Source organism: Dipodomys merriami, unplaced genomic scaffold (assembly GCF_024711535.1).
Source record: "Dipodomys merriami isolate MVZ:Mamm:240054 unplaced genomic scaffold, mDipMer1.0.p SCAF_17, whole genome shotgun sequence".
Taxonomy (NCBI): domain Eukaryota; kingdom Metazoa; phylum Chordata; class Mammalia; order Rodentia; family Heteromyidae; genus Dipodomys; species Dipodomys merriami.
This window is the reverse complement of record NW_027203048.1, coordinates 6,224,846-6,296,934: the sequence shown is the minus strand read 5'-3', so window position 1 is coordinate 6,296,934 and position 72,089 is coordinate 6,224,846.

Sequence of the window (72,089 nt, the reverse complement as noted above, 5' to 3'; positions counted from 1 at the left end):
CCTCCTTCTCCTTCCTTATCTCCCTCCTTCCCTCCCTCCTTTCCTTCCTTCCTTCCTTCCTTCCTTCCTTCCTTCCTTCCTTCCTTCCTTCCTTCCTTCCTTTCTTCCTTCCTTCCTTCCTTTCTTCCTTCCTTCCTTCCTTCATATAACTACTTACAGGTAATAAAAACATAAAAAGGACTCAGGAAACAAAACAAACCTATGTTAATTCTCCCAGATGAATGCTGGGACACTCTGGGTAAACGATGCGACAACATTCTTGATCCTAATATTGGATGAGAATATGTGGATCAAGATGCACTGTATTCATAAACTGCTTTGTTGAGTGACAACTCCTTTGTACAACTCCTTAAAGATAATTTGATATATAAACAAAAATTCTAGACGCTAGCATCCTGGGACTACAAGCATGAGAACTTAGGGTAAGAGTCATGAGCATCTATTCATTGTACGAGGAAGGAGTGGGAGGGAGTGGTGGAGGAGCCTGAGCAGGATGACCCTGCCTGGAGAGAGCATTAGGAAAGCCTTGTGAGAGGGAGGCTACCCGAGCTTGCCTCTGCTCCTTGAACTGAATCAACTGTGAATTCCAGGACAGCAGTGTTGAAATGAACTTAATATTTCTCCAGATGAGAAAAGGTGCCCTCAGGGAAGAAAAACTCGGTTGGGCTTTGACATTCAATTTCCAAGCACTTTAGCTTCTAAAAGAAGCTTCCTAACCTACTTTTCTGTTACATCCTTCGTCCTCTCTTCCTCCTGTCCCCATCCTGTCTCCAAGGGCTGCTGCTCATACCATAGGCCAGGGATTGAGAGCAACAGGATTCCTGATCTGGGATTTACTAGGAAGGCACAAAGGAGGAGCTGAACACTGAGAGTATAGAATGGATGACAGAATGAAGAGGATTATATTCCTGCTTTTCTTTAACTCATTGGCTACCAATAGAAATACATATAATAGCCATTTTGTAGTTGATATACAGTTAAACATCATTTGGGGCTTGAGCTCAGGGCTTTGAGGTGTCACTTGGCTCTTTTGCTCTCAGTTAGTGTTCTACCATTTGAGCAACACCTGAACTTCTAGCTTTTAGCTGGTTATTCAGAGTCTCTTGAATCTGTCTTCCTGAGATGGCTTGACACTCTGATCCTCAGATTTCAGACTCTCAAGTTGCTAGGGTCAGAGGCATGAGCCTCTAGTTCCCTGCTTCTTCAGGTATTCATTGCTTCTATTTCCTTTATGGAAAACAGGGAATGCTTTCTCCCTTTCTTAATTTCTCTTCAACTTATCCTGATATACTGAAATAGTTTTTTCTCTTTTTTTGCTGAGAATTCAAAGCATTCATCTCTATTTTGATGCTGGGTGAATGTCTGGAAGGATCCAACTCTCTGAGCTCACAGCCTCAGCACAACTCCTGGAGGAGACATTTCTAGGGACATTCCCAAGTGCTGTCATGTGAGTAAATTGAAAACAAGAAAGATTAGGCAGCTATTTCCCAGAAACCATGCTGCCTCACTTCTTGCTCTTCTTCATCAGCAAGTGTGGAGGACAACTTGCTCAAGGTATCAGGGCCAAAATGGGCCCTCAATTTCACATTCAAATGTGAGACCCCTCTACCTGTACCCAGTCTTATGGGAAGAAGCAGGAGCACAGACATGAGCTGCTGTAACTCATAGCGGTGGTGGCCCTGGGGGTGTGGGGGTGGGGTGTGGGTTTGACTCTCGGATAACTCCAGAAGGTCAACTGCAGCGGGGAAACTTCAATTCCATGCTTATTTCTTTACATGAGGATTTAATTTTGCCTGTGAAATCCTAGCAATGGCAAAAGACTTTGTTCCCTTCTAGATTTGCCTCTCTAGCTTGGCTGGAAACTCCTTCAGGGAGAGTTTTGTTTGGCACAGCTTCCTGTAGCCGAGGCTGTGAAGTGGCAGTGTAGTGAATGGGGAACGTAAGACTTAGGGAGGAGACAGCTTAGATGTAATTCAGGTTCTGCTGGCTACTCTGTGCTAACAGCCATGGTTGACACCCGAAGCCCTCCTACTAAGCGTCGGTACTAAGCACTTCCGATAGGTGCTTTGTCATTGTATCTTATTATATTTGTCATTGTATCTTATACAAAAGATTAATAGGAATGAAACTGGGAAATTAGCATTTACGACAATGAACATCCAATTTCTCTCTCATTGCCTTCCAGAAATAGGAGTATTCCGTGTTGGACGTCACTGCTAGTGGCTTCTTTGGTCATGACTGTCAAGATTGTCCTGTCTGATCTCTTGTGGATTTACTTGCTTATTGATATATCCTCTCTCTCCTCTACTAGCAGGCAGGGCCTTTTGTTCAGTCTCCACTATCTAGCATAGACTAGTCAATTAGTGGTTGGTCAAGGACAAACATCTCTTACGTTTTATCATTTCCAGTTTCAAACACCAGCAGAGAGGACACTGTACGGATTCTAAGTTCAAAAATCTTAGGCAATGGTTCTTGGCCTTTTCTGGGTCAAATGTGGGCGCTGAGGATATGTGAGAATACCCCATGGTAATGTGGCCTTCGTGAATGTGGCACAGAGGGAGAGACAAATATCTTACGACATAAAGACAGAGTTGAGTAGATAACACATGAGATGCTGAAAAATATTATTGTACTGTCTTTTGCTCCAAGAGTTTATCTATAGTAATATCATCCTTTCTCTCACATTTTGAATTTAGAAAGGGCAGGCCATTTTGACCCCCCCCCCCAAAAGCCCTTTATACATTCACCTGAAAGAAGATGACTTCCATCTTATCCCACGTTCAAGCAGCAAGTATTTACCGAGTAATGATTGCCTGCCAGCAGCGTGCAGTAAGTACCCTGTGATGTAGAGAGACAGACATGCAAAGTGGAGAAATAGATTTGGGAGTCATTTACATCCTGGTGAGAGAGGAAGTGCTGAAAGCAGATGAGCACTCAGAGAAGCCAGGTGGAGAAGGGAGAGAATAGAAGGCACTGTCTCGGGAAATTCCCGAGAGGAGAAGGTGAGAGAGAGGCTGGAATCTTTTGCCAGCTGGGGCTGTGTGAGGATGAACTTCGGAGAGCCTGCTCCTACATGGACCTGGGCCATGGAACTAAGCAAGAAGGTTTTCCTCCTCCGGAAGCTCATCACAAGAGACTGACAATCCTCCTCCTCCTCTTCTCCAAGGACACAGAGTTGGGTGTTATCTAGATTGTTATTTCACTCCCTACAACTATCCACCTCAGGGATATAAAAGTTCTAAGGAAAGCCCGGAACCAATGGCTCACGCCTGTAATCCTAGCTACTCAGGAGGCTCAGATCTGAGGATCACGGTTCAAAGCCAGCCCAGGCAGGAAAGACCATGAAACTCTTATTTCCAATAAACCACCAGAAAGTTGAAAGTGGCGCTGTGGCTCAAGTGGTAGAGCACTAGCCTTGAGCTGAAGAGTTGAGGAACAGCTCCCAGAGTTCAAGCCCCATGACCGACCAAAAGAAAAAAAGTTCTGAGTATTAATGCACCTATGGCAGCCCATAATAGTCCCGGAGAAACAATACAGATTGCTTTGCCCTTCAAACTGAAAGAACAAACGAGAAGGGCCCCTGTCTTCCTTCATGGTGTGATGTTGGTACTGTTAGTTATCCTAACGAGCCTCCGTGAGGCATCATCTATGATTTTGAAAGATCCATAAACACGATAATTTCAGGAGTACATGGTGTCCTTAGTGATATTCAGGCACACAGAACTCCTGTAGCTTAAAAGCTAAATTGATAGAGTTTTTTTAAAAAAAAGATTGACAATTACCAATAGCTGGAGGTGTTAAAACTTATTTCATACATTCTGTGAATACATGGCTTCAACTTCTATTCCTTACAAGGCTCATGATTCATCTGTTACGGGAAGAACATTGAAACACAAGATTTTGAAGGGAATTTTGGTGAACAAAATAAAGCAGACGAGGTCAAATATTTGTTTGATAACAAGATCTCATGCTGCTCTCTAATCCTCCTCATGGTAAGGCAAACTTGTTTGTCCACATTTCTTTAGCAATCACCATATGATGGGAAAGACAGGTCCTTTGTACTGAAGGCAGCTAAAAACTAATGAGGAAGAGTAAGACAAGTACACAGATATGATGATACAAGGTAAGAGGTGGTAATTTCCAAATGGTAAATATTAATACTTTAAAAAATGAATCAAAAAGTGAACTCATTGATTGGAACACATAAATGATTTCAGGGGAAGAAGAGAGACCTCATACAATGGTAGCATATATCTTCCTATTGGATCTGGAATTGTAAGGATTGGACATATAAAGATGGAGAGAAAGAAATAGTATTTTTTGTGGGGGGTATACACTGTGGAAGTATCATTGAGGTACAATCTCAAAGATCGGAAAGAGTGCGTGGGTGATTCCAGCAGAAGGCAGATCATCCTAGTTAGTCAAAAAATCTTGAGGAGTCACCATCTTTATCCTGACCAAAGACAACATGCTAGGAAACTTGGTTCTTGCTTCTAAAGTTTATGATTGGATTGCTGCGAGCCTTACACAATAGATGCTACAGAGATCTGATAATCGTAACATTTAAAACTATCCATCTCGTGTGGAGACTTCAACATACCTTTGGGAACTGAAGTGCAGAACATCTATATATTGCACCTAAAGGTAAATTTAATAAAGAGGATAGTGTTGTCTACAATTATGCATATAATATCAAAGGGAAGCCTCAGGCCTGATTGTTCCACACCAGTGACCTATACCCAAGGGAGGTTCTTGGGTCTCTCCATGACTCAGGCCAGCCCACACACAAGCTGCCTCCCAGGAGGAGGGTCTTGCCTGTTTCAAACAAATAAGACGTGAAATAGGCCAGCCCAGTCCTTTGCTTTCCATGGTTAAATAAACTCCTTTATGCCTTACTGTGCTCATTGCTTCTAACTTCTATTTCTATACTGTCAAAAACAACCCCAAACCAAGAACCTACCATACTCATGCATCAGTATTATGATGGGATATGCTTAAACAAATACAAACTGTCTACCTTAAAATACTACTTCTGCACAGTTTCACTGAAGCTTTTACATGCTCAGAATGTAATTGCTAGTCAAATAAAGATTTCATCATTTTCAATATCTAAACTAAATGTAAGGGTAAAGGATCTACTCTTATTTCTTTCACTTTTGTTTTGTAAAGACATGGGAACCTCTTGTAAGCATATGGTGTTCAACTATTCTGAGAACTCTGAGACTGAAGCAAATGCTGGAGGACCTGAGTTACTATGTTGTGGCATTGTGATATAGAGCAATTTCTCTCTTTCCTGTGTTATCATTTGCTTGGGTGACTAGTAGCCATTGGAAGGAGGGGGCAATAATATGGATGCCTGGTGAAGATGTTTCACTTTAACAAACCAACATCTTAACTAGATGGTGTTATTGGTTTACTTCATTATGGACCAATCTTCTATGTACTGCAGGTTAGGCTACTGGTTAGCTTCTATAACATTTAACTACCTTGTATTGCCTTCGAAATTAACAAATTAATTTAAATCTTTAAGTACAGTGGGTTATCAAAGTACTTGCAACAGAAGAGGCTGTCACTTTGTAGATGAACCAAAGACATGATTTTATATAAGAAAAGGAGGGCTGTGTTCTTGGGACTATTCTAACCAAAGCATCAACCTCATCTTCTGTAAGGGTTTAGAGCTTGTGGATTCCAGAGATGGGTAGAATATCAAAAGGAAGAGTGTTCAGATATTGGTTGACCTTTATCGTGAAAGCATGGTTGCTTAATGATCATTGCTACTCAGCTGATTTTCAGAAATATTGAACTATTGCTGATTGGCTGGCATTCAGAAGCATGCTTAATGATGTAAAGTTGCTGTTGATCAATTAGAATGGATTTAGAATCGGTTCAGGTGATTACTTGCTGTGGTGGCTGAGGAGAAATCAGCCTTTTCTTTATAGGATAGAGCAGTTCATTGTCACTAGAAACCATTGTTATCATCCTCCATGTCTACCGTTTAAAACTCTGGCCTGACCTTTTTTATTTCATGTTGAGTAATACAGTGAGAAAGGGATAAAAATCCTTTTTACAAGATAAAGCATAAAAAAACAAATATTAAAATAGGTTGTCAGAAATGTTGACAGGAGCAGATAACAAATGATATATGAGTTGTTAACTTTTGAATTAAAATTTTCTATCTCTGGGCATATTATAGTCATGGAATGGTCTAAGTTTGACTAGGTATTTGCATTGCCTTCCCGATTATATAAAGCACATTCATTTACTTCAGATCTGTTGAAAAACTGGACACGATAAATTGAATTAGTTTGACATATTAGTTTGGAGAAAAGAAAAGCAGAGAAAATTGTCAGGTTGAAATTATGATTCTTTCTACTTCCCCTTTGTAAAAGGTTTTTTTTTTTTTCCTGCATAAGAGCCTGGTTTTCAGGGATGCTCTGTAATGAGGATGGAATGAAGGCCATTCATTGGCTAATGGGTGGCCTCAGGAAAATGATAGAAAGGAGGAAATAATTTGAGAGTGGGCAAAGAGGTCCTTCAAAAAATTAACTTTTTTTTCTTCAAGAGTCTGAATTAGTCATTTGGGTTTTCTATATATACCAAGATGAGTACATTCTCTTGTGAGGAGATGGGTCTCATCTCATAACTTTTTTTTGTGTGTGTGTGCCGTTGAAGAGCTTTGTCATATATCCTTCACCATCTTGAAGACTATTAAAATATCTTTGCCTTTTAAACGTCTGTAATTGCTAACGGTCCATAGTGGCCATTTGGGGACCTAATAGCCTTGTTAAGAAGAGAGCAAGTTCATGCCAATCACAGAATAAGTGGACTCTGGAAACCAATCAGAAGGGAATGGTTGCCAAAGGAAGAAGTGATGAGCGCGCCCCCTGGAGGAGCCGTGGCGCAGTGTGAAATGGGCCAGAGGAAGGGTTCTTCAGGCTGTAATGAGTACCAGCCACCATAGAACTACCAAGAAAGTGGGAAAGAACCAGAAAAGGAGCTGGGCAGCTCCTGGTCCCTCCAGGCTTTGAGCGCAACAACTTTCTTTTTCTCTCCTACTGTGATACAATGGCCACTCAGGAAGAGCTGGGAAGAATGAGGACAGAGCACTTTTTCTTTGGGACTCAGTCCTCCTGCTGGAACCACACCTTCGAGCCTTTCAGAGAATTTGCAGTTGTTCCACTTAGCATTTTCTTACTTAATTGCATCTTATCCTGTGTTATCTTCTAATTGTTTCAGGTGTGCCCAAGTCAGGTTTCCTAGAGGGCAAAACTGCACTCTGCTCTCCGTTCTTCCCAGCAGAGCTAAGCACTAGGCTAAGAGCTAATTAAGCAAGCTCTCATTTCAGACTTGATTGGCTGACTGATTAAAATGGAAGTAAACAGCTCAGGTGATTATTTTGTCCATTGGTAAGCTGACTGGAAGACATCCATTTCATAACTGTTGCCAGGTGGGTCTGAGGAAACACGATGCCTGCCGCTCATTCTTGGGCCTCAGTTTGACAATCTGAGAATGAACTCTGGCCACATTAACATTTATCCAGAAGGCCCAGGAGTTACACGGACTGGGATTTCAGCCTGATCTTTGAAAAGTGTCGGTAGCACACTGCAGAGAAACGACGTGTACAGTTTTGTGGATGGAATTTTAATAACTGGGCAGAGCCGATATGAGATATACTTCTTTTCCTGTATTTAACTCCATTTTTTAAAGGGTTGAAATGGTGAGAACATTTTAAGAAGCGTTTTATTATTTTACTTTCAGTTCCTAAATTATTCACTGCTTGGATTTGTGTATCCCTGGATAATGAGTAGACATCACAGTATGATAACAATAACTCCCAAACAGGGTGAGAAAGTCATTTTTATCTTTTTTCCCCCAGTCTGCCAGCAAGCATACCGGAAATCACAAACATTCCTATATGAATAAATATTTTGGTCAAATATTGTGATGAGAAGAAAGGGAAGAGATAAAATAGTTTTTTAAATTAAGATTTTAACTGCGTTTCTGAATGTGCTTTTGGTATGAGAATATCATCTTTCTCTTGATATATCCCCTTTTCCTGAATGAATTTGATTTAAATCACTGAGGTATATGATATATATATATATATAGATAGATAGATAGATATAGATAGATAGATAGATAGATAGATAGATAGATAGATAGATAGATAGATAGATAGATAGATACTGCTCAAGAGGAAAGTTTCCATGGAAGATAACAATAGGAGATGGTTGGAGATACCCCTTATCCTCTTCATACCTATATTGCCTGCTTTCTGCAGGTGTTATCAATTAAGTTATAGCTTTTACTACCTGAAAGCCCTTTAATTTCCCCTTTTGGATTTCACACTGTAGATACTGGAGTCAACTCAATTGCATTCTGTTCGCCCTAACTTCTCTAATTAAAGCATTGAAGAAATTGATTGCCTATGTGAAAGAACAGAAGTAACAGGTAAATCGGAGTAGAAAATCTCATCCAGATTCTGACCACTATTTAGCTTAGTAGCAAAAGAAAAGAGTGATATGTGATATGGTGGAGAAAAACCCCAAGCCATGGAGTGTCTTCTGGAGCTAGTCCTGTTAGCTCTGGGAAATAACAGAGATGGAATAAGAAGATAGGATTCTTTTTTGGGAAATCTCACAGGAGACCTAAGATCAGATATTAACAATGGAAAGCAAAGAAAAGATTTACCTCTAAAGTAAGTCAAACTTAACTGTATTATTCAGGTTTAGAGGAGGTGGATGTACAATATACTCTAGATGGTAATTAAACAATATAAAATGTCAAGAATATAATTGTTATTATAGAAGGTCAAGAATATAATTGTTATTACAGAACTGATATTATTTCTTCTCTTTTACCCTTAAGCATCTCTTGCCCATCTCAAATTTCCTAGGTGCTTTCACTCTGTCTGTCTATCTGTCTTTGTCTGTCTTTCTGTCTCTCTCTCTCTCTCTGCCTGTACTCACAAAACACCATTTTGGAGGCACATACACTCTTCCATCTTCCCAACTCTTCTGACATTTGTTTACAAGCAACCTGAACTCTAGACTGTACCTCTCTAGCACAAAACATATTCCAATCCTCACCTCCCATGAGCTGGAGAGTCTATCATATTTAACATGGCCAAAGATTTTATCAAATTTTGTCATGTGGCATTGCATTTAGCTCCTGGGTAGCTAAGACTTCTGCTCTATTTTCCACATGAGTTCTTTTAGCCATAGATCTCTAAAGATTTTGAAAAACTGAAATTCGGGATCATTGTACAGAATGAACTTCCATTTTTGTTAAAATCCAGCCAGTAATTTTGTAGTGTGATGTTCTAGCCAATCATAGTTTAAAAGAGCCATTAAGTATAAACATAATGTATTAAAGACTCTTCTCTGCCTTTAGACAACCACTATCCAAATTACCTAGAAATTTATGCTGCTTTTAAAAATTCATATAGTGCTTTCAAAAATTCAGAAATTAGATTTCTCTACCTTTACCACTAAGGAAAAATGCCACATGTTGCAGAATAAAAATGCCATTTATTCTTTTCACCATAACTATCTGTTTTTTTTTTTTTTCCCAATCCAAATTTCCAAATTGTCACTTATCACTGCCTTTTCCCTTTTTTTCTTAGTGGCTAAAATGAAAGCTTCTTTGATTTGAACACGGCTTCTAAGCAGTTTCCCCTTTCATAGGTCAGATGTTATTTGGTGCAGAAATAGTCAGTTTAGGTAGCCAGAGTTGTAGTTTAACACATTTCTGAAAAGGAGCAATAAAAAATTCTGTCTCCCCCACTGCGCCTTCCAAAATGACTTATGTTGCTTTATGCTAATATTAACAGGCTGCTTCAGGCTGGAACAACACACTGGAAAATTGTGGTCTGCCATGCATTTCTTTTGATGTTATTCCATGCCAGATCGGCAGGGAGTTTACACACTCTTGGCTCCGTGCAGTTCCGAAGTTCAGAACGCTCGGTTCAGCACCACTTCAGGGGACAGCTCCCTGCACACAGCTATCCTCTTCATTCATTTTAGGTTCTTTCCTAATAGACAGCTAATGGTTTCAAAGGAAGCATATTGTCATTGTCTCTCTTTTATGTAGTACTTGCTGACTGGTTTGTTTACACAAAGTAGCTTATAATTATTATTTTTAAGCACAAAGAAATTCGAGAGGAGGAATAGCACATCAGCCATAAAAGATGCATACGAGAGAGCTTTAAAATTCTTCATGATATTAAAACATCAGCTACAACCTCCACTCTAATAACAGCAGAGCCATTCACTTACCTCTAAATACTAAAATTACTGGCAAACCGAAAAAAAATTACTTAATGAGCTTAAGCAAAATCATAATAGAATCACTGAAAATATAGGTGCTAATTGCCTTACCTGCATTATTGCATAAAATTTCCATAATAATTCTGAAAAGTTCATGCTGTGATTGAGATTAAGTTGCTCTCTCTCTCTCAGAGTAGGGTAGCCAGTTGAAATCCTGACTTCACCTTTTGGTGAAAGTCATTCATTTTTTCAGGTCTCAGTTTTCCATCTGTTCAATGTGTGTGTATGTGTGTGTGTGTGTGTGTGTGTGTGTGTGTGTGTGTGTGTGTGTGTGTGTGTATCACAAACACACATGTACATTCATTCATACCATAGATTGTATTAAGAATCAACTCAATGTAAGTTACTAAATATAAAGTCTTTCCCAAAGTATGTGTAAAATGGTGAAATGATGATAAAAGTGAGTATTGTATAACAATTATTTACCACTTCCTAACCATTATCCTAAAGATTATATGTATATATATATATATATAATCACTATACATATCATTATCTAATCTACAATTCACAGAGAATTATGTAGCAAAAGCAGAATTTGAATCCAGATAAATGTTCATACCTGGCTCTTATTAAATAAATAATGTATATTCCTTTTGTTAACAATTCAAAAAGAAAGGTAGAAACCATTCCCTAACACAATAAGAAAAATAAATCATGACTGTTCCTCAGAACTAAGTTTATGAGCACAATCTAGTGAACATGACTATTAAGATAATTAAACCACTCACAGAGCACTTAGGATCTAGTCAATATCCTCAGCTTCTTATAATAGCTCTACACTGTGACTGTCATTGTGGCCTCTCCTACTAGGCAGGAAACTAAGAGCAGGAACTCTTGAGACTACAATAAATTAGGAAAGAAAAGGTAGTCAGACCCAGAGTGTGCACACTAAGTCTCCATTCTGTATGATGTTTTGCTTGGAAAGCATGCACCCAATTAATGGAGTTGTTGACTAAGTAAAAGAAAACACTGTATGAGTGATATCCTATGAATACAATTGAGTGCTCCTTCCTTCCTTCCTTCCTTCCTTCCTTCCTTCCTTCCTTCCTTCCTTCCTTCCTTCCTTCCTTCCTTTCTTCCTTCCCTCCATCCTGTCTCCCCCCTCCCTCCTTCCCTTCCTTCCTTCTTTCCGTCCCTTATTTTTCTTCTTTCCTTCTCTACCATTTTTTCCTTCTTTTTGTTTTTTGGTGATATTGGAGTTTGAACTCAGGTCCTTGTACTTACTCAGCAGGCATTTCTTCCACTTGAAACATACCTCCATCCCTTTTTGTTTTCATGTTTTTTTCAAATAGAATCTTTCTTGTGGTCTGTATGGTCTGCACAGAAGTCCTCCTTTGTCACATCAACACATAGATAGGCCATCAAATGCACATTACAATGTGCAGCTTTTTAGTCATTATATTGAGGTCTTGTGAATTATTTTCCTATTAGGGAGAGAGCAGGACTGGCTTTGAACTATGATACTTCTGATCTCAGCCTTCCAAGTAGCTAGGATTGCAGTGAGCCAAATGCACTTGTGGTGATAAAAAATCTGCATCTTTTGATCAGTACATTAGTCACTACAGAGATGGAACTGTTGAGTCCTTGGAACTGACTACTATAAATAAAGAATTAATGAAGAACTCAGAATTAATGTTTTATTTTGAATGAAATGACATTTATGACTACAGTTATATGGTTATGATATTCCCAATTCCCTGTTCATTTCATAAGAGGTCAAATTTAAATAATTTTGTCTAGGTTATTCCAAGATCACCTCAGCCCTTCTCTCCTCTCTAATGATTGCTTTCCCCAAAGTCTAGAACTTATGGTTAAGATCATATAATGTAAGACACAGTGATTGAAAATTATCTTTCAATTAATATCAACACAAAATACATTCCTCCCTTATTCTTCATCAGATATAATACCTACCAATATATTCGGTTTTCTTCTGGGTAGATTATCATATTTATATTGTTTGTGCACATATATATATATATATACATGTATTTATATATGTATGTATTCTGGTCTCAGAATCTTTTTTCCCCTCCCTCCCTTCCTCCCTCCCTCCTTCCCTCCCTCCCTCCCTCCCTCCCTCCCTCCCTCCTTCCCTCCCTCCCTCCCTCCCTCCCTTCCTTCCTTCCTTCCTTCCTTCCTTCCTTCCTTCCTTCCTTCCTTCCTTCCTTCCTTCCTTCCTTCCTTCTTTCCGTCCTTCCTTCCTTCCTTCCTTTCTTCCTTCTTTCCTTCTTTCTTTCCTTCATTTCTCCTTTCCTCTCTGTCTCTTTTTTCTTTCTTTCTTTCTCTCTCTTTCTCTCTTTCATTCTTCCATTCTTTTTTCTTTCGTTTGCTGGCTACTCTGTTTTTTAAAAAAATTATCTTAGGTAGATGTACAAAGGAGTTGCCATTAGACAAAGCAGTATAAGTATAGAGGTATACACATATATAAAGCGCACACATACATGTGTATATATGTGTATATGTGGGTATATATCATTGAAAATAAGTAGCCTTAAACCAACACCACAGGATAGACTAGAATTTTACTTAAATCTTTGCTTTCAGACCTGGTTCTATGCTATAGAACTTTTTTGTTTGCTCTGCTTGAGTCCTGTGTCTACCCACCCCACATCACACTGTAGATCTTCAGTATTGACAAGCTGCTGGCAATGCTTGGAGTTAGCTGTCAGCTAGAAGTCCTGTCTTGAGGACAGTGTTTTCAGGAAGAAGGAGCAAAGATATGCCTTGGAACTTTGTGGGTAGGAAATATTTTCCTATTCCATAATTTGCAAAATCCTCATCCCAAATATGAATTGAGGGACTAGTAAAGAACAAAGCCGGAAAAGTTGTATAAATAAATAAAGTCACCTATGTACTCGAGATTCCATTATTTACCCAATAAGCTTTCTTTAGGAATAATGGGGATAAATTCAATCAGATGAGTCTGTGAGGATTTTTTTAAATTGGCAGAGACTCAACATTATAGTGTAGAAAGCAGTTTAGCATTGACAGATAGCTTGGGGAGAAGAGGGGTGAACTTTCCTCTATTTATTTTCCTTTGGGTCAGTTGTGGGGCCTGAACTCTGGGCCTGGGTTCTATCCCTCAGCTCTCCAGCTCAAGGCTAGAGCTCTACATTTGAGCCACAGTGCCACTTCTGGCTTTTTCTGCATATATGGTACTGAGGAATCCAACCCAAGGCCTCATGCATGCAAGGCAAACACTCTACCACTGTGTCTCCATCCCAGCCCCTTCTATTTTTTATACATTTTATTGTAAAAATACTGTACAGAGGGGTTACAGTTACATGAGCAAGGTAATGAGTACATTTCCTATGAAGCATTGTTACCTCCTCCTTTGTTTTTCCCCTACCATCCCTTCCCTCCCACCACCCCAACTCCACTCCCCTCCACCTAAATTGGTTAACATAGTGTCTTGTGCATCTCATTGTTACAATAGGTCAACCTGTATTCCTATTTAAGCATTTTGTTTTTTCCCTTCATCTCCCCAAATTAGAGAAGTGTATATACAAGATGCAGGGCACTGACATCAAATACAGTGAAAACAGGGGTTATACCATGGGGGAGGAACATAAAAAGAAACAAAAAAATCACATGGTATATTATAAATACATTAGAAACAATAGCAAGAAAGAAAAAAACACTTGTGTCCCTATCTTGGGGTTCATTTCACGTAACATCATCTTATCTAGTCATATATACATAGCTTTTGACCTTTTCTGTTTGTCTCAGACATATTCTAGCTATTGCAAATAAGGGAAACCATGAGACCTATGTTTCTTTGGGACTGGCTTACTTTAATATAATTTTTTCTAAGTCTTCCCATTTCCTAACAAATGGGGTGATATCATTCTTTCTGATGGAGGCATAGAATTCCATTGTGTATATATACCACATTTTCTTGATCCATTCATCTACTGAGGGGCATCTGGGCTGGTTCCATATCTTAGCTATGGTGAATAATGTTTTGATAACATTGCTGTGCTGGAAGTTTTAGTATGGTCTGTTTGTGATCATTTGGGTAAAGGCCCAAAAGTAGGATTGCTGGGTCATAGGGGAGCTCTATGTGGAGTCTTTTGAGGAAACTTCATATTGCTTTCCAAAGTGGTTGAACAAGTTTACACTCCCACCAACAATGCAGTAGGGTTCCCTTTTGTCCTCATCCTCTCCAGCATCTGTTGTTGTTAGAGTTCTTGATTATAGCCATTCTAACTGGGGTGAGGTGGTATCTCAATGTTGTTTTGATTTGCATTTCTTTTATGGCTAGAGAGGTTGAGCATTTCTTCATATGTCTATTGGCCATTCATATTTCCTCTTCAGAGAAATTTCTAACATCAACACCAGATTTCAAATTCTACTACAAACCATAGTAATCAAAATGGTTTGGCACTGGCACAAGAACAGACCTGAGGACCAATGGAATAGAATCAAAAACCCAGATATGAACCAATAGACCTATAGCCACCTAAACTTTGATAAGGGAGATAAAAATTAGAATGGAAGAAAGACATCCTCTTCAGTAAATGGTGCTGGCAAAACTGGTTAATCACCTGTAGAAAACTAAAGCTAGATTCTAATATATCACCTTGCACCAGAATCAATTCTAAATGGATCAAAGACCTTGGAATCAAAGCACATACCTGAAACCATTACAGGAAAGAATAAGAGAAACCCTAGGTCTCCTTGGCATAAGGCAAAACTTTCTTCATAGAGACCCAGAAATACAACCAATCAAAGAAAGATTGGACAAATGGGATTGCATGAAGCTGCAGAGCTTCTGCGTGGCCAAGGACATAGCTAGCAAGATCAGTAGAAAGCCCACGGACTAGAAGATCTTCACTAGCCATACAACGGACAAGGGTCTCATATCTAAAATATACTTAGAACACAAAAATTTAATCCCCCAACAACAAATCCTCAAAGAAACAACTGCCCAATAAATAAGTGGGCTAAAGACCTTTCTCTATTTTTGACTTTGGTCCATGGGAATATCGGATTTTGTGCTCTCCTCATATACTCGTGTCACTAAAACTTTCTTTGTCATTAGTTCCAACTTATTCTTTGTTTCAAGATGATGTTACACTAGCATGTTGTGATAAAAAGTAGCTTATTAATACAACAATTTTTCAGATGCCAAATCATATTTAACAGAGTTCAGTCACTGGGAACAGAAAATTCTGGCCTCAATCTGTTTTTCCCCTTCTTTCCTCCCTCCCTCCCTCCCTCCCTCCCTCCCTCCCTCCCTCCCTCCCTCCTTCCTCCCTTTCTTTCTTCTTTCTTTCTTTCTTTCTTTCTTTCTTTCTTTCTTTCTTTCTTTCTTTCTTTCTTTCTTTCTTTCTTTCTTTCTTTCTTTCTCTCTGTCTCTCTTTCTCTCTCCCTTTCTCCTTTTCTCTCTTCCTTTCTCTCCTTCCTTCCTTCCTCCTTCCCTCCCTCTCCTTCCCTCCTTCCCTCTCCTCTGTTTTTCTTTCTTTCTTCTTTCTTTCTTTCTTTCTTTCTTTCTTTCTTTCTTTCTTTCTTTCTTTCTTTCTTTCTTTCTTTCTTTCTTTCTTCTTTCTCTCTGTCTTTCTTTCTTTTTTCTTTCTTTCTTTTTTCTTTCTCTTTCTCTCTTTCTTTCTTTCTTTCTTTCTTTCTCTGGATATGTCTTAAACCTCATCTTTTCCTGTGGTATGGACTTGATATGGAAGGAAACAAGGAGGTGATATGTCATCAATCCCAGGACATAAGATCAGATTGCTACATAAGAACAAAACCTCTCACTGAGGGAATGACAGAAGGTGAGCAGTGATGGTAAAGGTCTTAGGTGTCTGGCTCAGGAAGTAGAGTGCTGGGGAAAAGTCCTTAGCCTAAAGTTAAGAGAACGGGGTCCAACCCTGGCATAGAGATCTAGACCAGTTGTTTGATCTCTTGTTTCCTTTTCTCCTCATGGCAGAAAATTATTGTGCATTCCTTAAAACAATGCTTGCAAAAATACTTTTAAGGGATCCCGAATGAAAAATGCTGTGATTTTTGTACATGTAACTCTGCAGAAAAATGCTCAGCACTCTGATTTGTTGAAGGATGATTTGAGCTGGTGAGGAAGAGCCTTATTGTGGAGGGAAAGAGTTCAATCCCAGAGAGGGACTGTAGGAGGGTAGCAAAGCTTTTCTATTTGGTTGTGGAATATGATAAAAAAAAAAGTTTTCTTGGGCCCCAAAGAGTCAAAATGATCAAGTACGGGAATGAATTTTGTAACGTTTATTCTATAAATAATAATGATGTCCTAATTTAATTTGCAGACTGTTATACCTTCCATAAGCCAAGATGCTTGACGTGAGCTGGATGTATGAACTCTATGTAACATCCATCTATTAGGGTGAAAGAATAGTTGCTCTCCAAATAAGAAAGGAGATCTGTAATGAAGTGTCTGATTGATCAGGTGGGCTTGTGCTCAACTCCTCGATCAAGAAAACATGAGGTTGAGTCACTGGGCATCAGCAAGGTGCAAGCCATCATGTGTTTTCCTGGAAGAAAATGTCTGTGTGGTGGCAATAATACTAATATAAGGGGAAAAGAGATTGTAAAAATGAAAGGACAGAGTTTCCTGTTTGTTATTTTTCAAAATAATGACTGTGGGTTCTCTCCCCACAGAAAAGATGCTATTTATTTTTTAATGATGAGCTGTTTCCCAGAGAAACAAAGTGGCATTCTGTCGACACCATATGGCGGCGGAAAAACAGATTCCACCGTGTTCCATTTGTTAGACTGTCTTCTGCATTTCTGTATCCATAATTTATGTGGGGGCCTCTGTGATTGCCAAAATATTCAAATGGATTTCTCTTAGCAGGGCAGCCTGCATGGGGGGAGAAAGGTTTTCTAAACAGCAGGACCTGAACAGTCTCCTGCTGCTCAGAGAAGAGAACACTTCCAAGCTTCTGTCCTTCTGGCGGCTTTCATTGTAATACTAATTTACATCCTCGGTTTAGGGACCATGTTTGCATTCAGAAAAAGCAGCTTATGTTCTTTTATGCTAATACAATCATCCTTGAATTATGCCCCACACCCTTCAAGTCATAGTATTCCTCCTGCCTTGATGTAAGTGGAGAAGCTGGCCTTTAAGAAACTGATGGAAGCCAGTACAGATCCACCAGCAAATAATGGCATTTTGAGCTCATTGACTCTGCAGCTGGTTTCCAAAAAGACATCTGAAGTAGTTATAGCTACATTAAAAATAGTCATGAAAGGCTTCCTTTGCTGTCTAAGCATATGATTACCATGTACACATTCGGAAGCTGTTTTCCGTGGAAGTTTGAGTGGATCTTCTAGTGCATAAATAGAAACATGGCAATTGCATGATGTGGAATATGAAGGGTGGACTTGACGAGCCAGACTAATCGATGTGTTGGCAAAATGGAATGTGCGGGAAAAAGTTCCATGTCCATATATGCACCAAGATAGCAAGAATCTAAAATGTATGTTCTTACTACACTAATCACTCGTATTCCTTAGAGCCTTGGCTTTCTCTCTGTAAGACGGGAGAGCTGCACATTCATTGAAGAGACATCAAACAATTTCACATGGATCTATTTTCACATATGTGCACAGGATATTATGACTATGTTCACCATCCTTTCCATTCGTTTGTCCCCTGGCTTGATCTCTCCCTCCCATTGACAACATAGGTTCCCACATCCTGGTATACATTTTGTTAAGGTGTAAGTTTGTTGTTCAAAGGACATACAACCTTGGCATTCTTTTCCACATTTATCATACTTCAGTTAAATATATTTGTACATGTGTATATAACCGTATACATATATATTAGTTAGATTTAAATGTCTGTACATGTTTGTATATATGTGTATACATACATACATACATACATACATATACATACATACATACATACATACATACATACATACATACATACATTTAGATCTAACATTCATACAATGGAGCCACGGTAATTTAGGGATGGGGAGAGATAAAGGAGAATGATGAATTGTACTCACAAACTGGCATGTTGAATCGAAATCCCTTTGTACAGCTCCTTGAAGATAATAAAGAAATAATAGAATAAAGGCTTTTTACAAATCACATGGAAAAGAAGAGATATGAGAAATGCCATTTAATTACAGGTGGAAGGCATGGGAATAATACTAGTGAAATATCCTTTCCCTCAACCTGTACTAGAATCGATAAAATTTTAGTCTATCAAAATAGGTGGATCGCTCTTTAATGTGTGCAACTGTGAATAGAACATTAAGGCATTGGATTATAAAGGGCAAAAGCAAAAGCCTAGAGATTTTGATTGTTTCCTCTTTCTTTTAAGCTAACTTGTACAGACCTCTCTAGTCCTATTTGGGATGAAAGGGGGAATTCACTTTCCTGATGCTTTTCTTTATCAAGAAGAACCTCACTGGGCCCAAGCTAGTGTCTGCTTTTGCTGGATTAAGGCCCTTCAAGTTTGCTTTTCCAATGGGGGACGTTCAGCTAGATGTCACAAGATGACAGAGAAACTTCACTGAACACTCTCACTGGAGTTCATGAACACAGACTGTTCATGGGACTGTCTAAGTAAGGTAAGTGATAGATTCTTCATGTACTATTTATTTAAAAATGGACATCCTTTGCCTGGAGAAGGATTTGGAATGTCAAAGGCAGCGTTTTTCTCCTAATTGTAATGCTACATCATGCAGTGTTCCTGTCCCTTGAACCTGACTCTGAAAGTGGTTGAATTGGATAACATAACATTGGCCAATTTCTCTGATTCTGAAATGCTTCCTTTATGCATTGTTGATACCTGAATATGAGGACATTTTCAAGAGCCTCCATTCTCCCAGGGAAGCTTGTCAGAAGAAAAGATCTAAGTTAAGTCTTTACAATATTGTTAAAACTCACATCTCAGACTTTTCCCCTTTTCAATTAAAAAGTTATACTTTCAATTAGGCTGTATCTGTGAACCTGCTTTAGCAGTAATTAAGATGAACATTATGATATGGGTAATAAAAAGTAATAGTTTCCTTCAATCTCTTGGGTTTTTTTGAAATACATTTTCTTGATGGAAATCAAATTATTTTATTGCATAGAAGTGATTCCTCTCTTTTCAATAGGTGAAACGATCCATGAGCTGTTGCTTGTACGACTACCAAGGCAGAATCATTAAGAATAAAGTTTAGTAAATAAAGTTCTTGGGTGACTGCTTTTTCACAAAAGATTTGGATCTGCATTAAATTAATAGGAAATAGGCCTAGAATTTTCTCTAACTAACCAATTCTCAGAGGGGGAAAAAAAAAGAAATGAAATGGCCTTATTCAAGGACATCTATTTGAAATCCATAAATATTTTATAAGGATGGAATAAATTGCTTATTTCCAAACAGGTGCCATTGTAAAAATTATTTTGATTTTTCTTTTGCCTCGGGGCCCTTGAACAAAATAACAATATATCATGTACATAGTGCTTAGACATTAGGTTATGTCTGTGTTTTCCATAATTGGCTCAGGCATAGGGAGACTCACACTTAGGGTTCCTCGGCTACCATCTCAGACTCTTCCCATAAGGAAAATCATGCCTTAAATAGGCCCTGCATCTCATTGCTCATTCAGCAAATTGTCAACTGAAATGGTACCATTTCCTTGAAGATAATGACAATAGATTGAAATGTATTCTGCCAGCTTGATAGATAATTTCCACCTTCCGCCAACACCTTTAAATGTTGCATGTATTTTGCGGATAGCTTTGCCTTTGAACAACTGCAGAAAAAACTATATTAGGAAAACAAAACATTTTCTCTTACTTATTTGTAAATTTGACCTTACCTTTCTTTTAGATTGTAGGCTTTCTCTATGTAATGTGTATATCATGCAACTTGGAGATGGTAATTTTGCTCCTTCAAAGAAGTGATGTCAGAAAATATGATGCCACTCCCTTATCACAAATTTACTTCCTATTTGTATGTAGTGGAGGTGAAAGAAGATAAATTGACCCTTCCATACCTTGCTCCCCTGTCCTCTTCAAGGCCAGAAATACCAATCAGTGGAATACATAGCAAGCAGAAGTCAAGGCTCCACTTGTGGTCAGGGTTAGAGATCATGGATTAGACAAACACTTAATTCATCCCCAAAATAGTGTATTCAAACATGTGAAAGCAAAGATGAACACATTTCTTGTCGGTGACCAGCATGTAGGGAAATGTAAAATGAACCAATATTTTGCTGTTGTGTTTTCAGACGGGTTACAGTTGCACAAGAGAGGTAATGAGCACATTTCTTTTTCAACACTGTCACCTCTTCACTTCCCTACTCTCAGTTTTCCCTCCCATCTCCCCACAAGTTGTATAGTTCACTTTCAACAGTATTTAGTAAGTATCACTGCTTCATTTCGTCATGCTTTTTCCCACCATTCCCGTGCTCTCCCTTACTCTCCTTCAGACAAACTTTCACACAAGCAAAAGGTACAAAACATACAAAAGAAGACCAAAAACAAAAAGCAAAATAACAAAAAAAACCTCTTGTTTCCATTTCTGGTAGTTCATTTCAATAAATATTTTATATGATCATATGCACGAACCTATTGTGCCTTTGTGATTCTCTCCTAAGAATATCCTCCTTCACTCACTATGTGAATGTCTAGAGTCCTGTATAATTTATCATGGCCAAGTGTGTTTTTGTCTTTTACCATACAGTGTATTTACCTGTAGATTTATAGCCATGTTGCAATTATGACAAATGAGGGAAATCATACAGCTTATGTGTCTTTGGGTCTGCTTAATAAAATTTTTTCCAAGTCTTTCCATTTCCTTACCAATGGGCAATATCATTCTTTCTGATGAGTGACACAATTCCATTGTGTGTAAATACCACATTTTCTTTTTTTTTGTGGGGGGTGAGGGGGAGGAGGGTCAGTCATGAGGCCTGAACTCTGGACCTGGGCACTGTCCTTCAGCTCTTCAGCTCAAGGCTAGCACTCTCCCACTTGAGCCACAGTGCCACTTCCAGCCTTTTCTGCTTACGTAGTGCTGAGGAATCAAATTCAGGGCCTCATGCATACAAGGCAAGCATTCTACCACTGAGCCACCTTCCCAGCCCTAAATAGCACATTTTCTTGATCCATTTATCCACTGAGGGGCATCTGGGTTGGTTTCTTATCTTGGCTATGTTAAACAATGCTGCAATGAACATGTAGCTTTAGTACGACCTTATTTGTATTCTACTGGATAAATGCCCAGAAGTGGGATTGCTGGGTCATAGGGAAGTTCTATATTTAGTTTTTTGAGGAACTTCCCTGCTTTCCAGAATGGTTGAACGAGCTTACATTCCTACAACAGTGTAATAGAGTTCTTAGAAAAGAAGATGTGAACATTGCAAGACATTTTTCTACAAAAAAAAACCCAACAAGTGACTAGAAATCAAGAGTTAAGGCAGAAATTAATGACAAACAAATATATAAAAACAAACTTTGTTGGCTCTATGTATAATCACTATATCTCTGTTCCTGTTTTTAAGAAGCTTTGCTTCTGTCATTGAATTATCCAGTTGGATTTTTTCTGAACCCCAAGATAAGTATTCAAATGATTTTTAGTTTTTTTTCCTTTCATGCAATTGTTTCTAACATTTATAAGATGATTTCTATGTTGCTTTGTGTGTCCCTCCCCCATGGTATAACCCATGCTTTCACTGTTTTTGATGTTGGTATAATTTGTGGAGGGGAAGGGAAAAAAACAAGTCGTTTGAATAGGGATACAGGTGGACCCATTGCAACAATGAGATGTACAAGTCGTTATGTCGAAAAACGAACTTTACAACTTTGGTGAGGGGTGGGGGGAGGATCAGGTGGGGGAGGGGTGGAGATGGGAAGGGATGGGAAGGGGAAAGAGGAGGCAACAATGCTTGATAAGAAATGTACTCATTATCTTGCCTATGTCATTGTAACTCCTCTGTACAGTATTCTCACAATAAAAAAAAGAAAATTGAAATGAAGGACATAGACTATAACACATTTCTGGATTAGTCAAGATAGTTATATCAGCATAAAGGTTTGAGCGGTGCTGCCACTGCCTTTACGACGAAGGCTCAGAGCCTCTGAACCTTAGCAGGCAGTTCATATAGCGGGTCACATTACTGGCACACACTCTCTCTATCCCAGCTAAACATTTGATATCTGCAATTCTTCCTACTAGAACAACAGAGTTGCTTTCCTTCCTTTTAATGTTACATTTGGCTTTTCATACACATTGCTTTGACCATCGTGTAAGGTAGAACTAACATTGCCAGGTATGTTTGAGGCTTGTTTTGACTTGGGATTGGAATTGTTTGTCTTACCGGGGTTCACGCATTGGAAGCTTGGCTTTGAATGTTGGTTGTCCTGAACAGATGGGCCCCTGTAAGAGACAGAACCTACTAGGCAGTTATTATTGGTCGTTCCTTCTCTCTGGTGCTGTGAATTCTTTTCACAAGTGTATCTACCACCTCAGAATTGATCTGGGATAATGACATTGCCTTGGCATTGAGCCTCTAGACAGAGAGATAGATAAAATCTCTTTTCTTTATGAAGAAGCTTGATTCATGTATTTCACTACAGTAACAGAAAATGGACTACTTTAGGGCTTTAACTGGCCTTGAATATTTTGACTCACACTTTCTTGCCTCTACCATAACAATAAGAGTATTTTCACACCCCAACTGGGTCTGCTAGTTAAAGGGATAAGAAAGACACATAAAACAGAGATATCACAGCCAACTGACAGATTGCACTGAGAAATACTCACGTGAGCCATTGCAGCTGGAAACAGAGGTGTCCAGTTGAGTTTAGCTGAGATCAAACAAACCCTACCAAGCCCAAAGACTCAGAAGGAAGTTAATATTTTCAAACACTGAGTTTTGGAATTGTTTGTTATGCAGCAAGAGCTAATCTATAGGCAGCAAGTTCTGATATCTTAGTACCATTTTCTTGGATGGGATGAACTCTGAATCATCTCTGTGGTGCCAGTTTGAATAGATTTCCATTATTTTTTGTCAGTCATGGGGCTTGAACTCTGAGCCTGGGCTCTGTCCCTCAGCTCTTCAGCTCAAAGCAAGCACCCTACCACTTGAACCAAAGAGCCATTTCCAGTTTTTTTGGTGGTTAATTGGAGTCTCACAGACTTTCCTTGCCAGGACTGGCTTTGAAACGCAATCCTTAGATCTCAACCTCCTGAGTAGCTAGTATTACAAGTGTGAGCCACTGATGCCCAGCCACCAGGACCATTTTAATCTCTCTTCTTTTAAACATCACTGGAGAGCATCATTGAGAATGATCCTAGCAAATGGTGCGGTGGACTTGAACCTGTGACCAGTTTACGTGTGTATGGCATTTTGTTAACGTTTTCAAGGTGCTCATTTCAACTACTATCTCCTTCAAAATTTAAGGACAGCATTTTTATCTTGTAAGCAATAGTATCTTGCTTTCTTTTGTTTGCCTTTCTTTCTCCCTTCATGGAGTTCTTCGTGTGGTAATAGATTTGAAAGTGTTATTATGTAGAAGAATTCTGACCTTCCCTTTCCCAGGCTGAGAGATCACACAGAGAGCAAGATGCACAGGGCCAGTGATCAGTTCCCAGTGGAGCTAATTGATAAGGAACATATTTTATGAATGAAGTTACAAGATAAAAACTGAGACTAATGAAATACCCCAGTGACTCCAAAGTAATTAAGGAAGGCATTCCATACACTACCTCTAATTAGACACTCAGGCTGAGAATTCACAATTGATTCTGTGTTCTCTGGTGGCACTGACCCCTGGTTTAGTACAACAGTAACTGCAAATATTCACAACAAAGAAAAGGAAATTCTACTTTCTTGGGTGTGTATGAGCCATTTAAGAGAGGGCTGGGGCAGAGAGTAGATAATTAAAACTGTGGTGAATTTAGCATGTTTTTGTAAATGATTTATTTAGCTGAAACAAATTTAAGAGATGTTTTAGAAAATGCTTTTTGCTACATCAATCTTTTCAGCTTAAAAATAGCTGATGAGAAAGTGGGTACCTCACCTTTAAAAGAGTGTTTACAAACTGTTTTCTCCTGTTAGTGTTTTTTTTCAACTTTTTAATCTAATCTTACCGTTTTTCTTCATCATTATTTTGATGAAGTGTGATACTTCAAACTGGCATTGATCTTTGACAGTTTGGACAATGACTGCTCTTCATTTCTCAGCTCTGTTTCAAAGCATTTTTTGTCAAAGTACCTTGTAGGGGTCTTACGATTTCTCAAAGGCTTGATGAAACTATTATAGACGAAAAAAACCCAAAATGGATTTTAGTCAGCAGGTACTTATTAGGTACAATATGTTTTCTAGACATGATGAGAAAGTTAAAGATTTGACCAGGTGGCTGTGATCTAGAAGATCATAGAAACAATGATTACACTTTCTTTAGTGTCTACACTTTTTTTTTTTTCAGAACTGAAGCAGACACACAGAAAACAGTGAAACTAACATCATATAACAGAATATACTGTTACCACTGGGCATCAGACTCCATCTGACAAGGCTTTGGATGAGGGGACCTTAGTAGGCCTGAAATACTAAGCATCTCTTCAGTGTAGGAAGAGAAAGGCAGAATATATGTAGAACACCCTGAATGTGAAGAAGGGGAAGAGCATGGAGGGGAAAGAGCTGAGTGACTGTGCTAAGAAGGGAATTTTAACTTGTGATGGAGGAAATGTGGAATTACATTCCTGACTGTCTCTCCATTATTGCCTTTCATGAAAACAAAGTCGAAATCATATACTTTTGCTTTAATACCAGAGCCATGTTGCCTCATTATTAGTAATTAGAGATGGCAGAGGGAATACAAGTGATTTTAAATTAATTTTAATTCTTTTCTGTCATTAAAGATCCCATCATCCCCCTGGTATAGATTCTTAGAGCAAGCAGGGATACTGGGTTATATCTATTTCAATATTTGTCCACATGCAGCAACTTATTCTGAACGGGTTGCCTTGGATCAATGAGCACCAATAAGCCACATGCTATTTTGTTTTAATATGCAGAGGTTTTATGTAGAGAAGTTTCACCGCTCTCATGCATTTCTAAAGGCATTTAATACCCTTAGAAGCCTTAACAAACAGTGAGCTGTGGCATCTTTGTCCAGTGGCAGTCCACAACAAGGAACTCATCATCTACCACTTTTGCTGGCTATACTACCAACAATTTAACCTTCCTTGAATTAACTTAGCTGATCTCCCAGTTAGGGGTCCTGGTTTGGTCCTTCTTTATGGGTGGGGTTCTGTATCTAGGAGGACAGAACATAGTACCCAGGCAATTCTCTTGGTCATATGGATAGCTATGGTATATTCCTTGGTTTGAAGGTTGTAAAGATTGAGTTTTCCATTTGCTTTTGCTCTCTTTACAAAGCACAATTTTAAAACAAACAAAAGAAAACAGCATCAACAACAGAATAGAACCTGGGGCACCACTTGACTTAGCCCCCAGTCCTCAGCACCAGAATGGTATTCAGCAAATAGAACCTTTCTACTGCTGCCCTTAGCATCAGTGAATAGATTTAGGATGCCTTTTGTACTTCATGTTTCATAAGTTTTCTCCCTAATGAGAAGAAGCTGTTTAAAATAACATACTGATTTAGAGTTTTCTCTGCCTTATTTCTTTAATGTGATATATTAGAATCCCTTTTCTACTCACATCTTTCAGAAGTGATGCCAATAATGTGGGGGAGGCCATAAATTATTCAAAGTGGGGGACCATATAACAATCGGGAAAGCCAGCAGTTTATTACAGATAGCTGGGCTCAAGTGCACATTTGCCAACATTGTCGACAACAAATCAGAAATGATATATGACCTTTCCCACATGCCTGCGACATTTAATATCTCTGAAAGACATTAAAGATGCCAAATATTTAGACCACAATCTGAGAGGCAGTGAAAATATACTATCACTGTTTACAAATAGGCTTAGAGCTTGGTTACAATTACCTATGCCTGTCTTTTCCTAAAGGGTAAACAACTTTCACATATTTGTTTGCTAGTGTACTTTGCTTTGCAAAATAGTTCTGATCCTGAGGTGGTGTTTGTTAATCCAATCCCACCTTACCACAAACTAGAATTATCATTTCAGAGGCAGTTAGACTTCATTTATGTTCAATTTCCAGTTCATGTAGGCTTCCATCATTTACATTTGTTTGTCTCCTTCCTGCACTGTGTTTAATATTGAATGATTTATAAGTAGCTATTTTAAGCACGGAAGAAATTGTTTCTTTATAAACAGGTAAGAGTGAATATCTTTTGGAACTAAAATATTTTCCCAGTTCTTTTTAAGTCAGACATTGACTTCACACAATCTTCTTCTTTATTATTCTATAAACTTAAGTGTAAAAATCTTAAAACATAAAATCATGATAAAAAAATTTAATGAAAAAGCTGTACCTTCATCAATTATTAATCAGAACTGAAAATGTTTTAACTATACCTGTGTTACTTTATGATAATTTGAAGAAAATGCCAGGCATCCTATTGTATGATTAAATCTATAAATTTTGAGGAATTCTAAAAGATAATTATACTTAAAGATTAGAACAGTATTATCATAATTACATATGAGAATTTTCAAGACTTTAATATGATCAAATAACAGCATTACTTATATTTTCCCAATTGTCTTTGGATAATGTTTTAGCAATTTGTTTGAATCAGGATCTATATTATATCCTTTTGTGATAGCTCATTGCTTCACTTGAAAATATTGTATAAGTTCCTTCTTTATCTCTCATTTTTTTCTTATTGTCTCTCTTTTTAAAATCCCTGTTTTTATTTTATTGAGGGAAATTTGAGTGATTTCTCTTATACAGTTTCTGACAGTCTACAGTTTGCTGCTTGAATCCATGCTGTGTATTTTAGCATGTGCTTCTCTACCTTGTGTGTCTAATAAATGGATGACTAGGTGTAGAGACATGGCCGCATCCAGGATCAATGTTTTTCTCCCACATTTTTATTGGCATCAGCCAGTTGTACAAGGGGTTTCCATTCTGACATGTCTGTAATATGCATATTATCTACCTTGGTCAGATTTAGCCACTCTGTCATTCTGTTTTGATGAGAGTGTTTATTACCTGTTTCATAGATGATGCTACAAGTTTCAGCCATGAAGTCACAATTGTTCATGGTGACAAAGGATAACTTTCCTGTGGTATCCTTTTGAACTCTGATTTGAACGTATTTTATGTGTTTCAAACCATTGCAATTATTATTTGTAACGATGATCCAGTCATGCCATTACCGCCAACAGTACTGTCTTTAAGTTGGCTCTTCACCAGTTTTGACACAACTCCATCAGTTTTGGTAGCATTTCTTTGTTTCCTGGTTTGATAGAGTATTCCACATTTATTATATTCTACCTGGAAACAGTGATTATTTTGTGTTTTTTTTTTCTCCAAGATCTCTGGAGACCACAATCCAGAGATGAGAGGTGTTTCTTGGTGGGGATGTGTGATCATTTCTAGGAATTTTTAGCAATCAGAATCAGGAAATACTTTCAAAGATATCTTAATTCATGCTACTAGTTTGAAATCAGAAACACGTTTTTTTTTTTGTTTCTCTTAAATTCATCGTTCTCACAGCATATATTTTGAATCCCGATCACTTCTAAATCTTATCTTTCAAAATACAAGCCGCAGTACTCCTGGTCTCATCCCATGCATGTTCCACAAAAAACGAAACAAAAAACAACAAACACAAACTATAAATGTCTGTTCTCAGGGGGTTTACACAGGTAAATAATAGATCACTCTTCCCCATGGAGACATTTAAAATATTGTAATACATCAAATCAACAAATGCATAATGACCTCCACCATATGGCTGACCACATTTCCTATGCCTGGATTATCCTGAAGTGACTGACAGGATTGAGAAGCTCCCTTCTGTTATGCAGCCTTACTTTTTATTTTTTTCCCTTCATTTTGTTTTAGTACTGGGGCTTGAACTCAGGGCCTGGGCACTCAACGGTATCACTCTACCATTTTACCTTTAGCCTCATGTCTGGATTTTGGTGGTTTATTAGAGATGAGTCTTTTTTTTTTCAGGGTTGGCTTCATACCATAACCTTCAGATCTCAGCCTTCTGAGTGGATAGGATTCCAGGCGTGAGCCCCAGAGCCCCTGTATGGAGCTGTTCTTTGATTCTCATTTATGGAGTAGGCTTAGAATGTAGGAGTATGACAGGTGATTAAATAACAGGTTGATTCAGGTCCCATAAACCTATTAAATTAAACCCTGTTCTAGGGCTAAGGGACAGACTAGAGAAATCACTAATGATACCTGACTTTCTTAAATTGCATCCCATCATAGTAATTGAGTAGCAGTTCCTCATCTCAAGGGAGGAAAAGTAGAGAGAAGGAAGTTAGTCTTAGGTCTTATCTGATGTACGATACACAGTAGCTTAAGCTCTTGTTTTCCTTTTTATTTAGATCACCTAAAATTACTTAACAAAAAGCCATACATTTAAAATAAATCAAGCAATTCCTTCTATTAACTCCACTGGCTGCATTGAGGAGAAATTACATGTTGTAAGCTGTACATGTTTAAAGCACAAGATTTGATAAATTTTGACAAATGTAATCCCTGGCTCCTGCCCCCCTGCCTGCTTTGCTCATTCCCAGGCCACCACAGATCTGCTTTCTGTCACTGTAAATTAGTTTATGTGTTCTTGGACTCTATATAGATGAAACCTTTCTCTCACTCTTCTTTTTTTCCTGGCTTTTTTCACTCTAGTACAATTAGTTTTACCAGGTTGAAAATCTATCAGTGCCTCAGTCCTTGTGGTTGCTGAACGGAAATTGTAATCTGTGACATGGAGGTTTTACAGTCTGATTATCCACTCATGTGTTTGTGCTCATGTGTTTGTATTGTTTTCAGTTAAAGATATTATCAATAAAGCCTATGTAAATATATAATGTATAAGCTTTGGGATAATGATTTCTTTCTATTTTTAAGAGTACACATCTAAATGACTACGTCATATATGTGTCTCTTTGTATGTGTATATACATACATGTATATACATATAGCCCCCATGCAGATATATATAGGTACATACTATATATACATAGACATGTATATATGCATATAGATGTACATATATATTTTTTCAAAGCTATCTACTTATCCAAAGGCCTCATGTGCCTGATAATTTTAGACATAGTCAATAATTCTTTTCTTTTTTTCTGATCCATCTAAATATGTGTATAATGATATTTTATACATATTTATTTTGCAATTTTAAAGTATGGATAATGTTGAGCATCTTTTTATATGCTCACTTACAATTTATATACCATCTTTGGTGAAATGTGCATTTATAACTCTTGTATTTAAACCTAGGATCTCACACTTGTAAGCAAGAGACTACCACTTGAACCATATTCTCAGTCCTATTGCATGTTTTAAGTTTGTTTTTCAGATAGAGTCACAAACAATTTTTTTGCTGGCCTTGGAAAATGATTGAACTACCTTTGCTTCCAGAGGATTACAGGCATGTACTATGGTGCCTGGTACCTGACTATTTAATTCTCTTTTTTTTTTTTTTAGTTAGAAATAATTTCATTGGTACTGGTGGATCATAAATGTAATCCTAGCTGTTCAGGAGACTAAAACCTGGAAGACTGCCATTCAAAGCTAGCTCAGATAGAAAAGTGTGCAAGAGTCTATCTCCAATACACCAGTAAAAGCTAGGCTGATTAGTGGAGCAGCAGTTATGGCAGGAAAGCTGAGTGAGCAGTCCCTCTGAAGCCAAGCTCCAGTGCCAAGGAAAATAATTTGACATGATCAGAAAGTTCATATGATACTGAAAGAATAATTGCACTCATTTTCAAAAGATTCATTCCTTTCAAACATTATGTCAACTTAAGTTGTGCTCTATTTTCTTTTTTGTTCCTAAAGATATTTTCTTATAAAACTGCACTGCAATGCTTAATTTCAAATATAGTACTTGGGTGTTGGGGGGAGGGGTGTGTTGGTCCTAAGGACTGAATTTAGGGCAAGGCAAGGCCCTGTCCCTGAGCTTTTGAGCTCAAGAGTAGCACTCTACCACTTGAGACACAGCTCCACTTGTGGCCTGTTGATAGTTAATTGGAGATTAGAATCTCATGGACTTAACTTCCTGTGATCCTAAGTTTTCAGTCTCCTGAGTAGTTAAGATTACAGATGTGAGCAACTACTGCCCAACCAAACATATAATGCTTTGTTTAGTGTGTCAACCACGTTGCCATTGCAGCAATGCCTTTCCAAATAATTTTAAAATATAACAAAATATTTTTCAAAGATAAGCTCAAGTAATGCATCTGTTTTGATGTCTCTCGAGTATTTTGAATCTGGAAAAGCTTCTTTGCCTTTTGGTTTCTTGTAAAGTAGGAACAACTTTAGAAAATAAGATATTCCTCATCTTGAGGTTGGCTGATGTTTCTCATGATTAGATTTGCTTTATGCATTCTAGGCCACCACAGTGCACAAGAGAAATTGTGTCATTTTGTAAGATATCTTTGCCAGAGGCATTTAATGACCATTTGCCTGCTATCTAGGGGTCAAGTTTGATCACATAGCCACTTTCTCATCTGATTTATCCAGTACATAATTTCTATTTCTCCTTGCAAGTAGTAAGAAAGCCAGAAGTTGCTTATCCTATAAGTGGTCTACTCTGTAATTCTAGCTACTCAGGTGGCTGAGATCTGAGGATTGTCAGCTCAGGCAAAATAAGTCTATGAGACTCTTATCTCCAATTAACAACCAAAAACCAAAAGTGTTCAAGTGGTAGAGCTCTAGCTTTGATATTAAAAAAGAATATTTTTAAAAGCATAAGGATAGCACCCCATCTCTTATTCAAGCCTCAGGATTGGTACAAAAGAAAGAAAGGAGAAAGAAAGAAGGAGAAAGAAAGGAGAAAGAAAGAAAGAAGAAAAAGAAAGAAAGAAGCAAGGAAGGAAGGAAGGAAGGAAGGAAGGAAGGAAGGAAAGAAGAAAGAAAGAAAGAGAAAGAAAGAAGGAAAGAAAGAAAGAGAGAGAAAGACAGAAAGAGAGAAAGAAAGACAGAAAGAAAGAGGAAGAAAGAAAGAGAAAGAAAGAAGGGAGGAAGGAAGGAAGGAAGGAAAGAAAGAGAGAAAGAAAGAAAGGAAAAAAGAAAGAAAAGAAAGAGCTAGAATTATGGCAATATCCAATTGCCATCTTAATTTTTAACCCATTAAATCCTTGTTGCTTGCCTGAATAGATCTTTATTTTGGAATTGCACAAAATTATTCTCCATAATTTCTGTACATATTTATCTATCAGTCCTTTACATAAACAAGTTCCTCATTCAGTAACATATTTTTTGTCTTTGCTAGATCTCCATATAACTGATTATTTCTTACTAGAAAGTTGCAGATTAGTATATCTTAGTTTTATATTTTGTAATTTAATGATGTCTCATTTTTGGTCCTCTAATGTTCCAAGATTTGTGAAGTGATTCCTGTCAAATTATATGTTTTATCCTTGTTATTTCACCCCAATTTTTACATTTTTTTCACAGAATGTGAAATTCTAGATTAAATTTTGAAAAAAATATTTTAATGTCTTATAGGTGCTATTACTTTGCCTTTTGGCTTCTATTATTTCTGTTAGGAAACTATTCATTATATTGATTTTTGTCCTATAAGCAAAGTATTGTTTTTCTAAGTCTGTTTTCATAATCTCCTTTTCATTATGCTTTCTTTGATTTTTGGCTGATACTCCTAGACATGATTGGCATTCTCTGGGTTTGAGAAATTTAATAGCTCCAGAAATCTAAGCTTCCTTCACTATCTGGTAATTTTACAATGATGATTTTAATTCTTAAACTTTTTTTCTTTTAACATTCTAATCACAGAGAGTTTCATATTTTCCATAGGTGATTTAGGCTCTGTTTGTGTTTACCTTGCTACTATTTTGGTGATTCAAAGTAGATAATTATATTGATCTCCACTCCAGTTTTTTTATTCCTTAATCACAACTCACTCTTGAACCTCTCCAGTTCTTCTTCCTGTTTTTTTTAAACGTTTTATTCTAACATTTCCTTGTGATTTTTTTTCCTGTGGCTCTTATGTGTCCATTTATGTCTTATGGTTGTATTTTCCTTTAAACTTTTGAATTTGTTAACAGCAGTGGCTTTAAGGTCCCATTCTACTATTTCCAAAATCTGGAAATACGTTGAAACAATTAATTTCCTTTTAATTAACTCTAATTCACAGTTTCTTATTTTCTCTTCTTGAAGAGGCAAAGAAAAAAAGAGTTTACAAGAGAGATAGAAAGAGAAAGTACCTGTTAAAGGAAACAGTGGGTTTGAACTACATGGCCCAAAGAGAAGGTTAAAATAGAGAGAAAGAGAAATATTTACTGTTCCCAGGCAGGAAATGGGAGTTAAAGAATCCTTTCAAATAATTTCTTTTGAGATCTTGGACATTTGGATAGATGCTGGTGATTATTTTGGCTGTAATTGGTGGTTAACATAGTGGTAAGAATTTATATTCACATTCCTCCAAAATTCATGGGTTGAAATCCATTCCAATGTTGTAGTATTTGGATAGAAGACTTTTGAGAGGTAATTGCATCGTGAGAGTAGAGTTTTCATGAATGAGCTTTCTCTTCTCAGGAGAAGAAGCCAGAGAACCAGATGGTGCTTATAATTCTCTGTTACATGACAGTTCAATAAGAAGTCCAGAGACTGAAACATAGAAAGGATGCTCATCAGAGCCCATATATATTTATACCATATCCTACAGCAACCATCTCCAGAACTGTAAGAAAAAAATTATATTCTTGGTAAGCTATCTAGTGTAAAGTACTTTGTTATAAAATCCTAAAATAATTAAAAATGTTGGTTAGATTCAAACCCCTAACTCTTTCTTCCATATAATGGAAAGCAGCAGGAATCTCAGCTGATATATTCTAGTCTTCTACCTACTGATCTCTTTGGTCTGTAGAAATTTCCTCTGATAGTCACTGTTGGGCTAAAGAAGTATTTGGGCAAAAGTTTATACAAAGATACTGTGGCTCCTTCCCTGGGGATCCTTCCTTCCTCCTCACATTCAGAATGGTATGATATCCCGCACCTCTACTCTCAAACTTCTCAGCCTAGTAACACTGACTTTCTGCTTCAATTCTTACAGCCAAATGCTACACTTGCTGAGCTCTCTCAGGAGAAGAGCTGTTAAATGCAAATTTTTCCAGAGTATTTCTCCTCTTATAAGTGACAGATCTTTTCCTGTCCTCTGCCTGATTTTTGACTGTTCTCCCATACTTTCCTACATCTTGTATATTATATAAAACTTGTAAGCATTACCTATATATGGGTTAGTTCATGTCAAATGACTTGGCTAGGATTCCAAAACACAAGTAAAAACGTATACAAAATGTGATACTATAAAACAAAAAAATGATTTTGAAAAATATAGATAACAATCAACAGAATGAAAATGTAACTAACTTCCTGGGAGACACTATTTGTAAACCAGGTATCTGAAAAGGTATTAATACCTAATATGCATAGAGATTTTCTACAACCTACTAGTAATAAGTAACAATAATTTTAAAAGGGCAAAGGAATTGAATAGGCATCCAAAGAAGACAGAAATGGCCAAGAGGTGTATGAAAAAGGAAATGTAAACAAACTACAGTTATTATCACCTTGATATTGTTAACAAAAAACCCCAAAGATGACAAATGTTGGCAATGTTGTCAAAAAATTAAAATCCTTTTACATTGTTGGTTCGGATACATTTGGTATAACTGCCATTGGGAACAATATGGAGATCCCTCCCAAAACTGCCATTGAGAACAATATGGAGATCCCTCCAAAGCTAAAAATGGAGGCTTCAGAGGATTCAGCATTTTTGTTATTGGGTAATCAACAAAAAGATTTGAAAAATCAGAGTGTTGAAGGTGTATCTATACTGCCACATTCATTTTGTGTGTGTGTGTGTGTGTGTGTGTGTGTGTGTGTGTGTGTGTGTGTTCACAATGGCCAGATTTGGAAACATCTTACATATCCATCAAGGAATGGGTTGATCAAGAAAATGTGGTATGTATGTGCGATGACATTTATCCTTAAAAAAGAAAGAGCGCTTGCCAGTACGTAATGTATAGATAACCCCAGAGGACATTATGTAGCTGAGATAAAGCAGCCAAGGGAAATATATGTGGTACCTAGAATAGTAAAACTCATAGTCTGTCAGAATAGAACAAAGCTAGGCACTGCTGGCTCACACCTGTAATCTTATCTACTAAAGAAGCTGAGATTTGAGAATCATGGTTCAGAAGCAACCCAGGAAGACAAATCAGAGAGTCTCTCATCTTCAGACAACCAGCAAAAAAAAAAGAAGAAGTGGAGGTGTGATTCAAATGGTAGAGTATCAGCTGTGTGAAACCATAGCACCTGGAGTTCAAGACTCAAGCACAACAACAACAACAACAACACCCACCTAAACAAATACAAAAATAATTGAATGGTAGGGGTTGGGAAAAGGTAAACAAGAGGTTGATGTTCAGTAGTATAAAGTTCCAGTTATATAAAATAAATTACAAGAAGCTTCTCTAAACCTAACAGTATGATAAGAGGATAACATACAAATGACATATCAAGCACAAGTCTGAGAGAGATATTGTGGCATTGGGTTCTCGAGTTAGTGTCTGGTGTTGGGCGTGTCGATAGTTGATAGTCCCAAAGTCAATGACAAAGTATCAGACCAATCATTTAAAATTGAGCCAGGTGCGTGTAATTCATGCCTGTAATCCTATCTGCTCAGGAGGCTGAGATCTGAGGATTATAGTTCAAGGCCAGAGACTGTTATCTCCAATTAACTTCCAAAAAAACAAAAAGCCTAAAGTGGTGCTATGACCCAAGTAGTAGAGGACTAACCTCAAGTAGAAATAGCTCAGGGAGATAGTACCCAGGCTCTGAGTTCAACCCCTGAGACCAATGCCAACTAGCCAGAGAAAGGGCTTTCCTGTCTTACCTAAGAAGAAGATCAACAAAAGCCTTAAAAAGTAGACAGAAAGCATGTTCTAAAGAATTGCCTTATAGGCTTATGATTTGGAAAGCACCAACCTGAAGGCAGTTTGGAGATGCAGCAGAGGAACCCACAGTAAAGTGTTTTATTAAGTAATAAAGAAATAAGGTAAAGAAAGTATACCACTAGTTAGAGTCACCTCATTGTCTACTTTGGATTAAACATCAGTTATAAATGGGTAAGTAAGAGTCAGCTTCTAACTAGTCATGCTCATTTCTTCTTTCATTTATGTAATAATTTAGAAGAAAGAGCTTGATTCAAATTTTGTTCCCATTTATCTAAATCAAGCAAAGTCAGGGTTGCCCATATTGTAACAGTCTTTTTCTGCTCAGTCACCCCTCATGACTCATGTTACTAGAGGAAGAGGTTTCAAGTAGAATAGACAGGACATGCTGTGCCCAAGAAGGAACTAGGGTACAGCAGGCAAACAGATCCACTTCTGTTACTGCCAGTCTACGCCTGTGAGATGTAGGCCCTCTGAAAGATGAAGCCTCGATGAACATGTAATAGAACACCCCTACTACTCTTTCTACAACTACACTGGGAGATTCAGAATCAGCTACAGTAAGTGACAAAGTAGCAAGGTAGACCAGCAAGAGATATGTATGAGAGACTGGAAACCAAGACAGGAAGGTTAAACAATCCAAGAAGAACCTGAAGCTTCTCTTAACTCTAGATAATGCAATTATTAAACATAGTCCAATGCTTAGCCAGACAGACAGTAACCCTCCCACTAACTAACCTCCTTTTATACCTATTATTCTAAACAACTCAACTAAAAATTAAAAGGCAAGAAAGTCTAAAGAGATAAGTAATCATCAGAACAGACTCAGCTGACAGAGAGGCTATAATTAAGAATAGGAACTTAAAATTCTTATGACTAATACGTTAAAGGCACTAATGAAATAATTAGGTAACATATAAAACCACATAGGAAAGGCAGTAACAGCATATAAAAGCAGATAGCAAGATGGAGACTGGAAATACGAAATAGAGTTCAGATGGAGAAAGTAGCTGTAGGCAGGAACAGGACAACTTTAACATAAGAAGGAAGAAGGAAATTTTGGTCAAGATTAAAGATATTAATTTGTAGGCTGGTGACTACATATTGGTGTGATTTCTCTGTTAAATTAAGCCCTCTGTTCATGGTTGAATAGACCTGGGGTAGGAGAGGCAATGGTAGTAGACCATTATACTTTCTTTCCTTCTCTTGGGACTAGTAACTAATCATACATCTCTAGGTTGCCTGAGCGTGATGTGAACGGTGAAATGCATGTCATTGTTTTTTAAATTATTTTAAAAATAAACTTTAAAAATTATCTGTAGCTTTACCCAGGGGTTTCAATTTAATATATGAATGTGTGAGTACAACACCTCTTGATAAATGTCCTTCCATCATTCAGTGCAGATTGTGGGTGAGACTTTGTGTACGTAGACTGAAAATCACTCAAGGGTAAACTGTATCGCCTACCCAAAGAAAAGGAGTGTTCAAAGAGTGTTTTCACTTCAGCATGCTTGGCTATTACTCCATAATCTTAAGTCAAGTCCGATAGTAAATTGTAGTGATCAAAAAAAAAAAAAAATCGAAAAAAGGATGAGCAGGAACACATGTTATCATGGCTACAATTGATTTGAGGATCTGTATTTTGGAGATCTGTTTTACATAAGATCTTTTATACAGCTTAGCACACCACTTTTAAAGTAGATTTTTCAAAATGCACATTTTATACCAGAGGAAGTAGAAATGTAGAGAAGTAAATAAGTGCTCAGAAGTTAAGAGGCACATATCCTTTATAAATCCATGTTTGTTTTGTTTTGTTTTCCATTCCAGTCTCCAAAGCCATTGCTTGTTCTAACAAACTATGTTTTCCTTATAATGTCTCTGCAAACATATAAAAATTTAAAAGTAGCAGCAGGAAAAACAAAACTAAACCAGAAGTGAACCCCAGAGCAAAGGAAAGGTCTTATTGTACACAATTGCAGGTGTTGGGTGTTTTCTCCCATGTTGTAAATAAGTGAAGGTGTAAATTTTGTGAGGGTTGCTCTCAGTAAATTCTTGTCTTATTTTCTAGCCAAAGTAATTTGATGTGGTTCTCAGATCCATATTTCCAACTTGTGTATTTGGTTTTCTTCACTTATTATATGTTATTGGAAGTCAGATAGCTTGTTTGCAAGCTATACGGAAACATTCATCAAAATAGCAGCTCAAGCCAAGTGCTTCAGTGTGTGTGTGTTAAATTTTAGTGATTTAGAAGTTGAGATGTATCTTTTCATTATAGCAGAAGAACCTTGGCAGTGGCCAAAGTAAAGGACAAAATCGTGAAGACATTTATTTACATAAATGAAAACTTGGCTCTTCATTGGTTATGATTTTATTTGATTGGCACATTTATTTAATATTCTACATTGGTAGCATTTTACTCCATTGTCTGAAACATAAATGTGAACCTTGAATACTGGCTTCTGATATCTTTATAAGATCATATTATAAGGCAACATTGAAAATAAAATTATTATGAATATGGAAAGTATTAATAAAGCTACAAAAAAGATAATAAAATCCATTAAAATAAACCATATCATTAAAAAATTATTGAGTTATATCTTAGGTGGTGTATCATGAAGGATTTCAGTAAGGCTTTGAATTATTAATGTGTGTGTGTGTGTGTGTGTGTGTGTGTGTGTGTGTGTGTGTGTGTGTGGTGTGTATGTGTGCACACACATGCATCTATAATATTGAGGCTTGAAGTCAGGGCCTGGGTGTTGTCATCTAGCATTTTTGATGGTGGCTGGCACTCTGCTCTACCACTTGAACCCAGCTTCACCTACCACCTTTCAGTGGTTAATTAGATAGGAGTCTCATTGACTTTCCTGCTTGGGCTAGTTTTCAGCCACCATGCTCAGGTTTCAGCCTCCTAAGTAGCCAGGATTATAGGTGTGAGACACTAGCACTTGGCTTGAGCTGCTATTTTGATGAATGTTTCTGGATAGCTTGCAAACAAGCTATTTAACTTCCAATAACATATAATAAGTGAAGAAAACCAAATAAACAAATAAACCAAACATCTGACCAGACAGTCAATGTATATAAAACTTTATCCCTTAAATTTATATGTTCAATTGAAAAGAAGCTACAGTAACACTCTTGAGGGAATTTGTGATTGGAGGGATATAGAGATGAGAGTCTCACTGGGATGATAAATAGCAATAAAAGATTTCACTAATGCCAGTGGTTTCCAGAGAAAATTTTTCATGGGCTAGATACTTGTTATAGAAACTGATTTATTAAGGACATAAAGAGAGGAAAAGTAACCTATAGCTGACCAAGAAGATAGCTTAAGAAAATGCTGAGGGAAGCTACAAGTATAATATATAATGTATAAAAATATAACAATGATATAAAAATAATGGAATGAATAGATAGAGATGGATTCTATGTCAAATATGTAGCTTCCTTCTCCACTTCTCTAGTGCGCATGACAATATCTTGCACATAAGTGTACTAAAGAAATGTTTGAATTATTAAAGAAAATGAAGAACAAACCTGCCTAGTGGTTATAGAATGCTTAAGGTTGTTGATGAAAACAAAAAAAAATGTTTGACAGCAACCATAAGCATTCCACTCTTCATTCCAGGGAGATTCTGAGAATCAGCACTGCACTATTTTTAAACATTTCATTTGTCAGCTTTTTGTTATTCATAAAAAAGTCCAATTTACTTAAAGTGCCTTGGGCAGAGTATGATCAAATTCATCGATGACAGTGGCATTGAATAAAAATGGACAGGGACTGAAGTACCAGAGCCCATTAAAATGGACCCATGGATAAAGAGCAGTCCTCAGATCTAAAGTCGACATCAACTGTAGTTTCATGTCATAAAACCAGGCATGATCAGATTCGGGTTGACTCCAGAAACCATGTTTTCTGATGGCTCAAGTGACTGAATTGCAGTATGATCTGACCAGAAATACCTGGGGAGGGGAATATTTATGAACAACCATAATGTCTTGTCTTGTCCATCCTGTCTTACCTCATGTCTTTTCCCTTAAAGATCTTTCAGGGAAAGAATGGCTCTTGACATTCTTTGTGTGTGTGTGTGTGTGAAAAAACTGTACAGAGGGGTTACAATTACACGGGCAAGATAATGAGTACATTTCTTATCAAGCATTGTAGCCTCCTCCTGTGTTTCCCCTTCCCATCCCTTCCAGGCCTCCCCACCCACCCAATCTTCCCCCCACCCCGCCACCAAAGTTGTAAAGTTCGTTTTCAACATGACAACTTGTACTTCTCATTGTTTCAACAGGTCCACTGTATCCTTATTTAAACGACTTGTTTTTCCCCTTCCCCTCCACAAATTATACCAACATCAAATACAGTTGAAAGCAGGGGTTATACTGTGGGGGAGGGACATACAAAGCAACAAAGAAATAATCATATGAATGCTTTAGAAACAAATGCATGAAAGAAAAAAAAACATTTAAATACATATTTAAGGGTTCATTTTCCTAACATCACCTTATCTGACATTTCTGCTTGACTCATACATATACTAACTATTGCAAATGAGGGAAACCATGGGACCTATGTTTCTTTGGGCTTGGCTTACTTCACTTCATTTAATTTTTTCCAAGCCTTTCCATTTCCTAACCAATGGGGCAATGTCATTCTTTCTGATGGAGGCATAGAATTCCCTTGTGTATATATACCACATTTTCTTGATCCATTCATTTACTGAAGGGCTTCTGGGTTGGTTCCATATGTTAGCTATGGTAAATAATGCTGCAATAAACATAGTTGTGCTGGTAGCTTTAGTGTGGTCTTGTTTGTAAACATTTGGGTAAATGCCCAAAAGTGGGATTGCTGGGTCATAGGGGAGCTCTATATGGAGTCTTTTGAGGATTCTCCATACTGCTTTCCAAAGTTGAACAAGTTTACACTCCCACCAACAATGCAGTAAGATTCCCTTCTGTCTACATCCCCTCCAGCATCTGTTGTTATTAGAGTTCTTGATTTTTGCCATTCTAACTGGGGTGAGGTGGTATCTTAATGTTGTTTTGATTTGCATTTTTTATGGCTAGATATGGTTAATTTCCTCATGTGTCTATTGGCCATCCTTCTTTCCTTTTCAGAGAAGTTTCTCTTAAGTCTTTAGCCCACTTATTTATTGGGGAGTTGTTTATTTGAGGATTTGTTGTTGGGGGATTTAATTTTTTGAGTTCCAAGTATATTTTAGATGAGACCCTTGTCCTTTGTATGGCTAGTGAAGATCCTCTCCCAATCCGTGGGCTTTCTATTGATCTTGCTAGCTATGTCATTTGCCATACAGAAGCTCTGCAACTTCATGCAATCCCATTTGTCCAACCTTTCTTCGATATGTTGTGTTTCTGGGTCTCTATTAAGAAAATTTCGGCCTGCGCCAAGGAGACCTAGGGTTTCTCCTATTCTATCCTGTAATGTTTTCAGAGTGTCTGCTTTGACTTCGAGGTCTTTGATCCATTTGGAGTTGATTCTGGTGCAGGGTGATATATAAGGATCTAGCTTTAGTTTTCTACAAGTAGTTAACCAGCTTTGCCAGCACCATTTACTGAAGAGGCTGTCTTTGTTCCATTCTATTTTTTTAGCTTCCTTATCGAAGATTAGATGGCTATAGGTCTGTAGGTTCATTTCTGGGTTTTCAATTCTATTCCATTGGTCCTGAGGTCTGTTCTTGTGCCAGGACCAAGCTGTTTTGATTACTATGGCTTTATAGTAGAGTTTGAAATTTGGTATTGATATTCCTCCAGCAGTGTTCTTTCCATTGAGGAGCATTTTTGCTATTCGGGGTCTTTTATTGTTCCATATGAAATTTGGATTGCCTCTTCTATTTCCTTGAAGAATGAGGTTGGAATTTTGATAGGTATCACAAGTATTGCCATTTTCACGATGTTAATCTTTCCAATCCAGTAGCATGGGAGTTTTCCCCATTTTCTAAGTTCTGTTTTGATTTCCTTTTTCAAGTTTTTAAAGTTTACATCACAGAGGTCCTTCACTTCTTTGGTTAAGTTAATTCCTAGGTATTTTATTTTTTGTGGGGCTATTACAAATGGAGTTGCTTTCCTAATTTCAGTCACACTTTTCTCATTGTTGGTATACAGAAAAGCCATTGATTATGGGGGGTTAATTTTATAGCCTGCTACTTTGCCAAAGTTTTGAATCAGCTTGAGTAATTTGGGAGTGGAGTCTATCAGATTCTTTAAATACAAGACCATGTCATCTGCAAAGAGGGAGAGTTTTATATCTTCCTTCCCTATTTGGGTCCCATTTATGTTTGCATCTTATTACTGTAGGTAGCCATTGTAATACTAGATTGAAGAGAAGTGGAGAGAGTGGACATTCTTGTTTTGTTCCTGAGTTAAAAGGAAATGGCTTTAGTTTTTCACCATTAAGTATAATGCTGGCTGTAGGTTTGTCATATACAGCCTTTATTGTATTGAGGAATGATCCATGGATTCCTATTTTTCCAAAACCTTCATCATAAAGGGGTGTTGGATCTTATCGAATGCTTTTTCTGCATCTATTGAGATAAGCATGTGGTTCTTATTCTTGCTCTTGTTGATGTGATGAATAATATTAATTGATTTGCATATATTGAACCAGCTTTGCATCCCTGAAATGAATCCGGTTTGATCGTGGTGTATAATTTTTTGGATGAATTGTTGAAGTTGATTGACCAAAATTTTGTTGAGAAGTTTTGCATCAATGTTCATCAAAGAAATGGGTCTATAGTTGTCTTTCTTTCATGAATCTCTGCCTGGTTTTGGGATAAGGGTTATGATGGCTTCATAGAAGGTGTTCAGTAGTGAGCTTTCTCTTTCAATTTCATTGAAGAGTTGGAGGAGTATTGGTGTGAGCTCTGCTTTGAAGGCCTTGTAGAATTCCGCTGTAAAACCATCTGGTCCTGGACTTTTCTTAGATGGGAGGTCTCTTATTGCTGTTTCTATTTCAATGCTTGATATGGGCCTGTTAAGATGGTTTAACTCATCCTGGTTTAGTTTTGGCATGTCAATATTTGCTAGGAAAAGGTCCATTTCTGCCAAGTTCTCAAATTTATTAGCATAAAGTTTTGAGAAGTATTCCCTTAAAATGTTGTGAATCTTGGTTGTTTCTGTGGTGATGTTTCCATTCTTATGTCTGAGTTTATTTATTTGGGTGTGTTCTCTTCTTTTTCTGATAAGATTTGCTAAGGGTCTGTCAATTTTGTTAATTTTTTCAAAGAACCAAGTCTTTGTTTTGTTGATTCTTTCTATAGTTTTTTGGGATTCTAATACATTTAATTCTTATTCATTTAATTTTAATCATTTCTTTCCGTCTTCTTGATTGGGGTTTATCTTGCTGCTCTTTTTCAAGGAGGTTCAGATGTCTCATTAAATTGTTGGTTTCAGATCTCTCCAATTTGTTGATGTAGGAACTCAGAGCTATAAACTTACCTCTGAGTACTGCCTTTGCTGTGTCCCAGAGAAGCTGGTAATTTGTGTGCTGATTTTTGTTGAATATCATAAACATTTGAATTTCCTTTCTAATCTCTTCCATGACCCACTTGTGATTCAGCAGAGTGTTGTTCAACCTCCAAGTGTTACCAGACTTTGTTTGGTGGCTTTTGGTATTGAGTTCTAATTTTATTCCCTTGTGGTCAGAGAGAATTGAAGGAATAACTTCAATGTTTCTGAATTTGGACAAGTTTGCTTTGTGGCCTAAAATGTGGTCTATTTTAGAAAATGTTCCATGTGCTGCTGAGAAGAACGTGTATTCTGATGCTGCTGGGTGAAATGTTCAGTAGATATCTGTTAAATCTGGTTGATCTATGCAGCTGTTTAGATCTGCGGTTTCTCTGTTGAGTTTTTGCCAAGTTGATCTATCTAGTGGGGAGAGTGGTGTGTTAAAATCCCCTACCATTAATGTCTTTGTATCTATGTGGGATTTGAGGGAAAGTAGAGTTTCTTGGATAAATTTGGGTGTTCCGTTGTTTGGTGAATAGATATTTAGAATTGTAATATCCTCCTGAAGGAGAGATCCCTTAATTAGTATGTAGCTACCTTCTTTATCTCTTCTCACAAATTTTAATTTGATGTCTATTTTGTCTATTAGGATTGCAACTCCTGCCTGTTTATGGGGGCCATTTGCTTGTTAGATTTTGTTCCAGCCTTTAATATTGAAAATGTTTTTGTTTTTATGTGCAAGATGTGACTCCTGAAGGCAGCAGATAGAAGGATCTTGTTTTTTAATCCAACTAGACAGTCTATGTAGCTTAATTGGAGAGTTAAGTCCGTTAATGTTAAGAGATAGGACTGAGAGGTATTTGGGAGTTCTTGCTATGAAAACTGGGTTCTTCCTTTGGTTCTTGGATTCAGTTTGGTTGCAGTTTCTTGGCCTTTATTGTGGTCTTGTTGGTTTTCTATGTGTAGGACATCTTTAAGAATCTTTTGTAGGGCTGGTTTGGTGGAGATGTATTGTTTCAATTTTTCTTTGCTATGGAAGGTTTTTATTTGGCCTTCAGTTATGAAGGAGAGTTTAGCTGGGTATAGTATTCTTGGTTGATAGTTGTTTGTTTTAAGGGCATGACATACATTATTCCAGGCTCTTCTTGCTTTGATTGTCTTTGCTGAGAAATCTGAGGTGATTCTAATTGGTTTTCCTTTATAGGTGATTAATCTTTTCTCTTTGACAGCTTTAAGGAACTTTTTCTTGGTCTGAATTGATCCTGTGTGGATTATAATGGTGATGCTGGGATGTCCTATTCTGGTCTGGTCTATTTGGAGTTCTAAAACTTCTTGTATCTGAATTGGTCTATCTTTTTGCATGTTTAGGAAGTTCTCTGCTAGGATCCTGTTAAACAAATTTCCTAGACCATTAACTTCTGTTTCTAGGTGCTCCTCTATACACATTATCCTTCGATTAGGCCTTCTGATGGTGTCTTCCAAGTTTTGGATAGATCTATCATATTTCTTGGACTTGTCTTGGATGGTTGTATGTTCTTTCTCTATAATATCTAGGCTGTCTTCAATCCCCGAGATTTGATCTTCTGCATGGTCTAACCTCCTGTCAAGACTTTCTACTTTGTTTTTTTTATTTCTTTTTCTTCTAATTGGTCAGTTTTGATGGCTTCAAATTCTTTGTTGGAGCTTTGTTTTAGTTCTTGTATGAACTTCCTTACTTCCTTAATTTGGTGTTCAGTGTTTATTCTCAAATCACTTAGTTGATTGGTTATGGTTTCCTTGGACTCCCATTCCTTCTGTTGGGTTCCATTCAGCATTTCCTTTGTGGTCTTCCGGACTTCCTTCAGGTCTTTGTTAATGGATCTCATGAATGCCTTTAGTGATCTTTGTGTATTCTCATCTTGCTCTCTCAATTCCTGTATTACTCTTTGCTTAGCTTCCTCCCGTTCATGCCATTCCTGTAGTTCTCTTTGAGTGTTCTCAGCCTGTTCAAGCCATTCCTGCCTTTTTCTTTGAGTATTCTCAAGCTGCTCATGCAAATCCTGTATCAGTTTTTGAGTAGCTTCCTCACACCCATGATCTTCCTGTATGAACCTTTGGATTGCCTCCTCTCTCTTCCTATCACTCTCATACAGAGTCCTTTGTATGTTTTCAATCTTTTCATTTATCATGTTTGCCAGCAGTGTTTGTAGAGCTATTTGGGAACTCTCCTCTGGATTATTCATTATCTGTTCTGTCCCCTGATTATCATGAGTGGGAGTTGAGATACCCGGACTTGCCATTTTTCTTGTGTTTTTCTGGCTTACTCTGCCCCTTTGGGATGAAAATAACACCAGTTTTGTGCTAGAACACTATCTTAAGGCAAGCATCAACCAAAGTCTGTATTTGCACAGTCAATAGTCTGCAGATACAATCTAGTTCAACAGATACATCTATTCAACATCAAACAACTATATACTAATGGGCTACAAACCACAAAGAAAAATTTGCTAAACCAGAAATTATTAGGTTTAGGGAGAGATGTGGGTAAAAAATAGGAATAAAGTGATGTGGGAAGGCACAGGGAGAGTTAACTTAACTAAGTCCTAATCTCAAAGCAGGAAATAGGTTGGATAGGATGAAAGTAGAGAGAAAGAGAAAAAAAGAAGAAAGAGAAAGGGGAAAAAAGAGACCAGAAAAAATAGAAAAGTAAAAATTAAACATTCTATGCAGATTTGAAAAGAAACTATTCAGAGAAGAACGTGAATATAATGAGAGAAGGAGATGTGAAAAACTTAAAAGTAAAAATACTTAAAAAATTTTATAGGTATAAAGAGGTAGTACTGCTAATAAGGGATTTAAGTCTTGAATTGAGTAATAAATTTGTGGATTAAGTGTGTACACAATGGGGGATAGGATCTAATAGTCAACTATGGGTTTATCTGAGGATGTGGAGAACCACAATTAAGTCACATAAAGAAGAATGAAAGAGAAGAAAAGGTGAAAAGGATAAGAAAGAAAGAAAAAAAAGATCAGAAGTTCAGTAGAGCAAAACAAAAAACAAAAAGAAGTTTTTTTAAAAAAAGAAAGAAAAAAAAAAGAAAAATGCACACACCCACATACCCGTAAAATAAAAAATATAAGAGGAAAAAAAAGTTACTAGAAAACAATTATTTTTCAAAAAAGGTAAAAATTAAAAATTAAAAAAAGTTTTAGAAAAGAAATTTTTTATAAAAGATACAAAAAAAGAAAAAAAAAGTTCTTTGATATTTTTTGGGAGGGGTTGGAAAAATTCTGTATCACCCTTGTGTCTGTAACCAGCCTCTTGTTGGAGTCTCTGGTCTGTTGGAGTCCTGTGGCTTGGTTGGTTTCTTATGTCAGTTTGTTTGAACAGGCAGAAAAAAGCTCTGCTTTACCCAGGATTTTGCGATCCTCCTCCCAGGTTAGTTCAATGGGAGAGAGATCTGCTTTGAGTATCACAAAAGAAGGAGATGGTTTTTTCCTCACGTTTGGAGATGCTGTGATGAGGCTAGGTTCTGGGTAGAGTTGAGGCCTTTCAGCAAACAGTAGCTTTTCCTGCCGGCTAGTTTGTGAGAAACTCACAGAGCCCAGCCTGGAGACATTCTCAGGGTTTCTGTTTACTGAATTTCAATTGATTGTCAAGGCTGCTAAAGGGAGGGGCAGCCTCTGGCTCTGATTACCCAGTGAAGAAAGCCACTCCTGGGGCTGGCTCCCGAGCTGGGTGACTTTTCCCTGGGTGGAGCTGAGTCTGGCAGGTCAGGTTAGGTTCTTATGACCTGCTAAATGACTCTAGTTTTCTTCCAAGGCCTGAGTTGGAGCTAGCAGCTCCGCTGAGCTTTGTCAGTATCCAAGATGGAGATCTCCGGTTCTGGGGTGGGGAGGGGTGGCCTTCCCTCCTCTGCTCCCTGAGAAGCAATGAGGACGTCAGGCTTCTACTCACCCCAAGTCTTGGTTCCTGGGTCATCTCTGGTATGCGAACTGCAGGATGAAGATGTCCGCTCCTTGTCCATTCTTGCTGGTGTTGAGTAGAATCTGCTCACCTGCTGCCTCTGGCTCCTTCTTCCCAGACTTTCTGTTTTTCAGGTATGGCGACGCACGGCAGCAGTAGTTGCTGGCAAGTGGTCAGAGCTGTCTCCTTGCCTGGATTTTCCCTCTCTGGCCTAACTCTCTGTCTTGTGATGGCACACTTGGTGTGATTCTCTGGCTTCGGACTCTTCACTGGAACTCTAAAACTTTTTCTATGCAAGAGCTTGTTTAGCCTCCAGCTTCTCCTCCGCCATCTTCCTGGAACTCCCCTGCTCTTGACATTTTTATGTAGTGACTTTGCCTCAAGCATATATGTATGTTTACAGGCTCTTAAACCTGGGTACTCATCTTAACCATGAATATGGGTGTGATTTTGATGACTCATTAAGAAAAAGAGTGGAACATAAGCGAGCATAGTGCTTCGCATAGTTGCTTTCATTAGCATATAATTATTCATATATGACCCTATCCAGATTTCTGCACATAAACAATTCTAACCAGTATGGTAGCCAAAGAAGGAAGTGGTAAATGAGGAACTAACACATAGTCCAATAGCCTATGACACTGGAAAACCAAGTCAAGAAAATTCAGACTCCAGAGATGTTTAGATCAAATCTATTTTCCACCGAATGAGTTCTTACATCAAAGCATGAGGCTATTGCTTTGCTGTTTTTGTTTTGTTTGTCTTTCAATCAGGGTCATATAAAAGATAGAAGGGCAAGAAAGATTAAGCAATTTAGTGTTTCAGGAGATTGGGAGTACAGTCCTAGATGACCATTCTGAGAGAGTTTTCTTGAAGGTTCCCAATCTGCCTCTGTGGGTGTATCTATCCTCTTCTTAAAGGATCTTTGAGCTTCTTCACTTGGAAGAAGCTGGCAATTAAACCTTCAGAAGATCTGGTTGAAAGAGAAGTTGGTAGGGTATGAGGAAAGCCAGGGAAGGGATGGCTCAGATGTTATGGCACCGACCAAGAAGACTGCATGTGGAGAAGTCATTTAAAAGCATTTTCTTAGGGCTGGGAAGGTGGCTCAATGGTAGAACACTTGCCTTGCATGCATGAGGCCATGGGTTTGATTCCTCAGCACCACATAAGCAAAAAGAAAAAAGCCAGAAGTGGCGCTGTGGCTCAAGTGGTAGAACACTAGCCTTGAGCTGAAGTGCTGAGGGACAGCGCCTATGCCCAGAGTTCAGGCCCCATGACCGGACCCCCCCCCCAAAAAAAAAGAAAAGCGTTTGCTTATAGATATGAGGGAAACCATGCAACTACAAGTAAATACACTAGATGGGACATTCACACAGTGAAACTAAAGGAGGATATTCCTAGGGAGGATCATATAGGCTCAATAGCTATGTGCATCTGATCATATAAAATAATATTTATCAAAATGAATTCTAGGAAATTGAAACCAGGGTTCTTTGGCTTTCTTTGTTGCTGCTTTTGTTTTCATTCCTTTTGTATTCTTTGTTCCTTTCTTGGTCTGTGGGAGGGTAAGAGGAGGCACAGAAATGGTGGGACAAAGGGTGAACAAATGCAGCAGTGGTACTCAGTAGACACTATGTCAAAAATGAACTAGACAACTCTGGTGGGAATGGGATGGGAAAATTGGGAGAAAGCAAGGGAAGGGGTGACATTGTTCAAAAAGAAATGTACTCTATCTGACTTATATAACCATAACCCCTCTGTATATCGCCTTGACAATAACAACAAATAAAGTTTTTAAAAGTTCCTGCTTAAATGTTTTCAACAAATGGGGCTAGAACAATGAATATTCATAGGCAGAGAGAAAAGATACAAAGGAAAGATGAAAGGAAGAGAAAAGGAAAGAAAGAAAGAAGGAAGGAGAGGAAAGAGAGAAGAGAGGAAGGAAGGAATGCAAGCAAAAGAAGGGAAGGAGGAATGAAAGAGAGGAAGGGAAACAAAGAAGGCAGGAAAAAAGGAAAGGAAGAATGGGAAAAAGAATAAGGAAGAAAGAGAGAGGTAGGGAGAGGAAGAGAGGAAGGAAATCAAAGAAAGAAAAGAGGAGAAGAAGGAAAAGAAAAGAGAAGGAAAGTTATGGCCTAAGTTTCACACCTTATAGAAAATTCATGCAAAGTGAATTATAGACATAAATGTATAACAATTGTCATTATAAAATATCCAGGAAGAAAACAAGGGAAAACATCTTTGAGTCTAAGGCTAGACCCTTTCTACTTGCACAAAAATCACAAAGAAAGAAATATTGACCAAATTTAAAAATTAAAATAATCATTGTCCTAATAACATATATGAAGCTCAATACACAAACAGACTGATTAAAGGAGGGTCTACTTCGGGGAGGAATCTGAAGACATAACTCCTCTGAACAACTCCAGTACTATTTATCAAAATGAATACCAGGAAATTCAAACTTGTTTCATTTGGGGGGGGGGGAGGAGGCCCACAGGAATCGAGGGAGAAAGGGTATGCAAATGCAGTCATTGTATCCAAAGTACACTAGGTGTAAAGTGATCTAAGTGGCTTGTGTGTAGGGCCGGGAACAGGAACATGGGGGAGAATGAAGGAAGGGGTGACATTGTCAAGAATCATTGTATCTAGAACTTGGCTTATGGAATTGTAACCCCTTTATACAACTACTTAATAGTAATTACATAAAGTTTTAAAAATATAAAACATATTGCTCTCAATGACCTTGTGTCATTGAAAAACAAACTACAGACTAGGGGAAAACATCTGCAAACCAACAACTAGTATTTATACTACATAAATAACTCAAAATTCAACAATAAAAGAAAAATCCAACCACAATATGGTCAAAAGGTACTAGCAAGTATTTTATTGAAGAGATTATATTGATAACAAGCATATGTAAAGGTGGTCAACATTAGCTCTTACAGATTAAAACTACAATGAGAATAAAGTAATTAATAGCTAAAGTTAATAATGACAGCATCAAATGCTGGCAGTGAATGATGAAACTAGGTGAGTCATAACATTGCTGGTGGCTATATAAAGTGGGACACCACTCTGGAAAACAACTTGGCCGTTTCTTATTAACATAAACGTGCAACTACCATATGAAGTTGCATTCTTGGACAACTTTCTGAGAAATGCAAACTTACATTCTTTTTGTTTTAAAAAGTATATTTATGCCTGTAACATGGAAGCCTCTACCAGTTTATTTAATAGTTGAAATATAGAACAACACAGATGATCGCTTAGATGAATTGTGGTCCATTCATAACATGAACTACATCTCAGCAATAAAAAGGCTTAAAGTAGTAAAATATGCAACAACTTGCATGAATCTGTATGGATTTATCTTTACTGGGAAAGATCACTTTTTTTTTTTTGGTTGGTGGGCCCTGAACTCTGGGCCTGGGCGCTGTCACTCAGCTTTTCAGCTCAAGGCTAGCGCTCTACCACTTGAGGCATGGCACCCCTTCCGGCTTTTACTGCTTATGTGGTGCTGAGGAATTGAACCCAGGGTTTCATGCATGTAAGACAAACGCTCTACCACTAAGCCACCTTCCCAGACCTGAAAGGTCACATTTTTTTTGGGGGGGGTCCGGTCGTGGGGCCTGAACTCTGGGCCTGGGCACTGTCCCTCAGCTCTTCAGCTCAAGGCTAGCACTCTACCACTTGAGCTACAGCGCCACTTCCGGATTTTTTCTTTTTGCTTATGTGGTGCTGAGGAATCGAACCCAGGGTCTCAGGCATGCAAGGCAAGCGCTCTACCACTGAGCCACCTTCCCAGCCCAAAGGTCACATTTTTAAAATGACAGAATTATAGAAACAGGGAACAGATCCATGATTACTAGAGTGCAGGCTCAAGAATTAGAGGAGGTAAAAGAGAAAGGGACATTTAGTATCAAAGCCAATAAGAGAGATCATTGTGGTGATAGAAGGTTCTGGTCACATGATGGCCAATACTGTGGTTGTGATATTCTACCCTAGTATGGAAATGTTACCTTTAGGTACAACTGAGAAGATAGAAGAGATTTCTTTTATTTTGTCAAATTGCAGGTGAAACTATGATTATCTCAAAATTAAAATTTCAATATTTCAGCATTCCCTGGAGTTCCAAGTTAGCAATTCAGTATATCATCTTTATTCCACAGTTCAAACCATATATTGAATTGCTAGATTCCAGGGATATAGAGAAAAATGGGCTGAGGAACTGCTTAGATTATATTTTCTAGATGTGGAATAACTTGGAAGTATTTTAAGAAGAACAATAGTTAGATTTGTGTTGAAAAAACATCATCCTTTTCTATGTGGTGGGGCTTTGGAGTGGGTGTTAGGGAAGGTGTAGAGCTTGGGTAAGCAAACTGGGCAGAGCAGGAGGAGACAAGAATGATTGGTACCCATCTGGAGAACCACGAGATAGGATTGATCTACTAAGGTGAATTCTCATCATGTGAGGAAGGAAACACAAGAAACAGATTGGTAATAGATGACTAGAATGTGGTAGTGGCTTTGGTTTTAAAGGTGATTGCCTTTGGTAGGACTTGGGCAAGGAAGAAGGGTTATGAGCTTGCCTGAATCTTCAGAGGCAATGTGAGGACTTCTCACCAGTCAGAAGTTGTGAGGATGGAAGGCCTGCAGGAGGAAGAGTCCAGGTGGATTCTCAAGAGCTCCCTCAGTCTCACATTCCCGTTATCTTTCTACAGGGAAATTGTGGCCAAGAATGGTGAAGCCATTGGTGTCATCAAAAATGTTTACCTATCCAACTCCATGAACTTTGCCTCAAGAAATATTATAGTAGTTATTCAACATTTCCAAGAAAAGATGCATGTCTTGTATCTATGGCACTAAACACAATCCTTTTCTTTTGAAAAGAGGCAGTTAGAGATGAAAGCTAGGAGCATTGCACCTCACTGCATTGCCACACTATTTGAGCGAAGACCAGGATAATTATATTCATTGTGAATCTACTCACACAGCACAGGGCTGTGTCCTGAGGCAGAGGTTTACGGTGAATGCGTGGTACAATGGGCACACCTGTGATTCTTATTTTTATTATTACTTTTTATTATTATTATAAAGGTGATGTACAGAGGGTTTACTGTTTCATCAGTCAGGTAATAAGTGCAATTCTTTGTGGACAATGTCACCCTTTCCTTGAAGCTCTGGCTCAATCAAGCTCTGTCCAATTGGAGTCTGTGTGCGGACCTATTCATTCTTGCTTATGGTCTTCTAGTGACAGGCAGGTACTAGAGACCATACACAGAAGTGTTTCTATCTATCAGCTGGAGCTGCAGCCCAGTCATTCAATCTCTGGGGTGTTGAGAAGCTGCAGATTCAGGGGTTGCCATATTAGAGGGGGAAGGACTTGTGATTAGTTTATAGTCCCCTTCAAACCACATTGCCACGCTGAATGAAGGATGGCGCAAGCTGTGGATGTCTCCTTCTCAGAAGCTCTCAGGATGACTTCCTGAGAAATTCTGGATCCCTGTACAGTCTGCCCTGTTATCAGCTAGCTGGCCTCCTGGGCAATTCTCCCCAGTCAATGTGCTGTGATGAGCTGGAAGTAGTACACTTCTCACCACGGTGGGAGAGCTGGCCGATTGGGGGATGGGCCCCCTCCGTGAAGTGCAATTGGATTGCCTCCATCCACAACCAGTTTCTATTAGCACCTTTTGAGGAGGAAAGAAGCAATATCATAAAAAAAATTAAAAAAAAACCCATGCCACCAGAGTTGTCATGTGAACATTTCCTCTCATGGAAAAGACCTGGGGGAGTAATTAAATGTCTCCGATGCCCTAGCTTCTTTAAAGGTGGAGATTTTTCCTCTCATAAACACCGAATTACCCTGTGGTGTTTATTTAACATAATACCCAGACGATCCTGGGCGCGCGCTTTCACATAAGTCTTTTTCCTCCCTTTCCTCACATCTGTCTTGCTGTTTCTCCAGGTCCACCTCAGGGATTTCTTGGAGCCCTGGAAGACGCTTCCCGATGGTGAGGGCGATGTTACTTCGTCCACGAGAAACAAAGGTCTTTCCAGGGAAATGCAATTTTTATTTTTATATCTGCTTGAATAGACATGGCTAAGAAATTAAATCTGGCCAGGGGGTTGATGCTGCAGCTTGTGGGGGTGCGTGTATGCGGGGGGAGGGGGGCAGGGACATATGGAAGGGCCTGGAGTACAAAGAAAAGCCTGGCCATGAAGCAGCCCCAAGGGGATGAAAAGAAGGTCTGGAAACTTGCCAGAGCCGATCATTGCAACATCAGTAGCAGTAAAGATGCATGAGCAACGGATGGAATATGAGCTCAGGAAAGCTAAAAGTTACTTACTGGTGGAGGAAAAGCACCAGTGTGGGCTGCAGAAGTGAGGTGAAGTGGAGGGATGTAAATAGAAACTCTGATTAGATCATGTCCGTCACTTAGCTGCTGTCCGAATATGGTGTGAGCTCCATGCTAGCCTCCTGACAGACACACTGGGTTCATGGCTGTTGCTACCACATCCAGCATATGAAGAGAAGCCTGTATGCACGGACCTGCCCGTCTGCGTACTGACAGATGGAATGGGAGTTACCGAAGTGAAGCGCACAGTATGATTTAGGGCAGGGTCTGAATGAAATTCTATGTAGCATAGTTCAAATACAATTGCATTAATATGAACATCTCAGATTTTTAATTGAATGAACAGTTTCTGAATTGATTTTTATTGTTTAAAGTCATGCTGGTTAATGGCTTTTCAAAATAAAATTGCATTTGGCTGACTTAAGTATCAATAGATTAAAAAAATTAATTTGAATGTATTTTAAGCACCAAATCAAGGTTTCTGTAAAACTGGACATGATCCATTTCCCTTCCTCCTAAATTGCTTTATTTCTGGCCATGCACAAAGCAAAAATAAATCAAAGTATGTACAAGCAGGTTCTGTTGATTCTTGGCTCAAACTTCAGTACAACACTCTAATTTTCTATGAACGATTATACATTGATAAAGCCCTCATATATATATATAACTGTATATATTTTGCATGTAATTCTTCTGTATTTGTGATTGCAATACTGCAAAGACCTGAGTTAGAAGAAGGGATATGGGATATACTGGGTAAATCCAATAAAGGGATGAGGAACAGAGAAAATAATAAGGCATTCTAAAATTAGGAATATTTTCCCAGCAGAACATTGACTTTGATCAATAAGACAATTAGGAAAAACATAGAACATGAAAAGTCTTACACATAAAGATTATGGACCTAGTTTCTTAAATTAGAGGATATACACTTTTTCTATAACAATGCCACGTAGGATTTTGTTTTGTTTTGTGGATACTGCAGACCCAAAGATAATACTTATCTTTGGCACAAGAGCATAAATAGATAATCTTTAAAAAGTGCACAGGAGCATATGACAATAAAACTTTATTTATAGAACCAGACAGTAAACCTGATTGGACCTACTGGTTATAGTTTGACATTCCATATTCTAAGCAATAAGAACTAAACTCAGCCTCCTGTCTCACTCTTCCTTCATTTAGAAATCCACAAAGCATTTGCTTTCTGAATTGGTTAGCTTATAGTTAACACCAGACTATGTTCATTAGTTCAGCCATGCTATGAATATTTAAGCATCTACAGTCATTAAGTGCTGTCCTAGGTGCAGGAGTTTATGTTTTAGTAGAAGAGACCTATATCTGTCACTATCCACTAGCAAAGCTCTACAGTACATAAACCACCTCTCGCATTGTTTGCAGAAGTGCAGTTGGTTTTTCTACATCTAGAAATTAGCTCATTATACATTTAAATAAAGACAGCATATGTAGACATCAGCAATAGGTTTAATAAAGTCGACTCTGATATTTTCTGGGACTTGATGGGGAAATGTGGCTGGATACTAATGTGACTTAGTGTACTGGAACCTAGAAGAAAGACAGTGTTCAGTGAATGCTGATTGATTGATCACTAGCAACCTGAGAGCAATCTCCAGTGACCTAGAGGGCCCTGTTCTTACCTCTGTGCTACCCAACCTTTCCATCGATGTCTTAGATGCAAACATGGAAAGCATGCTGATCAAATTTGCAGATGACATAAAGCAGAGGGAGACAGCTGACAAGGCTAAGACGGCCAAGATCTAAAATGATTTCGACAGCCTGGAACAATAGCCTGAATCTAACAAGATGAATCTTAATGTGGAAAAATGGTGGGTCATGCACTTGAGTTCAAAAGTCAAATTGCATATGAGATGCGGGGGTCGGAGTGAGTAAACCGCACCACATGGGCACAAACCTTAGAGATTTCATTGACACACAGTGGAAGCCCACAGTGCGACAGAATGTCAGACATTCCAATACAAACGAGTGAGTTCACTCCCCGGACAGCGTCCATGGGATGGGAGGTAAGTTTACCATAGTACCAGGTAAAAATCAGATCAAGCACGAGCTTCTGAATATCATATTCTGAGTGATAATAGATAGACTCTGTCTCAGCCAAAACAAAACACTCAGTGACTCATGCAGAAGCCTCAGAACTTGGGAGACTGATGAAGAAAATAAAGGTAATGAGCTCTTGCGGCTGATTTAGGGGTTCCATGTCCCCCCACAAAGCACACTGCAGGGACGTATAAAAGCAACTCATTGAGAAACTGTCTTTGCTTTCTGTAGCACAATGCTCATCTTCTCTTAGGAGAAAAGAGTGAGTGAATGTTCATTAAAATGTACACCTTCTATGGGAAAAATCTCCAGGGAACTCAGGAGCACATACAATAAAAATGGTTTGGATTTAATGGCTGGAGTTATGACTTAGTGGTCGAGTGCTAGTCTGGCAAATGAGAGTCTCTGAGTTCAAACCCTATCGGCAGTGTTTGGTGTTACCTGGTTTTTTTACACCACTGTCATGCCTCTGTAATCTTCTAGCCATGCTTGTGTTCAGTAACAGAGGCATGACAGGTGAGCAGCAAAGTGTGTCTGCTGTCCTGCTGGGAAGCTTGGTACAGTAGACCCTGTGAATCCATGGGAACATGATTACAAAGAGACTGCTGTTGAGGAAATCCCAGGAAAATTCAGGATATAGAGTTCAGTGTTGTATTGCTGATGCTTGGTCCCTTTTTCTAATAATGCCACCCAACTTCAGCTATCAACATGCCACTTTTCCGCAACTCTCCTATTTTTATTTTATTATTTAAATGGTGTATGCAACTTTTCACCGTCCTTATTGGGCTACCATTTGATTTTTTTTTTATCAAGGGCATATTTTTACAAGTGAAGGGTGGCTAAGCACTGAGCAGATCCCACAATTATTTAAGCACAAATGATGACAACTTAGGATGGATTGAGGGCCCTTCTGTCTCAAGAGCTGCATACTGCACATGTGGAAATCTTAATTTTCTTTTGATTTTGTTGGACCACTCTTGGGCAAAACCATAGTAGTACATTTTTGTGAATAAGTTGGGCTCATTGTACTTCCAAGGAGCAGACTCAATCTGGTGACTTAGAGAGTTGTCTTGACTCACAGACTCAGGAAATAGGGAAAGTAATTAAAATTTTCTGGTTTGTTCTAAAAGTACATGTATTTTTAATATTTTTAAATACACATTTGTCCACTTTATTGAATGTAACTGTGTAAATGAATAAATGACCATATACTGAATTTCTAATATATTTCCCTTATTTGGAAGATGCATCTAAAACACAGTCTTCCTGCTGTAGTGGCACTTTTTTAAATATCAGAAACATCATGTCTTCCACCCACAAACCATGAGCTCCTTGGATTTGCTTTGAGATTAATGCTGGCCCTTAAGTTTAGAACAATTTGTCTCCTGCCTTGATCTACCTCATCCTTCAGCATGGCTAGCTCGTTCTTTTATTCTTGCCAGAAAAGCTCAGATGTCCCAAGCTGCTGCAAACTTCCCTAATTATCCAAGTCTGCATGAGGGTCACAACTGATGCTGTCTGAGGACGCCCTCTCCTTCTTATGGCAAAATTCCTTTTCTTCCCCATGGCAATTGATTCCCCAATATTGCATTCCCCTTCTAAGCCCCGAGAGGTCAGAAACCAGTGCTGATTTATTCATTGTTATAGCCAGCATTTAGTTGGGTGCCTGGCACAACATGTGTGTTCCATAACTTTGTTAAATTGAACTAATTCATTGGAAGTAGTAAGAACTTTAAGGACATCATTTTAGCCATCAATAAAAATGTGCTCCAAAGAAAAGATGGTAATAATACTGTAGTAGTGACAGGAACCATCTATCCCCATGTGCCTTTATGATAGAATAAAGAAGTTGAGTTCCAATGAAGGCGACTGACTTGCCCAAGGCCACATAGTCATTGAGCAGTTAAGCCAATACTAAGTTCCATTTATCTTGCCTAGAATGGTTTTTATTTTTATATATATATATATATATATATATATATATATATATATTTTCCTGTCTCACTATAACTGTCACAGCCAGACGATAAAGTCACAAATCTACTCTGGTGAAATTAAATATGAGAGAGATTTGTTACTTCAGAATTCCAAGGAAGCTGGAGACCCAGGTTTTGAAGAGGGACTTAAACAGATCCTGGTTTGAAGCATGTTGTGCTTTGGAATGGTCCAATGAGAAAGCTGTTCTGGGGCTGTTTTGCATACAATGTCCCTGATATCTGGGCTCTAGTTTCATAGCAGGCTGATAGTCCCAATACCACTCTCTTTTCTTACTGAGTTTCTCAAATGTTCCAACACTATTTTGTTCTTTATTCTTTTAAGGTTCAAAATCCCAGTCAAATTAATTATCTGTCAGGTTAATAACCTCAGGTTAATCACGCTGGGACCTGGATGCTGGGAACAGGGAAAGGAAAGTACCTGGCCCATCCTAGTTTATTCTATGTGAGGCAGGTAAGGCCAAGATCCTCACACTCAGAAGTATCAGTACCCAGAGCATCCACCAAACAAAGCCCTGTAAGTCATCATGCACTGTGTTAGTTTTGTCTTCACTGTCTCCATTCCTTCATGTTACTCGTGTCTCATGCTAATCAGCTGACCTTGGATCAGTGCAAATAATGACATATGGATCAAGAAAAGGTGGCACATATACACAATGGAATTCTACTGCCTGATATTGCATCATTTGCAAAGAAATGTAAGAACTTGGAAAACATTATGTTAAGTGAAGTAAGTCAGGCCTAGAGAGACAAAAGAGGCAGGCTTCCCCTCACAAGTAGCAGCTAGAATTAGTTTTAAAAATGTATATGTAAGCAAGTTGGGGGTATGTAAGTGTATACAACTGTATTAACTGAAATATGGTAGGGTCAAGGAAGAGCTGAAATAGTGCAATTCTTTAGAAAAGCCAAATCAAAGTCTAACAAAATAAATACCAGGAAGCAGGTACCCGAAAGGGCCAGGGTGGAGCCAAGCGAGTGGTGGTAGATCAATGAAGAGGCGAAGGAGGGGGGAATGCCATCAAGAATTCAATATATATCATACAAAATGAAGAAAAGTGAGGGAAGGGGTGAGGTTGGGAGGGATGGGTGAGAACGTTGAAAGGAATGACATTGATCAAGATACATGGTGTGCTTAAAGTGCTTTGTTTAATAGCAACTCCTTTATACTTGAAGACAATAAAATAATTTTAAAAAATCATTAAGAAAAAAGAATAATGTCATAATGAGATACTCTGGCTTTTTTGTTTCATTGCTAATTTTGGAAGAAAATTCAAAAGCCATCTCCTTCTTTGTTTTTGTCTGGATTTTCTCTTTTACAAAAACACATGTGCATTTGGATGGCTTTCTATGGCCATCCTTTCACTAATACTCAGTGGGTCCTTTGTAAGCTGGCTCACCATTAGATGTTGGTAATGCTCTGTGGAAGTGTTTTAACTATTTTCCTCAATAAATGAAGAAATGTAGCCTATTATTATGTCTGCCATTTGGAAGATTTCAGACAAAGGAGATCTTGTAGCCGTAGCCAGTGAGGATACACAAGCCCTAGGACTCAGATAATTCTATTTTTGGCTAGGTTGAGATCTGAGGATCATAGTTCAAAGCTAGCTTGGGCAGGAATATCTGTGAGACTGTGATCTCTAGTTAACCACCAGAAAACCTCAAATGGCACTGTGGCTCAAGTAGAAGAGTGCTAGCCTTGAGCTGAAGAGCTCAGGGACAGTGCCCAGGCCCAGAGCTCAAGACCTACAACTGGAAAAAAAAATATCACTTTCCTCTTAAGAAAAAATGAATTTTCTATGTCAAAGAGACATTTATATGCACATGTTTATAATAGTACTGTTTATAATATCCAAGATATGGAATCAATCTAGATGTTTATCAATAAACAGCAAGAATGTAACATATACACACACATACACACACGATGAAATATTAAGCAACCATAAAAGGATGAAATGCAGTAACACGGCTAGAACTGGGCAACATTATTTTAAAATGGGAGGCATAGAAGGATGAATGGGTGCTAATCAGTTGACCTCAAAGAACCAAAAATTAGAATACTTGTTACCAGATCCTTGGAAAATTGAGAAGAAAGAGAGAATGAAGAAAGAATATGCATGGGTAATGGAGTACAGTTAGTTTTGAATCATTTTTAATGTTTTATGGCCCCTGCAGGTTGACAGTAATTAATTGAATATTCCAAAATAGCTACTAGATTGATTTTGAATGTTGCTAGTGAAAAGAAAAGATAAATGTGTGAGATGATAGATATTATCAATTACTCTGGTAGGATCTTATCAAATTATATACATGCGTTAAAATGTCACACTGTATCCAATTATACAATTATACCGGGCTACCATGCCTTAATTGTAGATAAGAGTACCTGTTTGGTTTTTGTTTTAGTTTTTTAAATGAAGAAAACATTGGATTTCCTAGGTTAGAATTTGAGGCAAGCTTCAGTGGGCTAGCCAAAGCTTTATCTCTTGTCCTATGGATTAGAAAACATGAAGACCTTTAAATCTACTTAGCACACATGGTTGGGTTTTTTAATAAAGACTTCCAAAAGTTTAAGAAGGCAAAATCATGATGTGTCAGCCAGAAATGGTCACTAACTTTTTCTCTAGCCTGTTGCTCCTTAGTAGCCATGTTGGAACATTAGTATTCAGACCAAGCCTTGCATCTTCCTGACCCGTTAAATGATTTAAAAACAACTAACAAACAAACCAAATAGCAGCCCAGGATAATTCTCCTCCTCGAGACAATGTGGAGCCATGATTCATTTAATAGTATAAACATTACTCTCTATCCCAGGGTTACTAACTTCTGGGTCTTTAATGGACTTCTCATTGTACTTAAGGGATTAACGGAGAAGTTTGTAATTGATTCTCTTTGTTGGGGGAAATAAAGAAGACAAGTATTTACCTGGTCATGGGTTATGTTACTGATGGAATGTAAAAAGGCTCTCCATGTTAGATCTGGAGGATTGTTTATAACCCTCTTTTAAGAGGCACATTGTGGTTAAGAGAATGAATCTACACATGTGTGTTCTTTTAAGGGAGCCCTGAGTTCCAGATCACATTTTCTGCAATATATCGTTGGTTCAAGTATAATCCTTGTACTTTATTGTACACCTACTATGTGCCAGACATTTGCAGTCTCAGAGAGCCAGTGTACTTGAGAGTAAAAGCATGAAGGGAATCCCAGCTTTCAGTGGAGTTTCAAGAGAGACCAGGCATTATAAATACACAAAGGAAAACTGCCAGAGGTGCTAAACTGAAAAATTGTGAGTGTGGACGGAAAAGAGAAACTGAGGGGTGGGGAGGGCCGGGGAGAAATGAGTAAAGACGATGGCCTGACTAACTTGTCAAGAGAAACAAGTATTTCACCTTCGATTCAGGTTTTTTACTGTTGAGTGTGTGAAAGAAAATTCGCAGATACTAACCCATGATTCTGTAGTGCCACAAGATGCTTTAATAAGGATGTAATGTGGGAATGAAAGAAATTATGTCATCATATATAGCGGGGTAGTAAAAATTTAACACACGAGTTAGAGTTTATGGAAAAGTGAGTGTCTAGAAGACCAGGTAGAGAGTGAAACACAAGCAAATATAGTTAGGTTGGAGCGGTGGCTCATTTCTGTAGTCCTAGCCTTTTGGGAGGTAAAGTTCTAAAGGATCACCATTAGAGCACAGTCTGACTTTTATGGGATGTGCCGGTCATCCCAGGTGTATCAGAGGACAGATCTAGGAGGGTTGCAGTTTAAAGGTGGCATGAGGCAAAAAGTGAGATCCTTTCTGAAGAATAAACTAAAATAACAAAAATTAATGCTGGAGGGATTACTCGAGTAGGAGACTGTCTGAATTCAGAGAAATGCCCTGAATTCAAATCCGGTACCACTAAAACATACATTCCCCAAACTAACTAAATAAAAGAAGCTATTACTGTTGAAAGCCTGCCATCTTAGGAACAGGTAAAGAAAATTTGAAGTGCACCTTCAATGGAGTTTTCTTCAGCTCTAAAGAATAATATCATGTCATCTGGATAAAATTGGAGATCATAATGGTTCAATGATAGAGTAAGCCTTCATGATGTATGTGTTATTAAATATGGAGGGATTTTTATGGGGAGAATATTACTAGAGTTTGAAGACCTCCAGTTTGCTAGGCAGGCACCCTATCAAACTGAGCCATGTTCTTGACCTCTGCATGGTTTCAAACCCCCAAACTTTAAAATACACTAAATAAAAAAATGTTCAAGACAAAAAACTTAAATTGTTATGCTCACATTATGTTGCTCAGTTGTTTCTGAGAAGTTCTTAGTCCATCCTACTTTACTGTTTCTTATGTTTAAATCACTGAGTGATCTAGCAAGTATTTCTCTTTTTTTGTACTTTTTTACTGTAAAAAATGCTGTACAGAGGGGTTGCAGTTACTTGAGCAAGATAATGAGTACATTTCCTGTTGAGCATTGTTGCCTCCTCCTTTGTTTTCCCCTTCCCATCCTTTCCCTCCAACCTCCACAACTCCCCTCTCCCTCACCAAGTATTTCTTGCTGTTAACTTTGTAAAAGTCTTCCCCGCAAAAAGCAAGCAGTACCCGAAAAGCAAGGTAAAATTTATGGCAATCCTCCCAGGTCACGGAGGACAGAGTGTGCTCAGCTGAAGTGAGAAAGCAGAAATTTTAGACTTGGTGAAAGGTAGCATATCTTTAGTGGAAGTTGGGCATTGTTATGGAAAGAATAATTCAAGCGCCCACAGTCCAGTACCGAACCTTGGGCATCTTGAGCATTCATGGAAGTTTTCCTTTTGAGCAGTCTCCTTAGCGTACCTAAAGCCGTAAAAGTATCATGTCTCATGGTTTATAATAGCAGAGTGTATCATGTTTTCTCTCATTTTCAGAATCTATATTTGAGACATACAGACATAAGAGTAGAAGGAAACTAGTTTAAAGAGGAGGAAGAATAAAGAGGAGGGGAACACGTAAGGGGTTCAGAAGCTGAATGTGATCAAAACACATTAAATACGTGGTTGAAACGTCATGAAGAAGGCCATTGTTTTCTACGATTAATATATGCTGGTAAAATTAGAAGAGAGCTCTGGCGCCCGTAAGGGAGACAGGAGTCACAGAAACACATTGACGGCCCGGGCCCATCTGCTAGCTGACACGTGTTCCATGCAGACTGGCAGTTCCCAGCTCTACCATGACTGCAGTCAGGCATCATGATTGACGTGTGGCTCCTACATGCTAGCAGGGCCAGGGGTGGCACAGACTAGGTGGAGTCAGTACAGCAGGGGAACAAGGGCCCTACCCGAACACCCGCCTTCCAAGAGAACGCATCGCTTCTGTTTTCTGAATGATATGTGACCCCCTGATCCTAGTTCATGGGAACTTAGTTTTAGCACCAAAATTCCTACAACTTGGCTGATCTCTTTCTATTCTAGAGAAACTAGGGCAGATAATGACCCTTATACTTCATTTGAGCTCATTTCTTTTATCAGCTTTGATCAAAAAACCATATGGAAGAGGATTCAAGGAAACATAAATCCCAGACAGCATTAAGCTGGGCAGTAGTACCAGGTCAAACCAGAGAAACCCAGCACAAATATCTTTAATTTCAAAGATTTGTACTGAGCTGACCAATATCCAAATGAAACTATCTCTTTCTCATTGTGAGTCTATCCCAACTGATGTTCCCTTTAAGGAAAATGTCATGGGTTTAATTCAAACTTGCAAAAGTGCTGAGAACAAGGGACAGACACAGCAAGATTATTCAATGTACATATATGATAAAGGAAGAGGGAACTGTGAAATGAGTCTGGGAGAAGAGAACAGACAGGATGGTGGAGTATGATAGAAAGGCCGACTCTCATTAGGAACATTGGTGGTGTTAAATACTCTCTCTCCCCTTGTACAACCTTTGGAAGTTCAGGAAATAAAAAGAAATTTAAAAAATCAGTGATATGATAAGCCTCTAAATTAAACTTAAGTGTGTTATGGGTTACCTTACATTTGGTTTGATTTTTGTATCATGCTAATTGGTCATACTAGCTGTGTTTGCTCTATAGATGGCCCATATTCTGTCTGGCACTAGACATAGAACAACTGCATTCTTAGGAAGTGAAACATGTTTTGGAAGTACAGGGATTTGAACTCAAAGCCTCATGCTCACTAGGCTAGGCATTCTGCTACTAAAGCTGTAAAGTTTAATGAAATGTTAAGCTATTATGATGGACTGTGTGCATGTATGAAATGAGGGACCCAGTGCTAGTGAGACCCAGTAAAAATTCATTGTGATTTATCGTTGAGTCTTACCCCCCCCAAATATTGTTGTTGATTGCAAGCAATTTGTCTTGACCCCATACACTGTGGGAATGTGGACCATGGTGGTCAGTGTGATAGGCATCAACAGTAAAGGCATAAAGGCAGAAAGAAAGTTAGTGAGAAGAGACAAGCACAGGATTTGGAAAGAGAGGAGAAAGAAGATGCGTGCTGTGTATGACTGCTAGAACAATTCAATAATGTCTGAGAAAGGCTGAGATTTATTGGGAATGAAGCAGGCGAGCTTGGGGCCATTCGTTCGGGCTTGGCCCTTATAAATGATTTGGAGGACTTTGTAGCGTGGTAAGTAAGCATAATGGTTTTTGTATTGAACTGTGGCACCCTTAGCCAACTTGAAAGAACCAAAGAATCTCTAGAATTCAATTTACTTTGCATTAACGGGAGATCTGATGCTCATCTGCTCTAACTGCTTCTTTTATCTGAGCTGCTAAGGAGTCACATGGTCGAGGAAGAAAATTAAGAGATTTCACATTTGTTGCTCTAAGCAAAATCATTTTGTTATCTACTTTAATGAGAGCGTGGATGAGTTTTCCTGTTTTAATAATCACTGTGTCTTAAACTTCTCTTCCATGAAGGCAATATCAACAGAAACTCTCTAGAGGCTTTATCTTTATACAATTAGGTTTTTTTTACCTCTACCATTTTAAATCCTTCCAATAACTTTTGAAATAGAAGTATGTCCTTTGTCTGAGCTTTCTGAACACATGTAAAAAATAGGCATTACAGCATTGCTTCTGAGAGGTAACAAGCTTAATCTTAAGTCTGTATCCTTATCTCAATTCACATCTGAGTAGAGACATTCTTTATTTTACTGTCTTTTTCTATTTGTACTTGAAAGATCCCTGTGGGTTTCTGGAGGTCCAGATGACTGTGGAGTGAATGCATGTGTTCATTGCAGTAACATCTGTTGGGAATTCCTAAGATCAAGGAAAATACATTTCAAAGTATTATCCGTCTAGTCTTTTGAGTTTGTCTATCTTGCATGGATGAAGATGGACTGGTCATAATCTCTGTAGTTCAACATTTTTCAACCCAATACCCTACTAAGACCTGTTATACTATATTCTATCAAATTCTTCCCAACTGGAGATAGGCAGACTTAATTCAGACTGAAGTTTAACACTACATCTCTTCTTATTGAATTATTTCTATTCTGCTTACTTTCCAAGTCCTTGAAAAAGCACACTATAGGAAATATATAAAAGTAAGGCTGATGAAACTAGCAAGAAACATAAGAAGAAATATTTTAAAAATTAACAAAATTCAGAAAAATTCAGAATTGTGATGAAAAGAACAGAACTATGCTATACTAAGTGTCTGATAAAATAAACATACTATCACTAGATGAGGGAAGCATTTTTCTTAGAAATAAATATGAGAATGTAATGATTGTGTCCACATATAATGTACATTATCTTCAAGATGGCTTTTGCAAATTATGCTAACATATATTGAAATGAAGTTTTTATTGACTGGATAAAAGACAAAGTATAAGAAACAATATTTAGACAAGAGATTTATGTACAAGACTGTTTTATAGATTCTAGGTAAGTTTCTCTACGGTCATATATTGATTAAAGGACCAAACTAAGAATCCTAAGAAAAAAGATAGATCACATAGGATAGGGCCATGCTAGCAATGAAATTTCGACTGCTGCAATCCTTCAATGCCATCTTTCAAAGGGAAGTAATCACTAGTATTTTCTAATAAGATCAATTTTTTCTATGATGTTAATAATCAAGATGAAATTAATAGGAGACTAGAGCCATAGCTTAGTGTTAGAGAGTAGGTATTTAGCTTGTAAAAGGCACTGGTTTTGATTTCCAACACTAAAAGCAGGAATATATTATCTTAATATGGTTCTTGCAGGCTTTAAATATTTTTATCTGTTTTTGTGTTGGAGAATTACTGGAAATTCCTGAAAACTTTGCATTGCTCAGTCCCTGGAACTAGTCCTAATCCCAGTGGATTCTAGTTTCTCCTTTTCTTTTCTACCTGCAATCTACAGTCACTGTCTTCTCAACCCTCACCATCTACTCCATCCACTGGGATTATTGTCCTCTTCTTTCATCAGACTTCAGAGGAAAAGAAACCATCCAAATCAGTTCCTGTAGCTTCTTTCCACACTTTTCAATAAAACGGGTCCAAATATTTTACCTTATTCTATCTTCTCCTGGAGTGAAGCTTCCAGACTCTCAGACCTAAAAGTCTCCAATTTAACCAAAATATAATTTCTTTGATGCAATGACTTTTCACAGTGACATGTTCCTTGAGCATTGTTTAGTTTTTGACATTAATGACTAGGTCCTTTTCATATGCTCTCCTCTCACTATGCAGTGTCCTGGCTCTGATTAATCTGCAAGATGTCTATTTATGAATTTATCTACCTCAATTCATAGTTATGCTGCCCAGACCTCTCTCTCTCCCTCTCCCTCTCCGTCCTTCCCCCTCTCCCTGTCCCTCCCTCCCTCCCTCTCCCTCTCTCTCGATCTATCTTCTATCTATCTAGCTACCTTTCTTCTCTCTCCATCATCAAGACATATATAATCTAGTCTCTGAGTGATTTCTTTATTCTCATGGCTTCTGTTGCATTGAACGTGCTCATTTCAGCTCCCTGTTCTGCTTTCATTATACTATGTCTTTCCCTCTTACCATTTACTGAACATCTTTAGGTTGATACTTTCCAGGTGCAACACTGAATTTGACCTATTTCCTCCCAACCCCACATTTTTCTCTTTCTATTCATTCACTCAAGGCAGAAAACTTGGAGCCATACTATACTTCCTTCGTTCCTTGATTCCGGTATCCATTTGCTCAGAAATATTCTTCCTGTTTTATACTCTGCAAATGTAAATTGCTTCCCACTGCTAGAAGAGAACAAGTTTTGTCCTGAACTTCCTAAGGATGAGCCACAAGTATTTGTACTTTCCTCCCAATAAATCCAAGTTCATTTTTACGCAGACACTCTGTGTTTGTTTCTGGCTGTTGTACACAGCCTGTATGTCCTTGCTCCTCTCTTCTTAAACCATATAATTGCCTTTTCTACTAACCTGATCCTTATATTTATGCTTGTTATGATGGAAGTGGATAGTGTCTTGGAAGATAACACTTTCCTTCTTAAAGTCTCCAATATCCTCCTGGTCATTGACTACTAGATCTATCATTAGAATGAAGTCTATGGATGATTTGATGCAATTTCTCCTAAGAAAGAAAGAAAGCATTCACTAAAGGATCTGCAAAATCTGCTACTATGTTTTGGCAGAAACTTGGAGAGGGGATGGACAGTGTGGGTGCTGGATGGAGTGATGGACGATGTAAGTCTTGCGAAGCCACAATGTGTTGATGTGGTATCATTCTGCTCAGTATTCTTCCCCTGCCTCATCTGTGAAATAATCATCACCTGAGAAAGTCAATAAAAATATGAACATTTAGGCCTCATTTAAACTTAGTGTATCACAAATCCCAAGTGTATAGAATCTAGCAAGTTTTACACATTTTTCCAGTAAATAGAATGCCCACTAAATTTGAGAACTACGATTGTACTATGATTTCAAATTTAACAAATTCGATGTAAAAGTACCCAGAGTTTTCTTATACTTTGATGAAACTTTCAATGATAAACAATGGTACATATTAAACAGAGATGCAAAACCTGCCTAGGAAGATATTAAAGAAAGGATCGCATACGAGATTAATTTATTAGAAGGCTTGAGAAGACTCTAGATGACCATATTCCTTGGTTCAATACAAGGGATATTCCATTCACTAAGGCAAGAAATGTGCTGTTAAAATTATCAGCCACTCAAGTAGCTCAGCAGTACTGTGTCCTATAGCTCCAGTCTGACTGTGAGGCTCTGTAATGTCAGTACAAATTGTAGAATTCAGACATCATGGCAGCCATGCCAGTGGCCGCATTTAAGGATCAGAGGCAAGGTAGAATAAATTACTATAATGAACATCAAGGTCAGAATTGAAAACTACGGCCTTGGCCTGCAGGGATGTACTGCAATCACTAATAAATAGACCATATGTTCTTGGAGGTAAGATGATGGTCAGTCAACAACAACAAACAAGTCTGACCTCGCTCTCATAATCAAAGTCTATTAATTGAAGGAGAAAACTTAGTCTCCCTGTGGAAAGACCTTCTGATGCCATAGCAAATGTGTATAATGATTCCTTCAGTTCTTTCCTCAATTGATAGTTGGCCATTTACATGCTAAAACTCTACATTAGAAGAAGGAATTCCGAGATGATTAAAATGATTAGATATGATATCTAAGCTGACACTGGTACTAAGAACTTCAAAGCATACTTACCAGCTTTCAATTAGAATGTTGGCATAAAATTCAAATGATAAATGTAGTTCTGGCTCAACTCTATCTGAAAGGGGCCCAATGAATCCACAGACTCTCCAGTGGTTACTTACATTCCTTAGCAGCTGGACACCTTGACATTCTCTTTGGCTGTCCCAATAATAATAATGATATAGAAAAGTACAAGTGGAAGATAGAAACTTGCCACTTTGCTTCATATATTACATCAAGTACAGGCCAAGACAGGTAAAGCAAAAGCAACAGCAATGCCAGACCACGTGAGCAAGGGTATAGCGTTCCCAAAGACTTAAAGGACATGCAAGATTGTGGCTCACTTTTGTACACATTTAATTAAGGAAAAACAAAGCCCCTACCACTACATCCTTCCCTTAGCTAGAAAAACTTGGAGTCATTGCTGCACTAATATTGAGTACCTTTTTTTTTGGCTTATGTGGTGCTGAGGAATCGAACCCAGGGCCTCAGGCATGCAAGGCAAGCGCTCTACCACTGAGCCACCTTCCCAGCCCTCATTGCTGCACTAATGTTGCTGCTGAGTTCACCTTTTCCCATCTTTGGAACTCTTGTTCATGACTTGTAGTTCCTAGCAAGAACCTCTAGGTAATTCATCACAGGCATGATCTCCTGCTCTGTCTGCTGGATATAGGGCTAGGAAGAGGTGGAACAGAAAAGGACAGAAATGGAGAGTAATATCTCCAGTCACCATAGATAGAATGCAGAAAAAAAAGTGCAAGAAGGCTCTGGGATGAAAATGAATGAGCAAGGAGGGACCTGGTAAATGTCTTGGTTAGAATGTTATCATCACTGTAAGAATAATTAGAGAGCTATGAACAAGTTTAAGAAGATAGATACCATACCAAATCTGTTTTTTTGCAGTGTATACTTGGGATACTATGTAGAATATATATGAGTGTCATTAATAGATACGCAGAAATTCCTTAATATGTTATGTATGATTACCTCATAATAAAAGAATGGATAAAGATAGAAGGAGAAGTAGATTTGCTTGTCTTTATGGATGTTTAAGTATCAGAAGGAAGGTTAAATAATACAAAGGAGTCAGTGTTTCTAAGAGTGAGAATATAAGCCATAAAGGAAAACAGCCTTTTGAATTAGGACCATTTTATATGGTCATATGTACATAGCTATTGGGCTATTGTGATCGTCCCCTAGGGCTATCCTAGACATTTACTAATTATTATAAATGAGGGAAACCACAGAGTCTATGTTTTTTGGGGTCTGGCTTACTTTACCTAATATGATTTTTTTTCAAGTCTTTCCATTTCCTTAAGAATGGGGTGATATCATTCTTTCTGATGGAGGCATAGAATTTCATTGGGTATATATACCACATTTTCTTGATCCATTCTTCTACTAGGGACATCTGAGTTTCCAAGATATGGAAACAAGAGTTTTTTCTTTGCTGTTGTAGTTTTTAATGTTCTATGTGATTTCTTTTTTCTTTCATTTTTTCCCTTTGGTTTATCCCCTGTTGTCACTGTATTTGATTTTGGTACCCTGTGTCTTGTAAATATCTTTATCTGATTTGGGAAAGGGAAGGGGTACAACAAAATGGTGAGACCAAGGACAAATGGTGAACCAATGCAACAGCGAAACCCACAAGACACTATATTGGAAATGAACTTTATAACTTGGGGGTGGGGAGTCGAGGGGAAGTGGGAGGAAACAAGGGGAGTGTTAACAGTATTCGACAAGAAATATACTCATTACCTTACATATGTAACTATAATCCCTCTGTACAGCACCTTGCCAAAAAGTTAATTTAAAAAGAAGAAAAACAACCTATGACATTTGTAGTAAAATGCATGGAACTCGTGATTATCACTGTAAGCAAAATAAGACAGCAGAAAGTCACATATCCAGTCAAGTGTGGTAGAACATTCTTGAAATCTCAGCTGCTTGGGAGTGGAGAAGGGAGGCAGATCATAGAAGCTGGCTTGGGCAAAAATTAGTGATACTCTATTTTAGAAACAGAAAATATAAACAGCCCAATGCTGGTGGCTCATGTCTATAATCCTAGGTATTGAAGAGGCTAAGATCTGAGGATGGTGGTTGAAAGCCAGCTCAAGCAGGAAAGTCAGTGAGACTCCTAGTGCCAATTAACCACCAAAAGGTGAGAAGCAGAGCTGTGGCTCAAGAGGTAGAGCAGAGGGCCAGACTTGATCAAAAAAATGCTAAGAGATAGCACTCAAGTCCTGAATTCAAGCTGCAGGACCCATACACACACACACACACACACACACACACACACACACACACAACTGAAAGTGTTGCGGTGGGGGCGGTAAAGACTCAAGCATGGTAGAGAGCTTGTTTATCATTCATGAGACAGATCCTTTTAAGAGCGAAATAAAAAATATTGCCTGTTTTCTCTCATATGCAGAATCCAGGTTTTAGGAGAAAAGAAGACATGGAAGTGAACTGGGACTATCAGATGTGGGACACTTTGGAGGAGGGAGACGTAGAAGCGAAGTGAGTGAAGAGGTGAACATGACGAGGTATACATGATGGAAATGTCACTTTGAAACCCGTTAATTTGTAGAATAGAATAGAATAGAAAGAGAGAGGCCCTGAAACCATCAGCTTTGAATTTAACCAAAACAGTAGAAGCATTGTCTGAGTTTATTTAAAATGATAATAAAACTCTCTACAGGTGATCTACTCTTCTATAACACTCTGGCCTAGATAATGTTTAATGAAAAATTTAGATACACCATGTATAATAAAATAAAATTCACATGTTTTAAATTTGTTGTTATTATAAAGGATATAGATATACAGCGGTATTACAGTTACATAAGTCAGGTAATGTTTGTACAATGTCACCCCTTCCCTTGCTCTCTCCCAGTTTTGCTCCCCATTCCCATCCACAAATTGTCTAGTTCATTTTCAACATAGTATCTAGTGAGTACCACTGTTGTTCACCTTTTGTCCTTCCACGTCTGTATCCCTCATCCTCCCAAAGGCAGATAAATGAACAAATAAGACAAAAAAGAAAAGAAAGGAAAAGGAACAACAAAGAAAAAAGAACCTCTTGTTTCCATTAAAATTTACTATTTTAAGTGTGCAAATGTACACACTTATGAAATAACCACGTTAAAATCATACAAATAGAAACATTTGTGTCTGAAGAGAAATACAGCTATTTATTTTACAAAGCTATGATGTTTAAACATGTATAGATTCTGAGAACCATGACCCAAATTAGAATGCAAATATTTCTGTCACACCAAGGTCAGCAGTAATACAAATGTATTATTTTTGAGTAAATCTTCATTAGTCTATGTTCTAGCAGTGTTGAAAGTGCTACTAAGTTAATCACTAACTGTAAAGTAACACAAATTATAATTAGTCTTTATAGTCTGTTTGCAAAGAGGTAATTTTGGAATTCTGGTGACCTAGCTGGCCACCCACACCTCACCATGTATTGATTCAGTCATTTGGTATATGATATTTGGATATGATAGTTGGGTAAAAACTTGCTAAAGTTTCTGAAAGTTGTCTCATTTAATTTTGGTCATGTTTTATATTTGTAACCCTGGTTATACAGTACATGCCTGCATTTAAACAGTAGTGCACCAAGAGTGTAGAGATGAAGAAAAAATTTAATTATTTCAATTGTATCATTCTCAGGGGCCCCTTGTGGTGTTTAAGTTGCTACTCCTTCTCCTTCTTCTATTTCTCCTTCTCCTCCTTCTCCTTCTGTTTTTCCTCCTCTTCCTTGTCGTCATCATTCTCCTCCTCTTCCTCTTCCTTCTCATCCTTCTTTTTTTTTCTTCTTTTACTATAGCACAAATGAAACTGACTCAAATAGATTCTAGATAATCTAAGACCCTAGAGAAACTGCAGTTTCTGGATTTGTGGTTGTGTGTATGTGTGTCTTTGTGTGTGTGTTGTGAGTGTTAGATATGTATGTATGTGTGTGCCCGATATGTGACATTTATGGATCTAATTAGGGATCTGTGTGTGGGTTTGTGAACTGATAGCTATGGATTTATGTATGTGTATGACATGTGATATCCATGGATCTCTTGCAATGTTCGTCCTTTTCAACTTTTCTCAACTATTTGCATATCTACTACACCATGGGAAATAAAATTTTAAAATTAAAAAAATATATAATTCAATCCATTATGAGTAATTAAAGATGGACAAATATGTTTATATTAA